Below are 66656 nucleotides of genomic sequence, written 5' to 3' on the forward strand. Positions count from 1 at the left end.
TGAAGATGAACCTGCGTTCCGGTTATAGCTGCCTCTTATTCATGGTAGCTTTAGATTTATAAAAAATTTATTTATGTATATTTCAAACAGATGATGTATTTATTTTCATACTAGCGTTGTAAACTTTAAAGCTTAGAAGCTCATGATTTGTTCTACCAATCCTTGGAATTTTTGTACAAAGTTCAGATATTTCATCATTTATTCTCTCGGTAAATCTCATTTGAATTGCATTATTGATAATGAGCTTACCTAGCGAGTTGGGTTAGGTGTCATCACGACTAGTTAGCTTTTGGGTCGTGACACTCACCCCCTTCAAATTTCTATCATTCCCGAGAAGTGGAACGCCTCCTGTAAGTCTTTTCCTTCTCGAGTATTCAGCATTCCCTTTTATTCTTTTTCTAATTGCCTATTTTCATAATTATGCAACGGTTTCCCAAGTTCCTAATGCATTCCCCCACTTCAAGGAGTGGATCGAGGGGATCTTCAAACAAATTCCATACTCTGAGCACGCATAAGGGCAAGTGGGAGGCCCGTTCTCATGGTAAGGCTCCCTCTTGAATGATTATCTTCGTACTCTTGGCTTACACATCGCTAAGTCTTCTTTATTCATCCTCACTTGCCAAACCCTCTGTTTTAGGACAACTCGGTGCTGCCACTGAGGAGAAAAGAAGAAGAAGAGGAAGTCCTCGGGCTCCCCGTACGCCAAGGCGAAGAAGAAGAATGTGAACATCCGGGTCTAGAAAATCAAAACGAGCGCCAAGTCCAGGGTACCAGACTCTGATTCCCTCTACATGCTCAACGACTATTCTGAGGACGACGACCTTGAGTTCACTGCTTATGGGTCAACCCTTAACAAGGGGGAACATGGGGCAGTGGGGAAAGATGGCCTTGAGGTTGATCCCCCTTTAGCTCGGGAACCAGTGGGAGAGATAGGGGCTGTGGGCTCTCGAGAAGTCGTTCCTATCCTGAAGGAGGTAGCATGTGTCATTGACATCATGGAGACGCTGTCCTATATTGAGTCCATGCTTGAAGAGGCTCAAGCGGGTAAGGAGGGCTTTTCCTATATAATTCCCTCAACACGTTCTTCGACGACATGGACATGGCCGCATTGGAGGAATTTTCCGAGCTTGGTCAACTGGAGGTCCCAAAAAAGGATGTGCCATAGGGGCGGGCAAGCCGAGCTCGAGGATGAAACTAGTGAAGCAGTTCCCTGCCTCGAGTGTGGACCCAGACCGCAAGAGAACGGTCATTCTTACTATCCTAGTGGACGTCCGGGTCCTGTCCGCTTCGATAGGCGTATCCATCTTCATTTCTTGGTGACCGAGGATGACTAAGAAAATATGAATGAAGTAGGCACGTAAAGCCTCTTCAATGAGGCACTACACGCACTGAATCGAGTAAGGCGTCTACCCTTCGTACCCTTTGCGAACCTTGCTTAGTTTTAGGTGTGTTCTAATGACTTCATTGTTTTTCAGGCTTCAGTGCTTAATCATGAAATCTTCTTTTGGTCCCGCTTGGAGATTAGTCAACTCGAGTTCGATCTTAAAGAGCAAGTCTAGAAGAAGGACATGTACAAGGCTCTTAGTGAACAATGAGATGGGGCCCTCAAGGACCTCCGATTCTCCGAGCCGAACTAGAAAAGGCCCTGTAATGACCCGACCGATCTTTTTGAGAGTTGTAGCCTAGTTCCCCCATTTACTGCACCTTTTTTATTTTATAGTTGTTATATGACTTATTGGGTTAGTTGGTTCGGGTCCAGAGAGATTTTAGATTGATTTGAGACACTTAGTCTCTTATTTGAAAGCTTAAGTTGGAGAAAAATTTGACTGGATGTTGAATTATGTGTAAATGACCTTGAATTTGAATTTTGATGGTTCTGTTAGTTCCGTTAGGTGAATTTGGACTTAGGAGTACATCCGAATTGTGATTTGGAGGTCTGTTGTAGAATTAGGCTTGAATTGGCGAAAGTTGGAATTTTGGAAAGTTTGACCAGGAGTGGACTTTTTTATATCGGGGTTAGATTGGATTTACGGAAATTGGAGTAGGTTCATGGTGTCATTTATGACTTGTGTGCAAAATTTGGTGTCAATCGGACGTGATTTGATAGGTTCGGCGTCGTTTGTAGAATTTTGGAAATTTCAAAGTTCATTAGGCTTGAATCTGTGCGTAATCCGTGTTTTTGATATTGTTTGAGGTGATTTGAGGATTCGACTAAGTTCGTTTGGGACATGAGACTATAGGTATGTTTGGTTGAGGTCCCGGGGTCCTCGGGTTATTTTCGGGTGGTTGAACGGACTTGGATTGAATTTAAAGAGCAGCTGGAGTTTTGTTGTTGCTGGTGTAACCGCACCTGCGGAGTGGGCACCGTAAGTGCAAGTTCGCAGAAGCGAGAAGGGGTCATAGAAATGAGTAAGGAAGAGGATGGCAGAAGTCGCAGGTGCAGGGTCCTTTCCGCACCTGCGTGACCGCAGATGCGGTAGAAAGGTTGCAGATGCACATTTGGCCTTGAAGGTTGACTCCGTAGAAGAGAAGATTTGTCTCACAGAAGCGAGTCCACTTGAGCGAAAAGTTGGACGCAGGTGCAGAGCTAAGCAGAGAAGCGGGCTCTGGGGCGCACCTGCGAGTCCGTAGAAGCGACTAAGTAGTTGCAGGTGTGAAAGGTCTGGGTAGAAACTATAAATACGAGACTTTGAGATTTTTAACCATTTTTATCACTTTGAGCTCGGACTTTGGAGATTTTTGAGTGGATTTTCGAAGGGATTACTGAGGTAAGCTCCTTGTGTTAATCTTTCTTCAATAATGATGTTTCCCCACTGATTTTACACCTAGTTGGTGAGTTTTTGAAGTGAAATTTGGGGTTTTAGGGCTAAGGATTTGGAAAGTGAATTTTGAGGATTTGGATGACCAAATAGTGTCGGATTTTGATAAATTTGGTATGGTTAGACTCGTGAATGAATGGGCTTTCAGGTTTTGTGACTTTTGTCGGGTTTCGAGACATGGGCCCGAGGGCCGGGATTGAGCCGATTTCGAATTTTGGGCTATAATCTCTAATTTTTCTTGTGGAATTGATTCCTTTCACCCGTATTGATTGTATTGTAATGTTTATGGTTAGATTCGGGGCATTTGGAGGCCGAATTGCGAGGCAAGGACATTTTGGAGTAGCATCTTGCTCGGATTAAGGTAAGTAACAGTTATAAATCTAGTTCTGAGGGTATGAAACTCCGAATTTTGTATCATGTGATTACTTTAGAGGTGACGCACATGCTAGGTGATGGGCATGTGGGCGTGCACCGAGGGGACTGTGACTTGGTCTGCCCTTTGAAACTGTAAAGTTGAATATCTTGCTGTTAGCTATATGATCTCTATGTGTTATAGAAATTTGATTGTAAATCATGTTAGAAACCATATTTAGGCTATGTGTTGGTACTATTAGGTCCCACAGAGTCCACGTTACATGTTAATTTCCTGTTAAATGCTATTTGTACTCAGTCGCAATTTTTACTCGCATATCATATCCCAGTCTCTGTTATTCTTATTGATACATCATGTTATTGTTGTTTGGGCCGATTTTCGTGTTTTCTGAGAGCCGGAGACACTAGAGAGATTGATGACTGAGTGAGGCCGAGGACCTGATTGTGAGGATATTTATAGGATCAGGTTGTGCGCCGCATCATATTTCTCTCATTTATGCCACTACTACAAAAAAGACTTTTAACGGCCATTATTTAGCGACAATAAATATATAGCCGGCAATTTATTCGCTAGACTCAATATTTTATTGGCAAATGAATATTGGCCATGAAAACTACATTTTCATTGACAATTAACAAAAGTGGCCAGTAAAAGCTACTAGCAAGTTTTTAGAAAACTTTTTATTAGTCTATTTTTCCTCCAATTTATTTTGTTGTTCCCTCCTTTAATTTTATTTTTGCATCCTATAGGAAATGTATTTCTTTTTATTCATATATTGAATTTATCATTTAGAGCCTTCATAGAATGCATCTCTCTTGACGTCTACACTCTATCTCTCCACATTGCTATGTTGCCTCTCTCCATAGAAACCCATAACGATAGGGCTTTAAATCCTTAGAGAAAAATGGTAGATCTCCTTTGCTCTTCGGAAGTCCAAGATCGAGTAAAATTGATTAGTAATTATCTTCACCGCTTCCCAAAGATGTGAATTACTTCAATCTACTTGTTTCAGGTCAGTTGTTGATTTTTCATTTTTAAAATTCTCAAGTTTTTATACCGCGTTTGAGTTGAATTAAAAAATTTTAAGAAGTCGGATTGCCTTCTTGATGTTTGATTAAAATTTCTAGGTTGAAGTTTGATAATCAATATGAGTAATTAATTTAATGCAATTTTTAGTAAGCTAAATTTTTTAATACGTGCTGAAGGTCCCCCAATATTTCGAGAATTGGACGGAGTCAAAAAGTGAGGGTTTGGAATCCAAAAACTAACCTTTTTTGTGGTGTCTCTTTTTTCAGGTTTGACGTCAAACATACTAAGATTTATTGTATAGTAACGTCCCTCTTTCCTACTAGTTACTGCGAAACTATCTAGTAGATTTACTTTATGTTGGACAATATATCTTATTTGTTATATCTTGGCTTTGAAATCATATAGAGCTGACAAAGGATATTGATGAAATCAATAACATTGGTCAATAGAATGTTTTACAATAGAGGAAGCTAATTTTGAAGTTTCATTTTATTATCATCCTCACTTATTTCCCTAGAATTAGGGTAAGATTTATGTTCTAATTCAAATGATTCTTTAAGAGCATATCTCATGTGACTCACTTCATCCAAATACCAATTAATTAGGTCAGCTACAGAACAAGAGAACCACATCATTCTTTATTTGAATTTAATTAATAATTTATAACTGCAGATATGCGTAATAATCGATTTTGAATCTGGGCTATTGGAGTATGTTCACTTGCAAATTGCATAATTTTTCAAGGACGTAAGTCACTTTTATTAATTGACCATAATATTTTGTTATGTTCCTTATTTTTTAAAAATTTCTGGATCTTGTATAACATGGAATAGCTCCTTTGGTCAAGGCCAAAGGTAATACTACTCATAAGATGACAGAAGATAGTTTCAACATTGAATAATTACTATTGTTTAGTATTTGAAGGTAGTATGTTAATTATATCTCAAACTATAAATTCACTACTCCCTATACCGAGTCTCTTTGTGCATTAAAGAAATAAGGCTCTTTAGCCAAATTACCAGTAGTTACTTTTGAACTTATATTTACATAATTTGGCCAGTGGCTAAATATTGGTGGAAGATTAAACTACTAGATGACGTAAAATTTTATTTCAAGAGGAGGATTAATGCTGTAACAAGAATTTCTTGAGTTATATTTCAATTATGTTTTGTAGAAGCTTGCCCTTGCAATAATTAGCTACTGTAAAGATGTTATCGGAGTGTGTTTGTCTAATCATATTATGAAATAGGCTAGCGGGATAATATTTGATTTGGATCAAATAGGTGATGATTTCTTGTTCTTACTAGATAACAAGCTACATGCTTCTTAAACATGTCCATTTGATCCTTCAGTCACTTGCTCATATCAGGATGAAACATTAAAGCTAGTTTCATGAACTTTTTTCTTATGATTAGTCTCATAGGTATTCTTTTAGCCTTTTTGAAGATGATTTTTTTAATTAAAGTATTAATATAAAATGTAGGATAGAATTGGTGTATTATCTTTGTATATGGTTATACTGATAAGTAACAACTACCATATATATTTAAGGCCGGAACATCGTGGCCTTTCTTTTACATTTCAATTAGTAATAAAAGCCCCCCAACAAATTCCCAAGACTTGATTCTAGAAATCCTTCATTGGGTAATTTGTGGCAATAGAGTGCTTTCTGATTTGTGCCATCTTTTTCCTGTTTCATTTCTAGAAGTTTTTTGTGAAGTTGAATTGTAATGCTTTATGTTCTCATCCTTGGTATATTTGGTGCTATGTAATTGGATGATATGCAATTATTCTAGTGTGATATGTGACTCTTATTCAATTTAAAGTCAAATTTTCTTGTCTCTAGAATGCATATATGATATACTGTAAAGTCTTATGAATCTTAAAATTATTTCTACAAGTGGGGATGATTGTCGGATTCATTTATGTTTACCAATTTTTGGGCTAATAGTGAAAAATATAAATCTATGCAGTTACTATTCCATATATGGCCATGTCGAGAATCTAGCACAAGAGATACAAAGAAGCTGTATCAGTTGAATGAAGCCAAACTATGGCAGATATGTTTTTCTTTTTTAATGATGTTATATATGCTATGACTTAAAGATTTTTTCATTGTGTTATCGAAACCTGAGAATTAATGAATTTATATGGTTTTGTCTTTGCAAATCTAATGTCTCCTTAACTGTCACATGAATTATTGACATTGTGAAATATTTAGAGATTTAGTCCTCCTCTTAACTTCCTGCTGAGAATGACTGGATTAATTCAACTACAGAATGAAAATCATCCAATGGTAATCCATCTAGTTGAAAAAGGCATTAATTATCATATGAAGATTAGAAATAAAGTTGATTTTGAGCCTATACCAGCCTTTGAGATCTTCCAGTAGAAATTTACTTTTGAACAAAAGACTACTGCAAAAATATAGCCTATGTTTCATACAATAGACGTTTTGTATATTAGTTTTGATTGGATTTTTTAGTAGCAATTCCTTGATATGCTAGCATGAGTTTGTGAATATTACATAGTTGTTCGATTAATTATTGATAAACTTCATATGTGGTTGTTTATATGATTTTGTTTTTTTTTTATCATTTCAGGACATACATTATGATGTTCAAAAATTTGGCAAGTGGCAAGACTTCATTGTGATTAAGAGATGTAGAATCTTTTAGTTGTCTCATATTGTCTTTTTATAGCTATTTGATAGCACAACTTATTAGATTTAAAAAGATACTAGTTAGATTCAAATAGTTTAGCATTTTTGTTAAGTTGACACTTTGAATTTATGAATTAGTATTTGTTTTTGTTTGTTGTGGATTTTATGAAGAGTTTTTTTTCAAATGATTACAATTGTTATTCTAATATAAAATAGGCAGGCATAGCATGGTATGAAAATGTTGGAAATAACTTTTCTTAATTTTACCAACAATAAAAAGAGTAGTTAAAAAGTCACTTAAACAAAATTTTAAAGGCTACATGAGATACCAGGATAAAGGTGAATTCATATAAAGTTTGATAGCCATTATATTTGCCACAAAAAATATTTCTTTATTAGCAATTAAAAATAAATTAGCAGCAATAACAAAAGCTACAAAATATATAATCTAAGAAAATGCAGAGCGATTTTAGTAGCCATTTAAATTGCCAGTAATAATCGCCACTAAAACTGATTGACTTTTGCCGGCCGTAAAAGGGGGTTTTATCAGCACTCATTTTAATGGCCGCTAAAACCTTTGCCGACGCCAGCTACAATGGCCAATATGTAATTGCTGGTAAAGGCTTTAGCGACCATTATTATTGCCGCTAAAACTCATTTTTATTGCCGCTAAAACTCTTTTTTTGTAGCGTGCCATGATTGACCTGATAGAGCGCTTGGGTTGTAAAAGCCCCTCCGGAGTCTGTACACCTCAGTGAGTGTAGGTAGCTACTGAGTGCAAGTACCGAGTGCCAATTGCTGAGCGATCGTGAGGAATGGGTGATTGTGAGGTTAGAGTGAATGGGAGGACTGAGTGTTTATTGACCTTAAAGGCTGTATATGACTTCATTATTGATGCACGTGGTTGCCCTACACCATTGTTTTGAAAATTTCTGAAAGTTGTTTTGTCCGGTTTTTACTTGAACTTGACTTAAACAAATTGATTTGACTTGATTTTTATCAGATTTGGTAAGCATGTCTACTTTCCTTGCTGAGACTACTAAAAATGCATTATAACTGTGTAGCTCGTCACTATCGTTCAGTTCCTTATTTATTATTTTTACTTTCTGAGTTGGTTGTACTCACGCTACACCCTGCACTTCACGTGCAAATCCATGAGTTTTTGGATGCGGGGAGTGTTGATAATTTCTCGTAGCTGATCATTGGAGATAGCGAGGTAGTTGCCTGGCATTCACAGAACTTGTTTTCTTCTTCTTTATCTCTCCTTTTCGTGGTATTTGGTTTCAGACTATGACAGTCGTGTTATATTTTCAAACAGGTTATGTTTAGATACTCATGAATTAGTGACACCCCGATGTTGGGTCTATTTTTCGCACTTGTATTTTAAACTTTAAACCTTATTTTCAAAACTTTGCTTTATTTACGAACTTTTGATTCACCTTTTTGCATAATATTGCAAGTGTTTTGAAAAGGTCGGCTTGCCTAGTACCATTGATAGGTGCCATCATGATATGTTAGGATTTGGGTCGTGACAAGTTGGTATCAAAGCTTAGGTTACATAGGTCTCACAGGTAATGAGAAAGTTTAGTAAAGTCTTGAAGATAGGTACAGAGACGTATGTACTTATCTTCAAAAGGCTATAGAACCCTTAGGAAATTTCACATTATTGAATTCTTATTATGCGAATCTGTTGATTCTATTAACTAAACTTTTATTATTCTATTCTCTCACAGATGGTGAGGACATGTACTACTGGGCAGGATGGATAACCACCAGTACCGCCAGTCAAGGCTGCGAAAGGCCGAGGTCGCCGTAGAGGCCGCGGTAGGGGCAGAGGTGCAGCTCGCACAGCAGTTAGGGCAACACCTGCAGATCCACCAGTTACCCCAATTCAGGATCAAGTCCCAATTGCGAATGCGCTAGTAGGGCCAGCTCAAGCACCACCCCCACCCATTGTATTTCCAGGCCTTAGCTCAGATTTTGACTGTATCACTAGTCTTGCTCAGGCAGTGTCTATTCCGACCACAACAGCCACTTATCAGGCCGAGGGAGGTATTCAGAATCCCGCTGCCCGTACATCCGAGCAAGTGATACAGGGACTCCAGACAGGGGGTACTACTAGCCCAGTTGGTGGCAGCTGCTCAGGCCCATGTGGTTCCTACTATGAATGATGATGAGCAGCGGCGACTAAAGAGGTTTGGTAGACTTCAGCCTCCATCCTTCAGTAGGGTAGAGTCGGAAGATGCCCAGGGTTTCTTGGATAGATGTAAGAGGATTCTCCGTACAGCAGGTATTCTGGAGACCAGTGGGGTCTTGTTCACTATTTTTCAGTTTACTTGAGCTGCCTTCAATTGGTGGGAGGCATATGAGAGGCATAGGTTGGTTGGTGCAGCACCCCTTACTTGGTAGGAGTTCACCGTTCTATTCTTGGAGAAGTCTGTGCCGCAGTCTCGTAGAGAGGAGCTGCGCAGACAGTTTAAGTAGTTACGTCAGGATGATATGTCTATGATGCAGTACGGGATGAGGTTTTCTAAGTTGGCCTGTCATGTAGTCTGGTTAGTTCCCGCTGATAAGGAGAGGATCGGGAGGTTTATTGATGGCCTTACATTTCAGTTGCGGGTGCTTATGACTAGAGAGAGAGTATCTAGTGCTACTTTCGATAAGGTTGTTGACATAGCCTGACAGATAGAGATGGTTTGCAACCAGGAGCGGGTTGAGAGGGAGGCCAAGAGGTCTCGTAGATCAGGTGGTTTTAGTGGGGTTCCTTCTAGAGGTCAGTTCTACCATGGCAGGGGCCGTCCTTCAGGCATGCTCAGACGGCTCGCCCAGTTCACCGTGGTGCATCATCTAGCCATGGTTCACATAGTTCTCATTAGGTTCACCCATCTCTCAGTGCCCTTACAACTCAGAGTTCGTCATGTTCTCCATCGGTTCAGGGCTCATCTATGCTAGGTCCTTTTACCAGTTATCCCGGTGCTCAGGGCTCCTTTCAGTCCCTGTCACTAGTATCAGGGAGTTGTTTTGAGTGTGGGGAGTTTGGGCATGTGTGGAGGTAGTGTCCTCATTGTCGTGGAGGTTCAACGCGGCATAGGAGTCAAGCTGAATCTTCTATACCAGTTGCTTCACCACCCGCCTAGCCAGCTCGGGGTGGAGCCTAGTCAGTTATGGGTCACCCTAGAGGGGGAGGCTGATCAGGTGGCGGTCAGACCTATTTCTATACACTCCCTGCCAGACCAGATGTTATTTCTTCAGACACAATGATCACATATGCTGTCTCAATATGTCACCGAGATGCTTCTGTATTATTTGACCCTAGTTCCACCTATTCATATGTATCATCGTATTTTTCTCATTATTTGGGTATGCCCCGTGAGTCTTTAGTTTCATCTGTTCATGTATCTACACCGGTGGGTGATATTATTATTGTGGACTTTGTGTATCGGTCGTGTGTAGTGACTATTAGGGTATTGGAGATTAGAGTTGATCTCTTGCTGCTTAGTATGGTTGAATTCGATGTGATATTGGTATGGATTGGTTGTCTTCATGCCATGTTATTTTCGACTTTCACGCTAAGACTGTGACGTTGGCGATGCCGGCGTTTCCATGGATTGAGTGACGAGGTTCTTTAGACTACATTCCCAATAGAGTAATTTTATACTTGAAGGCCCAGCAGATGGTTAAGAAGGGTTTTCTTTCTTATTTGGCCTTTGTGAGGGATGTTAGTGCTGAGACCCCTACTATTGATTCTGTTTTGGTGGTGTGAGATTTTCCGGATGTATTTCCTGCATACCTGTCGGGCATGCTGCCTCACAGAGATATTGACTTGGTGTTGGGCAATCAGCCCATTTCTATTCCTCTGTACCGTATAGCACCGACTGAGTTGAAGGAGAAGCGTTAGGAACTCCTTGAGAAGGGGTTTATTAGGCCTAGTGTGTCACCTTGGGGTGCACCGATTCTGTTCATGAAGAAAAATGATGTCTCTATGAGAATGTGCATTGATTATAAGTAGTTGAACAAAGTCACAATCAGGGAGAAAGGGTGTTCTCCATGATTGATTGAGGTCAGGGTATCACTAGTTGAAGATCGGGACTCGAACATTCTTAAGAAAGATTTCAGGACCTAATATGGTTATTATGAGTTCCTTGTGATGTCTTTTGGCTGACCAACACCCTAGAAGCGTTCATGCATCTAATGAACAGCGTATTGCAGCCTTATCTTGACTCGTTTGTTATTGTATTCATTGATGATATCCTAGTGTACTCTCGTAGCCAGGAAGAGCATGCCCAACATTTGAGGATTGTGTTGCAGTGGTTGAGGGAGGAGAATTTTTATGCCAAATTCTCCAAGTGAGAGTTCTAGCTCAGTTCAGTGGCATTTTTGGGGCACGTGGTGCTAGCGAGGGTATTCAGCTGGATCTGAAGAAGATAAAGGCGGTTCAGAGTTGGCCTAGACCGTCCTCATCTACAGAGATTCAGAGCTTTCTTGGTTTGGCTGGTTATTATCGTCACTTCGTGTAGAGTTTCTCGTCTATTGCATCACCTTTGACCAAATTGATCTAAAATGGTGCTCCTTTAAGGTGGTCGGATGAGTGTGAGGCGAGCTTTCAGAAGCTCAAGACTACCTTGACTACAACTCCAGTTCTAGTTTTACCATCAACTTCTTGTTCTTATACAGTATATTGTGATGTTTTTCGGATCGGTATTAGGTGTGTTTTGATGTAAGAGGGTAGAGTGATTGCTTATGCTTCACGCCAGTTGAAGCCCCATGAGAAGAACTACTCTATTCATGATTTGGAGTTGGCTGCTATTGTTCATGCATTGAAGATTTGGAGGCATTATCTCTATGGTGTGTCTTATGAGGTATTTACTGATCATTGTAGCCTTTCGCACTTGTTCAAATAGAATGATCTCAATTTGAGGCAGCGAAGATGGTTGGATCTGCTAAAGGACTATGATATTACTATTCTGTATCACCTGGGAAAGGCCAATGTGGTGGCGATGCCTTGAGTGGGAAGGCAGTGAGTATGGGTAGTCTTGCATTCACTCCTGTTGGTGAGAGACCTCTTGCAGTTTATGTTTAAGCCTTGTCCAACCAGTTCATGAGATTGGATATTTCAGATCCCAGTCGGGTTCCAGCTTGTGTGGTATCTCGGTCTTCCTTATTTGATCGCATCAGGGAGCGTAAGTATGATGATCCTCATTTTCTTATCCTCAAGGACAAGGTTCAGCATGATGATGTCAGAGATATGACTATTAAAGATGATGGGGGTGTTGAGGAAGTAGGGCCAGATATGTGTGACCCATATATATGGGCTACGAGAGTTGATTCTTTAGGAGGCCCACAACTCGCAGTATTTCACCCATCCGGGTGCCACGAAGATATACCAGGATTTGAAACAAAATTATTGGTAGAGGAGAATGAAGAAGGATATAGTTGAGTATGTAGCTCGGTGTCTCAATTTCCAGCAGGCAAAATATGAGCATCAGAGATCGGGTAGATTTCTTTAGAGGATAGAGATTCCAGAGTGGAAGTGGGAGCGGATCACCATGGATTTCGTAGATGGGCTCCCACGGACTTCGAGGAAGTTCGATGCTATTTGGGTGATTGTGGATCGGCTGACCAAGTCCGCGCACTTTATTCCAGTGGGTACTATTATTCTTCAGATCGATTGGCTGAGATTTACATCAGAGAGATTGTTCTCCTTCACGGTGTGCCAGTTTCCATCATTTCAGATAGTGGCATGTAATTTATATCACAGTTTTGGAGAGCGTTCAACGAGAGTTGGGCACTCAGGTTGAGTTGATCACAACATTTCACCCTCAGACGGACAGACATTCCAAGCGCACAATTCAGATACTGGTTCATGCTACATGCTTGTGTCACTGACTTTGGGGGTTCATGGGACCAATTTTTTCCGCTCACGGAGTTTGCTTACAACAACAGTTATCAGTCGAGCATTCAGATGTCTCCGTATGAGGCTTTATATAGGAGGCGGTATAGATCTCGGGTGGGTTGGTTTGAGTCGGGCGAGGCTAGGCTAGGGCACTGACTTGTTTCAGGATGCTTTGGACAAGGTTAAATTGATTTAGGAGCGGCTTCATATGACGCAGCTAAAGACAGAAGAGTTATGCTAACAGGAAGGTCCGTGATGTGTCTTATATGGTCGGGGAGAAGGTTCTGCTGAAGGTTTCACCAATGAAGGGTGTTATTTAGGTTCGGGAAGAAGAGCAAGTTGAGCCCTCGGTTAATTGGGCCTTTTGAGGTACTTCAAAGGATTGGGGAGGTGGCTCACAAGCTTGCCTTTCCACCTAGCTTGTTGAGTGTGCATACAGTATTTCATGTTTCTATGATTCGGAAGTATATCAGTGATCCGTCTCATGTTTTGGATTTTAGTACAGTTCAGTTGGATGGTGATTTGACTTATGATGTGAAACCAGTAGCCATTTTGGAGCAGCAGGTTTGAAAGTTGAGGTCAAAGGATATAGCTTTAATGAAAGTGCAGTGGAGAGGTCATCTCGTGAAGGAGGCTACTTGGGAGACCAAGCGGGAGACGGGTAGTAGATATCCTTGCCTATTTAAGGCTCCAGGTATATTTCTAGACACATCCGAGGATGAACGTTTGTTTAAGAGGTGGAGGATGTAACGACACGGCCGGTCGTTTTGAGATTTGTAGCCCCGTTCCCCCATTTACTTCTCCTTTTATATTCTACAGCTGTTATATGACTTATCAAGTTTGTTCGGGTCCGAAGACATTTCAGAATAAATTGAGACACTTAGTCTCTTATTTGTAAGCTCAAGTTGGAAAAAAAATTGATCGGATGTTTACTTATGTGTAAACGATCTCGAATTTAAATTTTGATGGTTTTGTTAGCTCAGTTAGGTTATTTTGGAATTAGGAGCGCGTCCGAATTGTGATTTGGAGGTCCATAGTAGAATTAGGCTTGAATTGGCAAAAGTTGGAAACTTGGAAAGTTTGACTGAGAGTGGACTTTTTGATATCGGGGTCAGATTAGATTTCCGGAAGTTGGAGTAGGTTCGTGGTGTCATTTATGACTTGTGTGCAAAATTTGGGGTCAATCGGACGTGATTTGATAGATTTCGGCAACGTTTGTGGAATTTGGAAATTTCGAAGTTCATTAGGCTTGAATCCATGTGGAATTAGTGTTTTTGATGTTGTTTGAGGTGATTTGAAGATTCGACTAAGTTTGTATTGGAATATGAGACTGGTAGGTATGTTTGGTTTAGGTCCCGGGGGCCTCGGGTTGTTTTCGGGTGGTTGAACGGACTTGGATTGAATTTGAAGAGCAGCTGAAGTTTTGCAACTGCTGGTGTAATAGCTATATGCTCTATGTGTTAGCTATATGCTCTCTATGTGTTATAGAAGTTTGACTATAAATCATGTTAGAAACCATGTTTAGGCTATGTGTTGGTATTGTTGGGTCCCATAGAGGTCGCGTTACATGTTAATCGCCTATTAAATGTTATTTGTACCCAATCGTAGTTCTTACACGTATATCATATCTCAGTCTCTGTTATTCTTATTGATACCTCATGTTATTGTTGTTTGGGCTAATTTTCCTGATTTCTGAGAGCCCAAGAGACTGGAGAGATTGATGACTGAGTGAGGCCAAGGGCCTAATTGTGATGATATTTATGGGATCGGGCAACGCGTCACAACATATTTCACTAATTTATGCCATGATTGTCTTGATATAGCGCTTGGGCTGTAGGATCCCCTCCGGAGTCTGTACACACCCCTAGTGAGTGTAGGTACTACTGAGTGCGAGTGCCGAGTGCCGAGCGATCGTAAGGAATGAGTGGTTTTGAGAAATGAGTAATTGTGAGGTTGGAGTAAATGGGAGGACTCAGTGTTGGTTGCCCTGAGCGGCTGTATATGATTTCATTATTGATGCACACAGTTTCCCTCACCATTGTTTTGAAAACTTCTAAAGGTATTTTATCCGGTTTTTACTTGAACTTGACTTAAACAAATTGATTTGACTTGATTTTTACCGGATTTGGGAAGCATGTATACTTTCCTTGTTGAGACTATTGAAAATGCATTATAACTGTGTAGTCGTCACTATCTTTCTGTTCCTTATTTATTAATTTTACTTACTGAGTTGGTTGTACTCACGCTACACCTTGCACTTCATGTGCAGATCCAGGAGTTTCTGGACGTGGAGGGTGTTGATAGTTTCTCATAGCTGATCATTGGAGATAGCGAGGTAGTTGTCTGGCATTCGCAGACCTCGTTTTCTTCTTCTTTATCTCTCCTTTTCGTGGTATTTGGTTTCAGACTGTGATAGTCGTATTATATTCAGACCGGTTATGTTTAGATGCTCATGACTTAGTGACACACCGATGTTGGGTCTATGTTTCGCACTTGTATTTTGAAGTTTAAACCCTGTTTTCAAAACTCTACTTTATTTACGAACTTTTGATTCACCTTTTTGCACAATATTGGAAGTGTTTTGAAAAGGTCAGCTTGCCTACTACCATCGAAAGGTGCCATCACAACAAATTAGGATTTGGGTCATGACAGGCTCAGAAGGAGGCCTCGACCTTGAAGCGGGAGCACGTTGACCTGGTCGAGAAGGTAAGGATCTTTGAGGCTAAAAATGAGAAGCTACTCATGATGATTAACAATGAAACTTTGCAAGTCCAAAAGAAGATAAACCTGATCGACCAGCTTCGGGCTGAGATGGATGAGGTCAAGGCCACGACCGAGGCGTGGAAGGGCAGAATGGAACCGTTGGCTTCAAAAAAAGAGGTTGTAAAAGCGGAGCTAGCATCGACCAAGGACCAACTCCGGGTGCCAAAGGATAACGCCGGCAAATGGTCTCGCCTAAACGATGAACTTCGGGTGCAGCTGAACTCAGCCGTCACAGAATGGGATGCCCTCGACAAAGAATATAATGTGCTGAGGTCCAGGTTGGAGGCAACTTCTATTGATTCCTCTGACGTCGAGGAAATGCTGGCCCAATATAAGGTTGATGTAAAGATAGCCGAGACCCGCTTAAAGACAAAGATCGACTATGTAAGGCGGCTATCCCGAAGGGAGACCCTCGAGGAGATCCATGCTCGAGGTTTTGACCTGTCGGCCGACATTGAGGAAGCCAAGGGACTCAAAGCCGAGGCAAAAGAACTCTATAAGCTCTGGAATCCCGAAGGCTCTGAAGGTTCAGAGGGTTCCGACAGTTTTGGTGACGAGTTGAGCCCCGGTGAAGACTGGGCGTAAATGCCTTAGTTTTTTTTCTAGTTTTCCCTTGTATTTATTCTTTTTTGTTTATTTTTAGGCCGTTTTTTCGTGCCTTTGTAAATATTTTTTGGTATATATAAAATTTTCCCCTTTTGGCAATACCGTATCTTTACTTTCCAGCATCTACTTTCAATTTTCTATTTGCGTATTATTTTTAATGTCTTAGCATAAAATCAAATATAGTCTACAACATCTATTTTTTGGAGGTCCGAATGGAGTCTGATTCTGATGCAACTCCGGATTACTTGTGGCTTCGAATCTTTAGTAAAACAAAAGGCCTTTTAGATGCTTAAGTATCTTAGATGGTGTTTTTGCTGAGGGTAACTTTTTAACAGATTTTGATTTTTCGTAAGGGACTTACTATCTAAGCACAGACTTCGGACGTCTCCGAGCCATTTTTAGGGTGGCTATAGCCTATCATATTCGAGCACTGTCTAATAGGCTTGGTCAATTCGGGATTTAGTAGCCTAAGTTGTTCCAATTTTTATCGGTCGACAGTCCCCGAGTAGGGGCAACCCTTGGATTTTAGGATCTAGGATCGAAGAAGTAAAAGCATTAATAAAGTGTAAGGGAAGTAGAAATTTCTTTCATTGCTTAATATGCAAGGTACATGATTGAAGGCGCATAAACCTTGTGTCATGTCTAGAGTGGACTATGTGGGCACGGTTCACATGACCTTTTGACCCTTACAATGAATCATAACTGCCAAACCTTAGCTTTTGACACATAAAATTTTCTATTCCCTTACTAAAGATCTTAATCTAGAGGTAATGACCCCTAGTATTCGAGGACAAACTTAAGGGGGCTCAGATATCGTTGATTTGATGCAAACGATCATCGATTCCGGTTTAAAGTCGGTCTTCAAATCTAAGGTAGCGCATTTTATTGTTGCCTCGTTAAAAACCTTGCCAAAAAACTCACTCCAGGACAAAACTGGCTCAAGCGAAAAAGAGTGCAACACGTGTTCTCAGACCTAATTGCCACCTCCGCCCCTAGCCGAGTACTTGCATACGTTAGTCCATAATGTAACAAAATTAAAAAGGAATTAAGTTCGTACCTTAGCAGTAGTACCGCTTTAAATATTCAACGTTCCAGTTGTTTGGTAGTTGTACATCGTTTTCCGCTTTGAGTTTATATGAACCTTTGCCGATTATTCCAACAACTCAATATGGTCCTTCCCAATTCGGCCCTAGTTTCCCTTCGTTTGGGTTCCTGGTGTGTAGTTTTACCTTTCTCAGTACCAAGTCCCCGACTTAAAAATGTCGGAGGTTGGATCTTCAGTTGTAGTACCTTCCTACTTGCTGCTTCTGGGAGGCCAACCAGACCATGGAGGCCTCCCGTTTGTCCAACAGTTCTAGGCTGGTAATTATAGCCTTTCCGTTCAACTCTTCGATAGCATACTGGAACCTGAGCCTCGGTTTCCCTACCTTGACTGGTATTAAGACTTCATATCCGTAGACCAGAGAAAATGGGGTATCCCCGGTACTCGATTTCGAAGTCGTACGATATGCCTACAAAACTTCAGGCAAGATTTTCTTCCATTTTCCTTTTGAACCGGTTAACCTCTTTTTCAAGTTCTGAAGTATAGTTTTGTTCGTTGATTTTGCCTGCCTGTTCCCACTAGGGTGATAAGTCATTGATAGTATATTCTTGATCTTGTGATCTTCGAAAAACTTACTCACATTGCTGTCGACGAACTGTTTTCCGTTGTCGCAAACAATCTCGGCTAGTATCCTAAATCGACATATTATGTGATCCCAGATGAAGTCAATGACTTCTTTCTCTCGGACCTTATCGAACGCCTAAGACTCGACCCATTTGGAAAAATAATCGATCATAAATAGTGTGAATTGAGCTTTACTGGGTGCCCATGGCAGGGGACCGACGATGTCCATTCCCCACTTTATAAACGGCCATAGAGACATGACCGAGTGGAGCATCTCTCTCGGTTGATCGGGGCATTTCTTTGGCACTCATCGCATGTTCGTATGAATCCTTTCACATCCTTTCCATTTCATTCCAGTAGTACTCGGCTCTGATTAGCTTCCGAACTAATGATTATTCCCTCGAATGGTTCCCGCAAGTGCCCTCTTGAACTTTTCTCATGGCATATTCGGTCTCCCCCGGCCCTAAGAACCTGGCCAGTGGACCGAAGATGGATCTCCTGAACAATTCCCCTTCGACTAAGCAAAATCTAGCAGCCTTGGTGCATAAGGATCTCGATTAGAATCCGAAGGCAATTTTCCTATCTTCAGGTAGTGTATGTATTTGTTTCTCCAATCCCAAGTCAAAATTATTGAGTTTACTTCGACATGACCTTCTTCTACCACCGAGTTCATCAATTGTACCACTTCTTCGAGCTGAATTTATCGGAGTCAACAAACGACCCCAAGTTTGCCAGTGCATCGGCCTCACTGTTTTGATCTTGGGGTATATGCTGCAGAATCCATTCCTTGAATTGGTGCAGGGTCACCTGCAATTTGTCCAAGCACCTCTGCATCCGTTCTTCTTTTACTTTGAATGTTCCGTTGATTAATTTACGACGAGAAGGGAATCGAATTTGGCTTCGATCACTTAGGCCCCAAGGCTCTTATACACTTGCAATCATGGCTTCATACTCGGTTCCATTGTTAGTCAATTTTAAATTCTAATAGACTTCTTGATTACGCTTCCCGTAGGTGGTTTTAACACAATACAGAGCCTCAGACCCTTTCATGTTTGAGGCATCGTCCGTGAATAGGGTCTAGATTCCCCAATTAGTCCCTGAGGTGAGCAGTAATTCCTTTTCGACTTTGGGTATTAAGGCCGGCGTAAAGTCTGCCACAGAGTCTGCCAAAATATGAGATTTTATGGCAGTTCGGGGTCGGTACTCGATGTCGTACCCGCTAATATCTATGGCCCATTTGGCCAACCGGCCTGAGAGCTGTGGCTTATGCATGATATTCCTCACTAGGTAAAAGGTTACGACTTATATAGGGTGGCATTGAAAGTACGACTTTAGCTTTTCGGAAGTGGTTAGCAAAGCGAGTGCTAACTTTTCCAGATAAGGATACCTCGATTTGGCATCGCCTAGAGTTCTACTGACATAGTAAATAGCAAATTAAATACCTTCTTCCTCTCGGACCAAGACACCACTTACCTTTACCTCGAAAACCGCCAAGTAGAGGTACACCTATTCATTTACCTTCGGAGTGTGCAGTAGAGGAGGGCTCGACATGTACCGTTTGAGTTCTTCCAAATCTTGCTGCTATTCCGGAGTTCAGGAAAAGTTATTCTTCTTCTTCAGTAGTGATAAGAATCGATGGCTCTTGTCCAAGGACCTCGAGATAAACCGACCCAATATGGCTATACGCACAGCCAGTCTTTGAACTGCCTTGACGTTGTCCACTACAGTGATGTCCTCTATGGTCTTTATTTTGTCGGGGTTGATCTCTATCCCCCGATTAGGCACCATGAACCCGAGTAATTTGCCCGAACCGACCCCGAATGCGTACTTCTTCGGGTTTAGCTTCATATTGTATTTCCTTAGTATGTCGAAGGTTTCTTGCAAATGTTTCAAATGGTCGCAGGGACTTCACCAACATATCATTAATATAAATTTCCATTGATTTTCCTATTTGTTCTTCGAACATCCTGTTTACTAGGCGTTAGTAGGTGGCACCGGCATTCTCTAATCTAAACGGCATTATGCTATATCAGTAGGTGTTGGTGCTAAATTTAGTTATGAAAGAAGTCTTTTCTTGGTCATCCAGGTCCATCAGAATTTAGTTGTACCCAAAAATAGGCATCGAGAAAACTGAGTATCTCGTGCCCGGCCGTCGCGTCGATCATTCGATCGATGTTAGGCAAAGGGAAAGAATCCTTAGGGAATGCTTTATTTAGGTCTTTATAATCTACACACATCCTTAGTTTATTTACTTTTTTGGTACTACCACTACGTTAGTTAACCAATCTGGGTATTTGACTTCCCGGGTGGATCCTATTTTTAGAAGTTTGGATACTTCATCCTTGATGAACTCATGTTTGATCTCAGACTACGGTCTCCTCATCTACTTAACCGGTTAGAACTTCGGGTCCAAACTCAGCTTGTGAGTGGTTACCTCCGGTGGGATCCCTGTTATGTCAAAATGAGACCAAGCGAAACAATCGGCATTAGCTTTAAGTAAATCAATGTTTTTTCCTAAGCTTAGGGGTTAACCTCGTGCCCATGTATGCCTTTCGATCTGGTAGATGCTCGATTAAGATGACTTGGTCTAACTCTTCAATCGTTGATTTGGTGGCATCAATGTCATCAGGAGCTATGAATGATCTCGGGATGCCATAATCATCCTCCTCGTCTGCTCCTCGTTTTTCCTGTTTCTCTGGTTCGGCTGAGGCCGATATCAATGATTGCTATTTAATCTCTTCCTTTTTGGTCAGTTTTGTGCTCCTTGGTGTCAAAACCATAGGAATAGAGATTACCTCGTCTATGACAAACATCTCCCTTGCGACCTATTGTTCTTCGTAGACCGTTTTGACTCCCCCGGCGTGGGAAATTTCAATGTCTGGTGCAAGGTCGAGGGTACCGCCCTTATGTTGTGAAGTCATGGCCTTCTGAATATAGTGTTATACCTCATGCCTCATTCGATCACGAAGAATTTTGTCTCTTGGGTTGTGCCGCCGGTGTTTACTGGAAAGGTTATCTCTCCTTCTGTGGTCTCACACACCATCTTAAATCCGTTCAATACCCGGACTGCTGGTACAATTTGGTCTTGTAACCCTAATTTCTCTACGACCCTAATCTAACGATATTGGCCGAGCTACTTGGATAAATTAGCACACGCTTAACTCGATATTTATTAATAAGTACGGATATTACCAGTGCATCATTGTAAGGTTGTACGATGCCTTCATCATCTTCGTCATTGAACAAAATAGCTTTCTCCGGAATATAATCCTGAGTGTGTTTTTCCCTTGTGATAGATACTTTAGTGCATTTCATCATTGGTTCTTGAGGAACGTCGACTCCTCCAATGATCATGTTGATCACGTGCTGAGGCTTCTCTTGTTCAAGTTGTTTGTTGGTGTCCCTATTCTTGAAGTGGTTTTTGGCTCGCTCACTCACGAATTCTCGGAGGTGCCCGTTGTTGAATAACCGGGCAACTTTTTCTCTTAACTGTCAGCAATCTTCGGTTTTGTGACCATGAGTGTTGCGATACTTACACATCAAATTAAGATCTCTCTAGGTAGGATTAGACTGTAATGGTTGGGGCCACCCGGTCTCTTTGATGCACCCTTTGGATGACACGATACTGGTAGCGTCCACGTAAAGGTTGTCCTCCGACAATCTTGATGCTTCCTTACTCTCAAGTGGCCTGTCAAACCCATTCTTGCTTATCTTGGCTCTTGATCGATGGCTCTCTTAGATCTAGCATCGTCCATGATTGGGTAAACTGATCCAGAAGGGTCCCCGAGTTGGTTATCCTTGACCCTGATCTTCGGCTGGTACCTAATGTGGACGTCGACCTAGGTTATCGCTGTGAACTCCACCAAATTTTTCTTTAGCTATTGAGAGGCTAAGGAACTTCAGGGATTGAGCCCCTGAGTGAATGCCTGAACGGCCCAATCACCTATAACCGGTGGTTGGTCCATCCGTTCCATCTGGAACCGTGACACGAACTTTCTGAGCATTTCTTTATCCTTCTGTTTGACCTTGAAAAGATCCAACTTTTTGGTCTTGACCTTGATGGCCCCGGCATGGGACTTAATGAAAGCATCTACAAGCATAGCAAATGAGGTAATAGAATTTGGGGGTAGGTTGTGATACCATACCATTGCTCACTTGGATAAAGTCTCCCCAAACTTCTTCAGCAACACCTACTCGATCTCAATTCTCATCGTCTTACAAATTATTCCCCTTGATTGCTCATGTGTAGCTGGTCGCATGCTTATTTGGATTTGTGGTACCAAATATTTGGGAATGTTGGGCATAAGAAATCTCTTTGGGATCGGCTTTGGTATCGCGCTAGGGGGAAAAGGCTTCTGGATAAATTTTTTGGAATCTGATCCCTTAAATATCGGAGGAGCTCCAGGGATCTGATCGCCCCTGGAATTGTATGTTTCCACCTTCTTGTCATTAGCCTTAATATTTTTCTCACTTGACTCCACCTGTTCATTAATGTTTCGAGCATTTTCATCACCTCGGGATTTACCCCGAGCTCGATTTCACACGGTCTCTCAGTAATTTGCTCGTCCCTTGGGGTGCTTTCCCGGGATTATTGCTTTGATTCTGCAGCTGTCTTATTGCTACTTGTTGAGCCTACAACATTTTGAAAATCAATTATAGGCTCACCCCATCACCTTTGCCTTCGGGTGCTTCTCGAGATGTCGGTCGAGGTCCCCCGCGAACACTATTTTCGGGATCAGTTGGCAAATTGATATTGATGGCCACCTGCAAGTTAGCATCGATCGGGTCGGCAGCTGGGAGAACTGTTGGGATCAGTAGGAAGCATATCGTTGCTGGTCACCAAATTATTATTTTTTGTCGTGATGGCCAGACTCAGCGTCAACGTTCAAGTGAGCAGATTGAGAGTTTGACATTTTTAGGCATACCTAAAATTAAGATTTCAAAGAACATGCGTAAAATAGGGTGTGTTATAGAAATTTGTATCAAAACACCACTATTATCCTTAGCCTCATGATGGGCGCCAAACTGTTTACCCAAAATTGGATTACTATTAAATTTGTACGCGGTTTTAAGGATACACGATTTTGATTCAACACAAATAATTAAGAATATCATATAAAATGAATTAGAGACAAAATAAACGATCAAACCAATTGCAGTGTTAAGACCAAGCCTGAACTTGGATTGAACAGTGACCTCATCCTTGACTGGACCTTTGGTTCGAGCCTAGTCGTGAATGAAGAACGAGACAAATGGGCAAAGTCTTTAACAGTAACTAAAGGGAAGAAAATAAACTTATATTTCTTTGATTAGCGTTGTATTGGGAAAAATTGAGTTTACATATTAAAGTGATTGAATGATGACGTGTCATGACACATAGGCTGGTCAAAGAATAATGATTGATAAAGAGGCACGAGTTGCAACAGATACGAGCAGAGGCACAAGTAAAGGCACTAGCAGTTATTCAAAAGACTCAACACTCGTATCTATTTAAATCCAAAAATCAAAGAGAATGAATTTGACAGCACAAGAGAGTACTGATATAGTATTTAATAAGCATTAAATATTGGAAATGTTAGAGAATCTGTATTAAATTACAATGATTATGTAACGTAGCATTTAATGCCCTTAATTGTCTATAATGACCTTATTATGACAAAGGCAAAAAGTATATTTTTGAGATAGCTATAAAAAGGAGAGAACTAATCATTTGTAACGACATGAAATATTATCTAAATACATTGGTTTACTTTGTTTTCTTTTGCTTATCTGATTGTTAGCAAAATCATTTCCTTTTACTCATTTTTGATTATCAGTAACCCGAGTTCTTCTAAATTAAAGCTTTGACCAAAATTTCACTTTTTGGTTAAACAAATTGGTTTCGTTACCGGGAATTTGGTAATCTATTCTTTCTTAGCCTAACCTTTTTTGGTGCATCAACCATGTCAAACATTAATGACAACACCCAAGGAAACCAAGGAGACCAACAACTCCAGGGAAATTCATAGGATGATCACACCCCGGTCCCTTCTCCACAAAGCTCCCCTCGGCGGTCTCGAGAAGGCACTCCTAATGGATCTCATGCAAATGGAAATGCTCAATTTGAAAATGATGAAGCTGTCAATAAAGCTTTGCAAAAACTAATCGTTCAACAGGTCAATAAAGCTCTTGAGGCCTTTCTTGGCTAGTTACCTGTCGCACCCACAACACCCACTCCAAATGACAACACTTTGGAGAACCCTCGTTCTGGGCTTGCCAATTCAGGCAGTGGTGGAATCCCCACCGAGTCACAAGATGGAGAACCAGGTAACTTAGTCAATTCTGATTTACAAAATTTAGTACTAATATTGCAGAAACAGCTCAAAGAGCAAAGTGACCACATAGAGCAAATACCTGGAGTACCGCCCGTATTCAAAGGGATAGATATGGATAAATATTCACAACAACCCTGGAAGCCAAGTGTTGCTCCCCTCCCAATTCTAAAGAAATTCAAAATGTCCGATATTCCAAAATATGATGGAACAACTGATCCATGAGACCACGTGACTACATTCACAACAGGCGTAAAAGGCAACGACTTGACCAAAGAGGAAATTGAATCAGTACTGGTCAAAAAATTCGGTGAAACACTCACTAAGGGAGCATTAACATAGTATTCTCTTTTACCTGAAAATTCCATAAATTCTTTTGCTGAGCTTGCAGATTCATTAATCAAAGCACACTCGGGAGCTCAAAAAGTCGAAAAAAGAATGCAAGATATTTTCAAAATCAAGCAAGGGGACTCATAATTGCTTAGAGAGTTCGTGGATAAGTTCCAGCGTGAAAGAATGACGTTACCGTGCATACCTAACAATTGGCCAACTATAGCCTTCACTAGTAATTTGAATGAAAAAAGCTCTGAAGCCACGAGGCGACTCAAGGAAAGTCTTCGTGAATTCCCAGCAACTACGTGGAATGACGTTTACAACAGGTATAGCACGAAGCTAAGGATAGAAGAGGATATTATCTCACGATCTCAAAAAGAAGAAAAGGTAAGTTCGAGACAGGCGAAAACCGAAAAAAGGTCCAGTAAAAATAGGTACGAACCATATATGGGTCCAGTGGGAAAAGATTCACGGTCAAAATAGGACAATCCAAGGTACGATCATAGGTTGAGGAATAGAGAGTCGGGCTCGTCATCAAGATTTGGGAATGATCGAAACGCGCGAGAGTCACGGGATGATGATAGAAACTTGAAAGCAAGATTTGACGATTATAATTTAATGTAAGCATTTCCAAGCTCATAGCTGTTTTAAGAAGCATGGGTGATAAGGTACGGTGGCCAAAAAGAAATGAGATCGAATCCAAACAGGCAACCCTGATCACTGGTGCGAATTTCACAACGATCACGGGCATAAAACGGCAGACTGTAGGTTACCACAAGGTGAAGTTGAACATCTATTAAAGCAAGGGTATCTCATTGAATTATTCAGTGAGAGAGGTAAGCAAGCATACATGAAGAATAGGCAGGAGCCCCCAAACCCACCTTCTCCCAAAAGGACCGTTAATGTCATAAGTGGAGGTGAAGACATCAATGGTGTGACGTACACATCAGCCAATAAAGTTTCCAAAGTCACAATTACCCACGGGAAGCGGGTGCGACATGTCTTAGAGGAAGAAAACATTACGTTCGATGATGCAGATGTGGATGGCATATTATCCCCACATAACGATGCACTGGTAATATTTCTACTAGTACATGATACTAATGTGAAACAAGTTTTGATTGATCTAGGTAGTTCCGTGAACATTATTCCGCTAAGAGTACTATGTGAGATGCAAGCCGAAGATAAATTAATACCAAATGCGCATACTCTATCTGGATTTAACAATTCCAACGTAGTGACAAAAGGGGAGATAATACTTACTACATTCACATAAGGAGTTGTCAAAGATACAAAGTTTCAGGTGGTAGATATGGAGATGGCTTACAATATGATCCTTGGGAGACCATGGATCCACGAGATGGATGACGTTACGTCAATCTTGCACCAAGTTATTAAATTTCCATCACCATGGGGAATATGTCAAATCTGTGGTGATCAACATACATCCAGGAGCATCAACTCTGTAGCAGATTCAAGTACGGGAAACAAAGAAAAATAGCAATTACAAAATCTAGTTGAGGGTACCACAACACAAACCTCAACTGAACAAGGACGAACAGACGTGGACTCAAGGACAGATGCCATTCAAGAACCAGAGGAAAATGAAAATATCAAAACAATGATTGAAGAACTGGAAGCTGTAATATTATTTGCACAATGGCCTGAAAGGAAAGTCTACGTAGGGGCCAATCTAAGCCAAGATACGAAAGATAAGTTGATTGAATTTGTAAAAACTAACGTGGATTGTTTTGCTTGGTCCCACTCTGATATGACAGGAATACCATCGGAGGTAATGACTCACAAATTAAATGAAGACCCATCGTATTCCCCTATCAAATAAAAGAAGAGAAAGCAAGGAACTTTCAAAAATCAGGTGATTTAAGATGAGGTTCAAAAATTACTAAAGATTGGGTCTATCCGTGAGGTAAAGTATCCTAATTGGTTAACCAATACTGTTGTGATACCGAAGAAGAATGGTAAGTAGTGAGTTTGTGTAGATTACACAGACCTTAACAAAGCTTGTCCTAAAGATTCTTTTCCATTACCACATATAGATCAACTAATTGATGCTACTGTAGGACATGAATTGTTAAGCTTTTTAGATGCGTATTCAGGATACAACTAGATCAAAATGGATCCAATAGATGAAGAAAAAACTTCATTTATAACAGACAGGGGGACTTACTGTTATAAAGTAATGTCTTTTGGTCTCAAAAATGCTGGCAACATATCAAAGACTAGTGACCAAAATGTTTCAAGAATATTTGGGAAAAACAATGGAGGTCTACATAGATGACATGCTCGTTAAAACTCAACATTCAGGGGATCATATATCGCACTTGTCTGATACGTTTCAGATCTTGCAAAAATTCAATATGAAATTAAATCTAGAGAAATGTGCTTTCGGTGTTGCATCAGGTAAGTTTTTGGGTTTTCTTATTTCTAACCATGGTATTGAAGTGAATCCCGCACAGATTAAGGCCATTGAAGAAATTCCTAACATGCATACAAGTAAAAAATAAGTGCAGAGGTTGACAGGAAGAATTGCAGCCTTGGGGAGATTTATTTCTAAATCATCAGAAAAGTGCTTTAAGTTCTTTTCAGCTCTTAAAAAGCAAGATCAGTTCAAATGGACTGAGGAATGTCAGTAGGCACTCAAAAATTTGAAGATATACCTGTCAAATCCACCATTGCTCGCAAAACCAAAGGCTGGGAAAGACTGCTCATCTACCTTACTGTCTCAGAAGTAGCGGTAAGTGCTATTTTAGTCCGTGAAGACCAAGGTAAACAATCTCCGATCTATTATGTCAGCAAATCTTTATTAGATACGGAGATGCGGTATACTCAATTAGAAAAGCTTGCACTTGCATTAATCATGTCATCTAGAAAATTAAGGCCTTATTTTCAATGTCATCTTATTGTTGTAGTAACTGCTTATCTATTACGCAATATATTACATAAGCATGAGTTATCAGGTAGGTTAGCCAAGTAGGCTATAGAATTAAGTGAATATGACATCACATACCAACCTAGAACCGCGATAAAATCTCAAGTGTTAGCAGATTTTGTGGCTGATTTTAGCCAAGGAATGCAATTAGAAGCAGAAAAAGAATTACAAGTGCTCAACGAATCTAATCCGGGAATTTGGACTTTATTTACTGATGGTTCGACTAATGTGAAGGGTGCAGGCTTAGGAATTGTTTTGGTACCATCTACGGGTGAAACCATTCGACAAGCCATTGAATGTCATTCTATAACTAACAATAAGGTAGAGTATGAAACTGTGATTGCAGGTTTAGAACTGGCACGAGAACTTGGCATTAATCAGATTATAATCAAAAGCGATTCGCAGTTCGTAGTTAATCAAATGCTGGGTAATTATACGGCTAGGGAAGCACGGATGCAGCAGTACTTAGAGAAGGTACATGATCTGATTAGGCATTTCCAAACCTGGAAAGTTACGCAAATACCAAGAGATGAAAATGTCGAGGCAGATGCCCTAGCTAATCTCGCATCTGCGGCAGACGTGGCAAGCAATGAAAATGCTTATGTAATTCATTTGTTTCATTCAGTGCTCGATCCAGACAAAAATGAGATAAATTTTAATAACTTAACCTGGGATTGGAGGAACGAGATTATTGCTTTTTTGCAGTATGGTACCGTCCCTGAAGACAAGAGAAAAGCTCACATGCTTCGAAAAAAGGCTGCTCGATATTGTTTAAAGCAAGGCAATCTTTATCGAAAAATGTTCGGTGGTCCCTTGGCAAGATGCATCAGACCTTCTCAGACAGAATACGCAATGAGAGAAATACATGAGGGGCATTGTGGAAATCACGCCGGAGGAAGATCACTGGTAAGAACCACAATTAGGGCAGGTTATTATTGGCCCAAAATGGAGGAAGAAGCAGAAAATTTCTTGGTTAAATGTGATAATGTCAAAGATACGATAATAACATGCATAGACTTGCAGAGTTGTTACATCCGGTCATTGCACCGTGGAATTTTATGAAATAGGGGATGGATATCGTGGGTCCGCTACCACAAGCAAAAGGACAGGTGAAATTCTTACTCGTGCTCACTGACTATTTTACTAAATGGGTGGAAGCAGGAGCATTCAAACAGGTGCGAGAAAAAGAAGTTAGATATTTCATTTGGCGAAATATCATATGTTGATTCGGTGTGCCAAAGGAAATCGTGTGTGATAATAGCCCTCAATTTATAGGCGCACAAATCACAGAGTTCTTTCAAAGTTGGCAGATTAAAAGGATTACATCCACACCTTATCATCCGGTGGATAATGGACAATTTAAAAAAGCGTTTGGAGGAATCCAAAGTTAATTGGCCAGAATTGTTACTTGGTGTTTTATGGGCATACCGCACAATAACAAAAACAAGTACGGGAGAAACACCATTTTCATTGGTTTATGGAGCTGAAGCTTTAATTCCAGTTGAGTTAGAAGAGTCAAGCACAAGGTTTACACAAGCGTCAGAAGAGTCTAATGACGAAGAAATGCGCATAAATCTTGATCTACTTGAAGGAAAAAGAGAAGCTGCATTAATAAGAATGGCAACACAAAAGCAGGTCATAGAACGATACTACAATCGAAAAGCATGCCTAAGATTCTTCAAGATTGGGGACTTCATGCTCAAAAAGGTTTTTCAATCTAGGAAGGCAGCCAATACGGGAAAAGTAAGTCCAACCTGGGAAGGACCCTACAGGATTCATGATATCGCAGGGAAAGGAGCATACGAGCTGGAAACGATAGATGGCAAGATACTACCTTTACATTGGAATGTTGTTCACCTGAAGAGATACTATTTCTAAGGAATACCCACAGTTAGGTATCCATATTTTTAAATTTAATTTTTGAATAGTTAAAATTTTACTAACAATTTTAGATGATAGGCAAAAAGTTAGCCCGTACTAAATGATGAATCACGACCTGCAAGGCACGTGGAATAAATTAAAATTTCCGGTCTAGGGTTACAACTATTCTGATAGAAATTCTGACGGGTTAAGCAGTCTTCATCTATAATCGCACCTCCGAGTCCCGTGTGTTTTTCCTTTTCAGGAAAGGGCCAAATGAGAGGAACAATCAAGTGCTCGAGGCTTCATACTTCAACGCTCAAACACTTGGGGGACTATATAATATATATAGGCATGTATATAAAGAAGGCAAAGAAAATTGGGAAATAATCAAAGATCAAGCCTGAGAAGTTCACTCATTGAATGAGTCAAGTGCAAAGCAAAGTCACGAGCTAAGGCCAAAGAAAAACCTTATCATAGTTAGGGTAAAGGCAATATACTGAAACAGGTTATAAATAAAAACCTTGTGTTCATTTAATGTACTGAAACGGGTTATAAATAAAAACCTTGTGTTCATTTTCTTTTCTGAAATCTGTTATAAGAAAAACAGTTACGAGAAAGTTATAGAAGTAATTCGAATACATGTAAAGTGTTATTCAAAACTAGACAAAGTTCAAATAAAAACTTGTCAAAGTTATTTCAAGAAACATGTGTATTCCTATTTCTTTTATCGTATATTAACACCATTATGAAGTTGAGACGTCTTCTTCATTAAGTATTGAATATAAAAGGGCCCTCTTTTATAAAACTCATGATTAATTCAAGTATTCATGAAATTAAGAAGCATTTTTGAAAAATAAAAATGCAAGTTATTCAGTAAGTCCTTAAAAATAAAGGCAGGAATAAATAAAATAGAAGTTCAAACAGCAACGGAAACTTCTTAATTAAAAAAGTTTAGACTAAGTATGAACTTAGTCATAAACCCAAAAGTTGTTTATACAAAGTGTCCCATAAAAGGTCTGGGGACTTAACGTTTTCAACAAACCCTTAAAAAGACCAAGGGTCACAATCACATACCAACGGGAAAAAAACATCAAAGAAATTCAAACAACATAAACTTTTCACTGAGAAGTTGAAGGAACAGAAGCAGGGACATCAACAGCTGCAGGCTCAACTTGACTTGAAGGAGTAGGGATACCCGTATCAACTTTAACATTTTCAGAAGCTTCAGCCACGGGATAAGAAAAATCTTGGTTCTGTTAAGTCTTCTCAATAGTCTCTTTAATCTTGGCTAACTAAGATTCCAAGTTAAAATTCTCCTGGCTAACTTCAACGAGGGTATCATGGCGAGAATTTAAAAACGCCCAACTCACTCCAATGACAGTTTTATCGTCAAGGATCTCATAATCTCTTCCCCAATCAGCAATTTCATTTCTTAACTTTTCATTTTCAGCTAAGGCAGATTCATAAGAAGCTTGAAGAAAAGCGTGGGAACTTTCTAAAGAACAAACCTTATCAGAAAATACCCGGAGGTCTTCTTGAGTTTGGGTCAAATTTTGCACGTTTACCAACATAAGCTTCTTTTTCACCCAAGAGAGCCCTCAACTCTCTAATCTCTTCACTTTCCTTAGAAAAGCTGCTCGGAAAAAGAGGTTTCAAGACGAGCTTTTTCCTTATCTGCTTGATTTGAAGAAGCCTTTTCAACTGCCAACTCTAAAGTCAAAGCCCGTACCTGCTGCTCTAAGGTACTTTTCCTTTCTTCTAATGTTTCCACGTCGATCTAAAGACTTTCACATTGTTCCCTCCAATTATCTGCCTCCATTTGGTAATCACACACTAACTGCTCTGAGAGGATAACTCTTTTCATTATCTCCGTGCCAATTAGATTAGCCTAAAAAAGGTAAGGAAAAAAAATGAGAACCCTTAAGATAGAAAAATGACAAAGTAAAAGTTTGAAAAAGGAATACCTTTAAAGAAGCATGCACTATATCATTCATCAAGGTCAAAGAACTATGGCTATCTAGCTTAGCTCTTTCAACTGGACTAATTAAAGGCTTTAGCCATATGTCAGCTGGACCTGATTTTCTTAAAAGGTTACCTTCAGCGGGGACTTCAATGGTAACTTGCCTCATAGCACCACTCCTACTTGAGGAACCAACTTCTGTGAAATGAACAGTTGAAGGAGGAGTAGTCGAAGGAGGAACTGTGGAAGCAGTCATAATAGCCTAGGGAGGAATAGTAACAGCTATGACTGGCAAAGGAGAAATCACAGGAACGAGAGTAGAAAAGGAAGCAAGAGGTGCTTCATCAGAAACCGGACCAAAATCTTCACCACCAAACCCGCGGTTAAAACGTTGCTCAACTGAATCATGAGCAGCAGCGGGAACATCATCATCAGAGATCGTCACTGGGGCTTCAACAGACTCGGTAAGAGGAACAGAATGAGGGGGAGATGCTTCATCATCAGAAATGATTCCTACAAGCTCGTGGCCTTGTTACCAAGGAACTCCCATCTTCCTCTTCTTCAGAGTCTTGGTCACTAGCAACTTTTCTTTTCAATGAAGAACTCAAGATTATCTCTTGGGCCCTTTCCAAAGAAATACGGGAAGCTACGACCACCTCAGCACTAATCCCTCGAACAACAAATCCTGATAAAAAGAAGGATTAAATTAAGTTCTGGAAAGGACAATAAAAAGTTAAAAAAACTCTTACCATGAGTTTTCACTTTCCAACCAAATCGGTGGGAAAGATTTTTCCAAGATCTACCCTTCATTGGGGTTGTATTTAATAACTTTCCTACCCAACCATGGAAATTGGGGGTTTGCTCAACAATTCCCATGGTTGCTGAAAAAGAAAAGGAAAATTAGAATAATGATCATCAAAATTGAGGAAAAAGGTACAAGAAAATTATTAAAAAGAAACTCACGTACAAAATTCCACTTCTCGGGGAAGGGAATATTTCCATCACCCACTAAACCAACAGTGGGGGCAGCCACAAACCTGGCATACCAGCCACGGTCTCTGTCATCTTCTGGGCTAACCAGAACTCTTTTGCTCCTAGCTACTAAGGTAAAAACACATTGACGGAAAAGTCTGGGAGAGTACAGATGAATCAAATGGGCAAAAGTGAAAGGCACACCTGCCATGTTAGTCAAGTGCCTCAAATAGGAAACAGCCCTCCACACTATAGGGCCAATTTGACTTAAGCAAACATCGAAAAAATGACAGAATTCAAGAATAACAGGATCAATAGCAGGTTTGAATCCTAATGTGAAAGGGTACGTATAAACAAAGGAAAATCCAACTAAATAGGAGGTGATTCTTTGATTTGCGTTAGGAATTATGATAGGAAAGTCATGACTCTAATGACAGTCATTACTAACTAAAGAAATCAGACCCTCCGTGATCTGAGTTGGATAGATATCAGCACGATCTAAAGAAGATACTTGGTTTCTCAGGGACTCTCTATCATTATAGAAAGATAGTTCAGCAGGAACTATTTTATCCACTGTAGGTTCACGAACAGGTTCAGAGGATTCCTTTCTTTTAGAAGAGGACCTTTGTGAAAAAGAGCCTCTGGTTCTAAAAGAAGAACTGGAACTAGACAAAGGAAGAGAAGAACCACGTAAGGATGAATACCCTGAATTACGAAGTCTACCTCCTCTTCTGCTCCTACTGGGGGCATTAGGGAAGTTATCAACTATGGGGACCCTTCTAGGGTTAGGGTTTGATGAAGACATGATAGTACGAGGAAGAAGCAAACAAAAATTCAAGAACTTTATGTGAGAAGGACAAAGGTGAAAACTATATTTATATTAAGAAGCAACCGTCAAAGGAAAAGGTGCAATGATGGAAAGGTCATAATAAGAACTGTCGCTTCGTGGTTAGTGAAGCTGTAAATAAGCCTTAGAAAGCGCTGCAAAGTCACAGAACCAATAAAAAGGTGCCACGTGTAATAGGCATTAAATGGAAGTGACAATTGAAGCGTCGATTCTATCATAGCATTTATGGCGGTAAATATTCCCGCTTTAATAAAATCCACTTCCCAAATATTCAATTGTTGAATAAATGGCAAGTGGGGGAACTATCTGTATTGGAAAAATTTGAGTTTACCTATTAAAGTGATTGAAAGATGACATGTCATGACACGTAGGCTGGTCAAAGAATAATGATTGGCAAAGAGGCACGAGTTGCAACAGATACGAGCAGAGGCACAAGTAAAGGCATGAGCAGTTATTCAAAAGACTCAACACTCGTATCTATTTAAATCCAAAAATCAAGGAGAATAAATCTGACAGCATAAGAGAGTACAGATACAGTATTTAATAAGCATTAAATACTGAAAACGTTAGAGAATCTGTATTAAATTATAATGATTATGTAATGTAGCATTTATTGCCCTTAATTGTCTATAATGACCTTATTATGACAAAGGCAAAACGTATATTTTTTAGATAGCTATAAAAAGGAAAGAACTAATCATTTGTAAGGACATGAAATATTATCTGAATACACTGGTTTACTTTGTTTTCTTTTGCTTATCTGATTGTTAGCAAAATTATTTCCTTTTACTCATTTTTGATTATCAGTAATCCGAGTTCTTCTAAATTAAAGCTTTGACCGAAATTCCACTTTTTGGTTAAACAAGCGTGTTACAATGTGTATTACAAAAGAAAAAATTTCTATTTATATAGTAGAAGAGTTTTAATCCCAGTATAAGTCTAAAAAGGGTAAAAATCTTCTTTTTCTGGTAATTGTTGATCCACAATCGATATCGAGCGAGATTCACGCCGCGATATACGGTTGAGGGCGAGTATTACAGTCCTCTATCCATCATGCGTAACTGTTCACCGTGCCTCCCAAGGTCTAGAACTTACACTCGGTCTGGGTCGCGTTGCTTTACCATGTCCGATGTCGGATATATCGTTCACTCTTCCAGGCAGAGGCGGATCTAGGATTTAAATTCTATGGGTTCAACTTTTAAAGATTTTATTATTGACCTCATTATATTTTTAAAATTATGGGTTCATATCTACTATATTTATGATTTTAGTGAATTTTTATTCCGCATTAAAAGTTATGGGTTCAATGAACCCGTAGATAATGCATTGCATCCGCTCTTGCTTCCAGGGTCTCGATGCGAAGGGTCTCTGACCTAGATTGTAATCTTCCGGCTCCGTGCTCCCCCTTCGTTCACTCATCGGAGAATCGGGATAGACATTGCCCCGACTTTACCCGTATACATATATATGTTGAGTAAGTATTCTGTAATATTAAACATAAGGTGTTAATTTCAACACAATATGATGAATATAACGAATGGAACTTATAAATTACAGTTTTATTCTAATGAAGTGTGTCTATTTATTAATTTCTTCTATTTAAGGATTATAACCGCAATGAAAATAAATTTTGGGTCTAACTCAATTCATTAAGTGAGGATGGTCAAGACAACATCTCATTTTCTAGACCAAATGTGTGACATTCATTTGTTTTATTTGATAAATTTCTCTGTTGACCAAATCTTACAGCTTATATACTTTGAAGTAGTTGACCTCCTCGGCATAATGATAAAGAGTAATCTTGTTTGAAGAAAGACCTTAGTATCTTACAACGTTAACACAATGTACTTTTCAAAAGGTCACTCTGACATACTCAACACATTATTTAAATATGTTCATTAATTTTGATCTCAGATATCCCAAAGGGCCAAACTTTTGGGCTTACAAATTACTTAGAAACTCATCAAGAGTTGAAACAAAATAATCAAATAAGCTGGAGTTCTTTTTCTAAATCCAGCCCCCGATGAGTTTTTGAACTCCAGCCCTCACCATTTTTACATATAAACTAGGGGGAAGTACACAAATAGCCACTCTTAGCACCGTTATTTGGGGAATTAGCCAGTATTTATTAAAATTTAAATTTCAGGATGATTTAGGACATTTGTGTCCCGAAATAATTGAACTAAAAAACTGAAATTCAAAATACATTGGCTAATTTTTAAATAGTATCCCTTTAGAGTGGCTATCTAGTGTCATTTCTGCATAAACAAGGGCAAGTTACACATTTGACCGGTCGACCAAAAAGTAATTACACCTGCTAGCTAAATATACAAAAAATGTACAAACTGATTATGTATATAATATGTGTATTGTATATTGATATGCAAAGAATATATATTTGACGGCTACAATTGTTGGGGCGGCTGTACAGTGTAGTTTTCCCTATAAACTATGGGTTTATAAAAGAGTTGAAGTTGGTATTTTATTTTTGTACGAGTTGGGCTGGATGTTCACTACAGCCCAGTAAAAAGAACATCAACATTCTGAAGCCCAGTAGAAAAAGACTAAATAGGAGGAGAAATATATAACAAAAATAAATCATACCAAACAGAAAAGAAAAAAATGACCATCAAAATCTGTTCCTCCTATTTCATTAGGTTCCTCTTCTAATTTTCTTAGTTTTGAATTTGTTTACCTCGAAAATACGAGTAACAATTAAATTTGATTTATGGTTTTAAAGATATATAATTTAGTTCAATACTATTAATAATCAAGAAGTATAACGTATAAATGAAAGAAATGAGTAAATCAAACCAGTGTTGCTAGACAGTATCGACCTTGAGCCAAAGCGGCCTCGAGATGGATCAAGAACAATAAAGCAAGAATAAAAAAACTAAAGGACAATTCTATGAACAATGAGCGAGAAAATAAGAGAGAGTTTATTCTTTGCCAATGAATAGATAATCTTTACAAATAATTGGGGTCCTCTTTATATAATAGGGAACCCTAAATAAAGTACATTTCTATTTATAGTAAAGAATCTTATTGGGATAGTTGTCTAACCGCCTAGTACGGGTTAGTACTAATTCGTACAAATCTATTCCGGGATTTACGCCATGATTTTGGGGATGTGGCAGGAATCTTGCTTATTCTGTTACAAACCCATAACGGCATCATCTCGGGGTTGGGTATACTCAGCAATTCGATACTCATCGCGTACTTCGATCCTCTGACATTGTACTCTGTCATCGGGCTCGAGCTTGGTCCATTGAGCTCGAACTCGACTCATCCTGAATTCGGACTTAATGCGACCCCTCGAGCCCGTAAAATCAGGCATACATGTCGACCGTATACAGAATTCTTGATCTTCTTTCCGTTGGGAATGTCCGAAAAGGACTGAACTTAAATCAAGTATGGTTGCACGGTTTTCCAATCACGAGAAAAGGATAACTAAAATCTTTATCGAGCCCATTTAAGTATCTTTTCTTTTTCTTTTTCCATTTAATAGTCTTTGGAATTCCAAACTAAAAGCCTTAATTATTATCAGTTTCAATGCATCGGATCTAACTTCTGCATGATATCTTCAGAAATATGGTCCCTCAGTCAAAAAAAAAAAGGAAATAAGATTTGGGAAAATGGTTAATGAGGCACTTTTCAGAAATCTAGATCACTACTGCTACTTAACAAATAGAGTAGCAAAGAGTGTTTTTCCCTTTAATGAGTCCTACACCAAGCAAATTTAGATTAGTCGAGGTTATGTTACAAATGACAAACACTCAATGAGAAAGAAAAAAGAATATACTCCTTCCGTTCACTTTTACTTGGCATGTGTACTAAAAATAAATTTTTATTTTTACTTGTCACTTTACGCATATCAAAAGAAGACAATTTTTTTCCTGTTATACCTAGGGGTGACAAAATAGTTCAAAGAAAACAGTTAACCACCCATATTATCCACTAAAAAATAGGTTGGATAATGAACTTTTTAAAAACGGGTCAAATATGGATAAGAACCATATTATCCATTTAGAAAATGGATAACCAATAAGTAACCAATGGATAACCAATGGGTCTAACTTTTATATTTGTAAAGCCTCAAATTGGAGGTTCCTCAAGTTATGGAGACTAAGAATTCTCTCAAAAGTGATCATATACAAGAAGTCATGGATAATATGGGTTCAGTTAACCCGTTTTTTATCCGTATTATATATGGGTCGGGTCGGATAATTGATCCATTTTTTCATTACTCGTTTTCGACCCGAACCATATCCGACCCGCCCGTTTGCCACTCCTAGTTATACCCATAGTATTTATTATTCATTTCAAATTATTTCTCAAATTTAATAAAATATGCATCAATTAATATGGGTATCATGGTAAATTATGCACTGTATTTAATTTTTTTAAAGGGCGTGAAAAATCAAAATATGTCAAGTAAAAGTGAACGGATAAAGTAGTACACAAGTGACTTGAACAAAAAAATTTGCGCATAATTACTGAATCTATAAACGCACCTCAATTACTCATAGTCCTATATTTAAGGGCTTCATTCTATATCAATTAATTCATTTTTTTTAACTTTATATCATACGCTTCAATCAGGAGCGGATATATGGAGAGATTATAGGGCACGTGAACTCATGTTTTCTTCGCAAAATTAGATATTTTATGTACATATTTTTAAAAATTGGTATAATATTAACTATTGGTACTCATGCTCCAAGAAGGTTGAATAATGTACTTAGTTGAAGGTTGAGTTATTACTAAGAGGATTAGGAATCAATTCCCACTTAATATATTTTTCCTCCTTTTTTTAGAAGTGTATGTTAGGTGTTTGCCATAATTTTCTTAACATATTTGGTTTTCCTATTTGTTGAAGGAAAGGGCAATATAATTACCTTAATTGGGTTTTCCTTTTTGTAGAAGGAAATTATAATTCTCCTATACTTGGCTAGTCCTTTTTCTTGTAGGAAAATGTTTGGAGTTCTATAAATTGAGGATCCGTCCTTCTCATTCAGCAGCATCTACAATGTAGCCATAGGGGCTTGAGAGTAGTGTTTAGGGGGAGAACTTTACGGGACAAGTGTTAGTGTGTCACTTGTATTTGCCTCTTCGTGAGGTTGTTCTCTCGATATTTTGTACTCTCTTTTTATTATAGTGGATTGCTCATCTCCGCGGTGGACGTAGGTCAGTTGACCGAACCACGTTAAATGTTTGTGTCTCTTTTGGTATATTTCTCCTTTGTTGTATGATTTATCGACGCTCAAGGTTTGTTTTGCTAGCTTCCGCATAACACCTGCCTTTTGCGGTCCTAACAAGTGGTATCAGAGCGAGGTTCAAGACAGGTTCATTTTGGCGGGTTCAGTTCTAGCCGCAACATATTTGACGATAATTGTGATTTTTGTCTGAGAAATTTGACCGGTGTGCTACGCACGTTGAGACAAACTTTGTGGTGGAGATTTGGAGATGCAACCTGTTGAAGGCTATGTGAAGAAGGTGGATCAAGTTTATTTTGTCAGAAAATTCCGGCCAAGGGGGAGAATTGTTAGGTGTTTGCCATAATTATCTTAACATATTTGGTTTTCCTATTTGTTGAAGGAAAGGGAAATATAATTACCTTAATTGGGTTTTTCTTTTTGTAGAAGGAAATTATAATTCTCCTATACTTGGCTAGTCTTTTTTCTTGTAGGAAAAGGTTTGGAGTTCTATAAATTGAGGATCCGTCCTTCTCATTCAGCAGCATCCACAATGTAGCCATAGGGGCTTGAGAGTATTGTTTAGGGGGAGAACTTTACGTGACAAGTGTTAGTGTGTCACTTGTATTTGCCTCTTCGTGAGGTTGTTCTCTCGATATTTTGTACTCTCTTTTTATTATAGTGGATTGTTCATCTCCGCGGTGGACGTAGGTCAGTTGACCGAACCACGTTAAATGTTTGTGTCTCTTTTGGTATATTTCTCCTTTGTTGTATAATTTATCGTCGCTCAAAGTTTGTTTTGCTAGCTTCCGCATAACAATTGCCTTTTGCGGTCCTAACAGTGCACCCATATACTAAAATTTGTAGATCCGCCTGGCTTCACCGGTTTGTTTAGATGATTTGTAAAGTACTTACTTTACAAGCCCACATAGATTATATGATTGAAAAAATATTGATTTGTTAATAACTTTTTTCTCGAATAAATTAGAAACAATTGTACCTTTGATTTTATTTTTGAAACTCCAATTTGCCAATGGAAATTACCTTATGATTGTAAACCATTCTTGTTGCTTATTTTATTTGCTCACTAGGTGAGATCATCACGAGCAAATCATATTAATGATCATATCCTGAGTTCAAGATCATAATCATATAAGGTGTAAATTAACAAAGGAAAAAAAGCAATATGCCCTTAGTTGTTGGGATGTGAAAATGGACCAAACTAAGTACCACATTAAATTATTGTTGTACTTGCACAAAAGAAAGAAATTTCATAAACATCAACTCATGTGACCCACTGCATATTTGGTCCTAATTGTTATTCGTTGCTTTTCAAAGCTCCTAACATTGTTTTTGACAAGATGAAACTCTCTTCTTGTCTACTGTCTTTTCCAGTAAAGAAACCTCTTTTAGATCTACTTCCACTGCTTTGTTTTTCTTTCTTAATCTTCTATGTATAAATTAAATGAGAAATGACATTATATAGTCGTTCTCAAAATAATAGCCAAAAAATGTATATTTTTTTTTTGTGTGTATATATATATATATTGTATGTTATATACAAAAATTATACAAATTTTATACACTTTTTCGGCTACCGAATGTAAATAGTTTCTTATACGGGCTAAAAGTGAAAAAAGCCCAAATCAAATCGACAATTTTAAGATAGTAAGCCCATCAACATTGAAGTTTTCGCTTTTGGCAATTGTTAGGCAAGTGATACATAGAGGCTGCGTTAAAGCGAGCTGATGAGCTAATATGTATGACTTCCTTTTCATATGAATGTAGAGGGAACATGACGTTAAACGTTGAGATCAGCTACAAAGGAATAGGTTTGAATGTGGATATACACCATCTTTCAGCTTAACTTTTCAAACAATGCTTCACAATCAAGCTAGAAAAAGACTAAGCAAGTGTTGTCCTAATAAAATAGCGAATAGTTTAGTATAACATTCATTACTTACTACCGTTGTCTGCTTAAGATTAAAAGCTAGTAGTGAGACTTTTATTCTGCCGCCTCATCTAGTAAGAGTTTCTAAAGCTATGTTCGACGTAATCAATTAAACTAATAATTTACACGCATTAACATCATTTCTATCTCTTTTTGAACAATTGCAGGCATAAAAATTTATGTAAAATTATTAGGCTATGCCATGGCATGAAAGAGATAGAAAGATTCGAAAAGGAAGAGAGTAAAAAAGCACAAGGATTTGGGGCTTGTTGTTACCATTAAGAAGAGTTGTCAAATACCAAAAAGAAGAATGGAGTGAAGAAAAATTTAAAAGTTGAGTTGTGCATGAACACATTGAAAGCTACATGTTACACATGCTTTGTATTTGGTGTTCCATTATTACACCAACATTATGTAGTCATAGACAATGTCTCATTCATCTATTGTCCTTTCTAAGCTAATCTATTGCTCAAGTTTTTATGGGGGGCCTTCCTAATTGAAATGCCAATCTTATATACATAAAGTGTTCATTAATAGAACTAGAAAAAGTCGGCACAGACCAAGTAGAGAAAATGAAAAAGGTTTCATTAATTACCTAATTTAGATCACTTTCTCATTATGTTAAAACATTAATGATCAAAAACTATAAGAGTGGTTGCTCCGATGGACAGCAGCGAATAATAACTCCAACAAAAGGAATCCAAGGGGAAGAGAATAAAAAAAATGACCAAATATGAAAACTTGACTAGTAGACATGAGGTAAGTTAATTAAAATAGTGACGTAATTTATAGTTATTTCTTTTTTCCGCAAACTTTGATTTCTACATTAGTAGATTTATAAAATAATCGAGTGATTATATGTCGTTTATTGAAATTGTAGAAAAATGTGATCTGAAAAATACACCACTGGTATTAGTAAACGATACATCTATATTTTATTGATAAATCTACGTGCTAATCTGCATTACCTAGATGATATATAGATAGTCGATATTCACAATTAATTTAACAAACTTTGAATACTTCAAACTTTCAAAACATTAGACCAATGCTATTCTTTTAATTAATAGCCTCATTGACCTTGATCATCATTCAAACGAAATACAATAACCAACTAGGTTATCAGTTTCGTAAAAGAGTTTAACTACTATATACATCGTAAAAAAATTACAGAAGACAAAGAAAAAACAATTCAGACATGGTTGCCCTACTAATCCTTCACCATGAATAAATAGTTCATATTTTAAACTCATGTAATACAATACTTTACTTACAAATATACTTCATGATTATGATACATGAAAAAAAATTATGTATGCAAGAAAGAAGAAATAATAAAAAAAGATAAAAATACCACAAGGGGTATTAGTCGGGCCAGTAAACTCGAATAACCTAATCATTTTCTTGACATTTGATTTTCTGTTCAACTGAACTAGATTTCTTGCAATGAGCAATAGCAGCTTGAATAGCAGCTTGCAATTCTTCCATAGTACTATCACTTGAAGATGAATTATGATAATTAGCACCTGGTGTTGCTACAAGTAAACCACTATTTGTAGGAGAATTTTTCATAGATACAGGAGCTGAATATGCACCTCTTTTTATTCCTCTAATTTCCTTATTTTTCCCACTTCTAAAACTTAAATTACCAGAATAAGAATAACTTTGTCTATTAAATTGCATATTTTTTCTACTTCTAAATGATAAAAAAGGTCTCACCATTCTCATATACCTTTTCAAGACTTGACTCACATCAAATTTTAGCTTCCTTTGTTTTTCCTTGTCTTCTTTTTCCTCTTTTTTCTTTTTTGGTAATCCAAATAAGGAAAAAGATTTGGATTTTGGTTTTTGATCTTTTGATGTAGTAAAAGAATTTGTTTGATGAGGATGATGAAAACTATGGTTTAGATCATAATAAGAATTATCATCATCATGATTTAATTCTTTTTGGTTTTTGGAATTTTGGATTTTTTTTTCTTCTAATAAATCTTTTATGGGAAGTGAACTATCAATGGAATTTGTAGAAGAGCGAGGAGAAACTGGGAGATGGGAAAGAAGATGAAGAGGAAGTAAATGGCCATGAAAAAAAATATCATCAGCTGGAGTTAAATCTATAGCAAAAGAAGAAGGTGGGATATTTTGCTTTGTTTTATTATTATTATCAAGAGGGGTTTTTGTGGAATTATTTTGATTAAAGGAAATTGTGAAAGAAAATTCATGTGATGGAGATGATGAAGCTGAAGGTGGTGAAGCTGTAGCTGCACTGCCGGCGGCGGTGGCGGACGGTGGTTGTTGTTGTTGTATTTGCTTTGCCTTTTGGCTTTCTTGATTTGTCTGCTTCAATTCTTCTTTGACTCTCATCTTGTCCATGACTATAAAAATGTTTTAAAAAAAGGGTATAAATTTAGTACTAAGATCTAATATTGGATCTTTTTTTTTTTCAAGTTTTCTTGTTTTTCTTTGATTGAGGAGAAAAAGAATAAAAAAGATAAGGATATGTGAAGAAGGGGGTGTTGGGAATTTAGGCTAAAATGTCTTATACAAAAGAGTGTTGTGTGGGAATTATAGTGAAATGAATATTGTTGATTGTTGATTGTTGATTGTTGAATGAATGAAGAGAAGAGGGTATGTGGTGGCTATGAGATGGAGATGAAGTTTTTGTAAAGGGAAGTGGGGTCCTTTTTATATGAACAGCTATATGGTGCTAATTCAGGAAAAGTACACTGACACAACAAAATCCAATGCTTTATTTTTATTGCAAAAATTGGTAGGGAAAAAGAATATAAGTAATACGTACTAGTATTATTTAAGTATACATGTACTGTCATCTACTACTACCCATGGCTTTTTCTAAGTGTAAATGTACTTCTTGTCTTAAACTCAAACTATATGTGTTTGTATTTTATATTTATATTTATATTTGATTGATACAAATATAAGTGATTGATGATTTTTTTAACTGCAGTGGCATGTTATTACACACGCACTTAAAGACATTCTGAATGCACATCAACTAGTATTGTTACTAAGCTAGCATTTGGACATAGATTTTTTCGAAACTTGAATTCGTGAAATATCGATTGCTTGTTGAACCCTGGAAATTGCGTGAAAGTAGGATACTCCAAATTCGGGGGTCAAAGAGTTTTAGAAAACGTTCTTGGTGGGAAAATATGTGAATGAAGGATCCCACTGAATTGAATTGGGTCCATGAAGCTAAGAAATAGTGAGAATTCTGGATCTAATATGAGATGTATGACGTGCTCATATTCATCTATTAGGATGTTCCCCCTTCAAGAGCTCCGCTAGGATACTAACTTGGTTACCTAGCATTGAATTATGTAGGACACTCGTCCTACTTCATAGATTAAAAATAAATAAAATTGTATCGAAAAATAATTTTTGGAACTTGTAGTTGTGTTTAGACATGTATTTTACTTTAAAAAAATTAAAAGTTTGTGAGTGAAAAAGAATATTTGGGCAATATATAAAATTGGCCGGTCGGCAGAAACTAATTGCATTCGCAGCGATTAAAAATATATATTTCTTAAAAGATTTCCACCTAAAAACTGGTTAGAACTTGAAAATTTTTCTTTAAAAAATTTAATTTTTTTAAAGAACTGATCAAATTCTATGAATAAATTTTAATTTTTTAAAAAAATAAAATAAAAAAATATCCAAAAGAGAGTTTAGAGTATCTATTTTTGGACTCCATTTTGTAAAATCAATTGATTCTCACATATAGCTACGTGAGGAATCATGCTAAAAGCGTACTTGGTAAAAATGTTGTGCACCTTTCTCAAGAAGAATCTTTGATTTGATCAAACAGATGATTCGCATTTTCCACTTAGATTTTGCAACTTTAGTGTCTTATTAATGTCCTTTTTCTGCACGCAAATGGCTTTGGAATAAGCTGTTTTAATATATAATACCCCCCTTTTAGACTAGGTACCAAATCTTCTCTCGTGTCACTAGCATCAATTAGGTTACTTTATTTTAATGCAAGTTACTATACTTTTATGCAATACAAAAAAGAGTACGCATCTTGTACAATATGGAAGTTTATTTGCAGGACAAACCTAAAGTAATTCTCGTGAGCATGTTGCTCAATAATTAAATGTACAATTTTCATGTTCCAACTTTTTTTAGCCGAGAATTTATTGGAAATAGCCTCTCTGTTTTCTAAAGATAAGAGTACTATTTGCATACAAATTACCCCAAACCAACACTTGTAAAATTTTACAGATTTTTTTTTATTGTTGTTGTTGTTTCTTGTTCCAACTTATATGGTAGTTCTTTTTTATCTTGTCAAATGCTTAGACTTTTGGAAAAATTGACACCATATTATTATTACATACAACTTTCGCAAGTTTCAAAAATTCAAATCCCTATAGTGATATAGTCTACCATTACTAATCATACTAAGCTAGCGTTTACGTATAGATTTGAAGATGAAAATCTGTTTGAACATAATTTTTCAAAACATATTTTACTCTCTTTTTTTGTTGGAAAAAATATGAAATGTGACATACCCATAAGTTTCAAAAACTATCAAAATGCCCAACAATACCAAACAAACAAACTTGTTAATCATGTATATGCAGAACCTTCATCGATTCCATCCATTATTATTATCACAAATCATAGTCCTGAACATTAAAAAATTATCATTTTTATAATGAACTACATAATACACTATCCTAAAATCATAACCTGATACTTTAATATCAATTGCTAATAACACCATTACTAGCCACTATAATTCGTCAAATTGCAATAATATTACAAGATCCATCAGTCCAAAAGAAAATGATAGTAAAAAAATATACAACTATTTTTCAACTATTATACAATTATTTTTCAACTTTTATACGACTATTCATACATTATACAACTATTTTCAACTTTCATACAACATTCAAATAATATATATATAACTACAACAGAGTACAATCTACATATAATTATACAACTACAATTTTGTAAGTATATTGTATGTCATGTATTCTTCTTCTTCTTCGAGTTTCAACTTGAAATTCAGCCAAAACCAAGTTTAATCTTCACCAAATACCCTTAAAATTGAGATATAAACTCCAAACAATATTTTCAATTGTTTGCAACAATATCCAATCCAAACAAATAATGGTTTTTAAAAATTCAAATTCAAAGCTTTATGATAGATTAGTGTTCGAATCTTCAATTCCTACGACCTTCTTACTAGGTGTTGAATTCATCTCTTGAAAAAGACTATCAAACTGCAGAACAATCCGATTTTCAAGAGAGCACAATACAAGCGGAAGTGTCACAAGTTTGAATTCAATAACATTCTTGCACTATTAAAATTCCACACTTAGTGGGTAGCAATGTGAAAGAGAAAAGGGCAAACCAGTGACAAACTGGAGGTTACTTCAATAGGTTGATTGACAGAAGACAACTTTTAGCCTTACCTTATTCATAGAGAAAGACGGTGAGAGAGAGTGATGAAGAAAGAAAGAAAAATTGATGAGAGAGGTGGCAGTGAGGAAAGATGAGAGGAAAGAAAAAAAGGAAAAGGATGTAACTAAATCCCCTAATTTAAGGCACTAATAATGGATTGTGCATAATTTGTAAATAATCCTTGTTTAGGGTAGGTAATATACAAAACTAGGACAATTTTGGTAAATAAGTTTCAAATATTGTATAGGAAGAAAAAAATCTCGGGGTATAATAAATGGTGAGCATTTTTTATAAAATACAAAAGTTTGGGGTAATTTCGAAATTGTTAAAAAATCAAACGTTGGTATTTTAGGCTAAAAATAGGTGTAGAGCTAATTTTGGGATTTGAAAATTTTATTTTCAAAATTTGCCAACACATGAATAAAATCTATAAACAAACGTGTTTTGTCAAAAATAATTTGGAAAAAACTTGACAAAATCCATAGCTAAACGGGGGCTAAAATATATTGTACAAAGTCAATTCAACACATTTTCTGTTTGTTTAACAAAATGCCGTCACATAAGGTGAGAAGAGATGGAACAATAATCAATTGAATTGCTAGAATAGAAAAGTGTCACTCTTTTATGATATATTTTTAGCTGAAACAAGCATTTGTCTCTATTTTCTCAAATTAGCTATTTACAATGCACTATAGTCGCTTTATAACATTTCATAAGAATGTCAAAATCACATAGATAGTTAAAGTCGAAGTATCATTCTATAAAAGGAAAAGGTCCAAATATGCTCTTAGAACTGTGCAAAAGCGAACCATGTTTGATACTTCGACACAAACGTGCCTCGATCGTCCATGCTTAAAACTTTAATGGGCCAAATATACCCTCAAAGTATGCGTGTAAGATCAAATATGCCCTTCATATGGGCCATTTAAAATAAGGGCATGTATAGTTAGAGCAAGTATTAAATGGCAGGGGCATAATTGTGCCAAAGTATTAACGACAGGCAAATTTAGTCAATTCAATGGCAGGGGCGGATGCAAGTTTGATGAAGCGGTGTCATGCGACACCGCTTCGTCGGAAAATTTTATTAAATATATGTATTAAAACTATGGGAAAACGGATAAGTAGAAAAAAAATGACATCACTTAACATAAATCGTCTCTTGATGTGTTGGTTATGCACTTGATTTTGCTCTAGGAGCTCAAAGGTTTGAACTTCAACTAGTACTTTTTATTTACAAAATATTGGAGAGAGCCTCAGTGGTTAAAAATTGTGCTTAAGAAGAATTAAACTCGGACCTTTTCTAACTTAAGATTCAAAAAAACCAATAGCTTAAGACTATTTCTTGTCCAACAGTATGATAATTAAAATTATTATTCCTGTTCTTTTATAAATTTCGACACCGCTTACAAAATTTTTTATGTACGCACTGTTTAATGGCATATTTGGACCTTTTCCATTCTATAGAAGAACTGAGTGAAGATACTACTACTAATACGTATTTCACAATACATTACGTTTTCTTTCTATTCTTTTCGGGGTATTATCACTTTTAGTCCGTGCCACAAATTTTTTACATTGGGTAGTCGAAAGTATATAAAATTTGTATAATTTTTATATATAACATACAGAATGTATATATATACAAAAAAATCATAAATTTTATCCATTTTTTCGGCTATTATTTTTACAACGGCTATATAGTATCATTTTTCTTTTGTTATCCTATTGTTTACAAGATTGTTGGCGGAGAAGAATATTGATAACAACTCGTGAAAGGATTGAATCTTATGATAGACTAGTTAGGTGACAATTAATAATGAGTCCTTATAAGTAGAGTACTAGTACTATACATATACAAAAGATACGAGTGGATATTTTGTCTCAGTAATGCCAATCAATATAAATGCAAATGATTCATTCCTCTACAATGTCCCCACCCAAAATGTCATGATCTGTTTTCAAAGACAACTAGAATAATGACTTTAAATTTAATTTGTGACTTTAGGACTCTTCTCTTGGCTTCTTGATTCACCGTTCAGTTGAAATTTGCCTAACAAACAAAAAAACGTAAGAAGCAAAATGTGTTTGCCAATTGAATTGATGGTACGTACTTTTAATTGGAAGGATTGCACCACTTCAAAAGGTTCAATCTATCTAGACGACTTAAACAAATCTCATCTAGTTAATGCACGTAAGGCTTGCATGTTATGCCTTATCATACAGGCCCCATATGTATCTATATATGTTTCTTTTTGAAAAAAAAAAAAAATTGTGTACCTCGCTCTTGCTATTTCCTATTAGCACATGTATAGGATAAGTCTACTTATCAATGTTAGAATTTTGCCATAATTTTTTAATCTATTAGTACTCTTTTTCTTGAAAAAAGGCAAAAAGACTGGGGAAATGATTAAATCTCTTTCATATGCCTTCTCCTTTTCTTTGGATGAGAAGTTTTGTATTTCAATAAATTGAAGTTTTCTTCTCACAACAAAACAACAACAATACCCAAATGTAATCATTAAAGAGTTTTGTTTAGGGGAGATTTTTCTCTCAATAATTTATATATTTTTATCCTAATTTTTATATGTAGGTCAATTGACTAAACCACGTTATAATATCTTATTTTTGGTATTTTTTTTTTCTTGTCTGATTTATCGTCCACCAAGTTTTCCTTTATTAGCTTCCGCATGATGCCGTGTTATTTCGATCCCAACAATCAAGACTAAGGCGAATGAAAAAATCACTTAGTATTCTTTTGTTTGTAATGTAATTTGAATTCTGGTCTCAAATTATGATTTTTACTCACTTCATTAACTGGTAGGCTAACTGATAGGCGATGTCACACCTCCTTTTTCCGCACCCGATGGGGGCGGGGAAGTTTTTTCCAATTAAAGGACAATCGAAACGGGATTGGTTTAATTATTTCAGAGTCGCCACTTGGGAGATTTAGGGTGTCCCAAGTCACCAATTTTAATCCCGAATCGAGGAAATGAATGACTCCATATTACAGTCTGCGTACCAGAAATCCGGATAAGGAATTCTGTTAACCCGGGAGAAGGTGTTAGGCATTCCCGAGTTCCGTGGTTCTAGCACGGTCGCTCAACTGTTATATTTGGCTTGATTATCTGATTTTATACGAATATGAACTTATGTGCAAATTTTAACTTTTAACCGCTTTATTATTATTGTTTTTACAAGAATGTGAACATCGCTTAAAACACGTCTTTGGACTGCGTCACATGAAATGCACCCACAATCCGGAACGCATTTTATTTGATGTTTTGAGATTTGGATTTGGGTCACATGAAATGCACACCCGAGTTTAAGAAAGTAGATTATTAAACACGCGCCTAAAGAGACTATCGTGTTATTATTTTGGGAAGGCCACGAAATTCGCTAAGCGGCCCTCTTGAATTCTAAATAACTTTAAAACAAGTATTTACTGAGGGCCCCGCAATTTGCATTTTTTGTTTGTCGAGGCTCGTCCCATTTATTATTTTAAAATGAATTCGCAACGTCATGAAAATGCATCTCAGACCACGTCACAGTCAATGTACCCGTGATTAGAGACACATTTTGATTTCGTTGAGATTTGGATTTGGGTCACATAAATGTGCACCCGAGTTTAGGGAGATAACATTATTAAAGGCGCGCCTAAAGCAACTAGCGCATTATTATTTTGGGGTAGGGCCGTGAAATTTACTAAACGGCCCGTCCCGGAATCTAAGTATTTAATACATATATTTTGCGAGGGCTCCGCAATTTGTACATTTTTATTTTTGGCGAAGCTAGTCTCGTTTTTTGTTTATTTATTTATTTATTTATTTTAGAAAAAGAGACAAGGCTAAAATAACTACATTTTTTGCTACTTTGCGAGGTCATGAGTTGTAGATTAAACTTATTTGATGAAACGAATATTTTTCCGTGGGATTAAAATTACTCCTATGATTTTAACATTACTACTATACGTACAAACAACTCTTAAGACAAGCATGTAGATAACAATAATCTTAGCATGAAGAAACAAAATGCGGAATAGCTACTTAAAATAATGAAACAAAGGAAGAGACATTCAACAAATCCGATACACAAACAGTGCATAGGAAATCCATATCATTTCATTCCATTTAAGCAAATATAACAAGTTTGGAAATGTATATGCACCTGTTTGAAGCAAGAACAACAACCAAACTGTCCCGACAACTATCGGAAACCTCTCCAATGACGGAACCTCGATGTCAAACTCAACGATATCAGACCGGAAGCCACGAGCACAACCCGACGACGACCTCAGACGGACAATAAAAAACTCGGACCCACAACTGTCAACGACCAGGGATTGTTTGGTTGCTGCTGTATTTTTCCGGCGCGACACCTGGTACGTGAAGCTGCAGTTGGAGGGGTCGTTTGGGCAGTTGACGAAGGGGGTGGTTGGACGACGAGGGGGGACTGTTTGATCGACCAGGACTGGGCGACGAGGGAACAGCGAGGGAGACTGGTTGTGGTCACCGGACGTGAGGGAGTGGACGACGGACGTGAAGGGGCTGGTTAGCGACTGTTTTTTTTTCGAGGGGTGGTGGTTATGGCGACGCAGCAGCGATGGCTGCTGCTTAACAGGTGGTCGATGGGTGTTGCTGGGGGTGCGAGGGGCTGTTTGGACGTGGTCGACGATGGAGTAGGGGTTTCGACTGGGAAGGTGACGTTTGGTGGTGGTTTGGGGTGAGGGTTTTTGGGCTGGTTGGCTTGGGTACTGCTGGGGTGCGAGGGGTTATGGCATGGGGTCGATGGTTGCTAGTGGGTTTGGACGTGGGGCTAGTGAAGCTGATGGAGGTGGCGTTTGGGTGGTGATGGAGTTGTTGCGGACATGGTGTTTTGGACGACGATTATGGGAGCTGGGGCGATGTCCAGGGATGCGAGGGGGCTGGTCGGGTGGTTGTCGATGATGGAGGTGGTGTTCCGGACGTGAGGATGGGGAAGCTTTGGCTGGTTCTCGTGAGGCTGGTCGTCTCCTTTTTTACAGTAGGTTTTTTTCTTCTTCTTTATGAAGAAGAAGGTCTACAGTACCTGTTTTCAAAAAATCGAAAAATCCCCCTTTTCCAAATGTTTTCCCGTGTTTTGTAATGGGTTTGTCAAGAAAAATGAGCCCCACGCGTGGTGGGGTTCGAGACTTATGTCCCCCACGCGTGGTGGGGTTCCCCATGTGTCCTGGACTCGGTTTATTATGGGCTAGGTCCGAAAATTAGGCCTAAAACCGGGTAGTTTGAACCCGAATATTATTCTTTTGCCCGGACCCGAGAAATAGGAACACGTTGCTTAACTAGTCCTATGTAAGCAAAATAACTACCGAAAATAAGACTAGTATTCAAACAAAACTATATCTTTTTTTTAAATATTTTTTCAAGATTTAAAATAGCTACAAAATATTAATAAAACTATTTTTGTAGTTTTCGTTTTTTAAATATTAAGATAAAATATGAAGCAATATTTTTTTTTGTATTTTTCAAAGTTAAAATGACTATAAAATATTAATAAAACTATTTTTTTGTAATTTTCGTTTTTTAATAAAGACAAAAATATAAAGTAATATTTTTTTTGTATTTTTCCAAAATTAAAACGACTACAAAACATTAATAGAATTATATTTTTTTGTAATTTTCGAATTTATATAAAGTACCAAAATAAAGTACAATTTTTGTATTTTTCAAGTTTATGAGAAATACATAAACTAAAATTTATATATATATTTTTTTGAAATTTTCTTTTTGCAACGAAATAAAGTAAAAATAGTTAAAATAGCTATACTAGACCCAATTTCACATATTCACACTAAAAATGTGAAAATTCTCGGGGAGGGTCAAAAATCACGTGCTTACAGCTGCCCCTCTTTGACTGGAAACACGAAGAGTTTTCCGACAAAGAACGACTAGACGTGTTTTTGACCCGACCATTACTTGGACGGACTACACTTAAGGAAAGGGAGGGAATGTGACCGAGCCCTGGTATCTGAGCTGCCTACATATCCTTGGTTATACAGGAATCAGGCCACGTAATTTACCTAAGACCAAAGAACTAATCAGATTTAGGAGTCAAAATAGCACGGTATAGCCAGTTTTCGGACTGGTCAATCAAAAATAGCCACCGTTTACGAAGTCAATGAAAAATAGCCACTATTTTGCTGCAACAGAGACCGGTCCCGTATAATATACGGGAGTTCGGTGCATCTGTGTACGAACTCCAGCATATTATGCTGGACCGGTATACTTTGCTGACTCCTGTATAATATACGGGAGACTGGAGCACCGGTGCTCCAAACTCTAGTATATTATACTGGACATTTATACTTGCTGGAACTCCCGTATATTATGCTGGAGTTCTAGTGTACTTATGTTGGAACTCCAACATATTATACGGGAGTTCCAACATAGTTATCCTTGAACTCCCGTATAATATGCTGGAGTTCAAGCATACTTATGCTGGAACTCCAGTATAATATACAGGCGTATTTTCCGGGTTTTGAACAGTGTTTTCGCTCAGATTTATCTTTACATGAAAAGTGGCTAAATTTCGATTACTTTTGAAATTGTGGCTATTTTTGAATGACCAGTTGTAAATCTGGCTATTTTTAAATTTCTCCCGATTTAGGAGTGGCAAACAGGTGAGTCGGGTCGGATATGGTTCAGGATAAAAACGGGTAATGAAAAACGGATCAATTATCCGACCCAATTCATATTTAATACGGATAAAAAACGGATTAACCGGCGGATAATATGAGTAACCATATTATCCATGACTTCTTGCATATGATCACTTTTGGAAGAATTCTTGGTTTCCCTAACTTGAGGAATCCCCAATTTGAGGCTTTACAAATGTAAAAGTTAGACTCATTGGTTACCCATTGCTTATACATTTTCTAAATAGATTATATGTTTCTTATCCATATTTGACTCGTTTTTAAAAAGTTCATTATCCAACTCATTTTTTAGTGGATAATATGAGTGATTAACCGTTTCTTTCAACCATTTGGCCACCCCTAATCAGATCATATTACACTTTTGACTGTCCGACATGATTTAACGCCAAGATAATTTTATCTAGGATCAAACCTAGTACCATTAATAAACAACTCAAAGATTCTGTCTAAACAGGGTAAATGCTTTATATGAAAGAGATATGGAATATGATATGGTACGAAGTGTTTAAAGAAAAAGAAAGTAAAAAAAAAAAAACAAGTGCATTAAAGACCAAAAAGAACATAGGAAAGTAGTATAGTAGAGAGTTAATAGTTAGGTAAGGGGTTTGGGGGGAGGGGGTTGGGGGTAGTAGGGTCCACACACACGTGTACTAAGTGGTCCATTTTACAGAACATGTTATACCACAGAAGAAGAATTTTGGCTGCTTAGTTAAGGTCAACATCTCAATCATAGAGCCATTATTTTGAGTGGACAGACTCGTCTTCTCCACTAAATTAAACACCACTCAATTTTTTATTTTATATCTTAAGCTAAAGATAAGAGATGTTTGCTTGTTTCTTGTCTTGCCATCCTACAACTCTTACTGTCTTTTGAGAGAGAGAGAGAAGAAAAAGGCACATAGGTTTCAAGTGGGCAAAGCAGAAAAAGAGAGTTTTTTTCCACCAAGGATCTTTGTTCTTTGACTGTGTAGTCTTTGTTCTATACCATGTTTGTTTCTCTATGTCCTCTTTCTTGTACCCAAATGGACCTTGACTCTAACAACAACAATAATAGATCAAGTGTAATACTACAAATGGAGTCTAAGGAAGATAGTGCGTACGCAGTCTTAAGGCTGTTTTCGATAGACCTTTAGCTCAGGAAAAGCAAAATCACAGTATTGCCGCGACCACGTAGTTAAAAGTTGTGCGCTCTACCGCTGAGCTAAGACGACTTGCTACCTTAAGTCTAATGCAATTCAAAAATTAGCTCAAGACTATATAAGGAGACAATAATTTATTCGATCAACAAATGAAGGATACTTAACATCTCCTTCCTCTGCACGCTCGTGGCTGGACATGTGGAGTGTATATGACATAATGTGACCTCATCTAAAAATTTAAGATATTAAAAAACGTACATTTTTATTAACTTAATTATGTTTTTAGTAGTGGTGAATGTTATTGTGTCTCGCACATAACTTATGTTTTAATTGGTAGTTTTATAGAGTAGTAGTATCTTTTTAAATAACAGGAGAGGTACACAATTGTAATGTTAATGCTTCTCTCCTGAGGCTCACACAAAAAAACCAGATAATTTTTCTGATTTTTTTCAGATGAAAGAATGTGATTTGACAAAGGAAAGAGCAATTCCAGACCAAGAATATCAATGATGATGTTTTCGAGCAGTCCAACTATTTGGTACATTGTCACATCATTGCAAGTCCAGAATTTACATATATGTACCTAGATTTTGTGTCAATTCTCATAGCTTAAGCCAGCTTTTTTCGCTACAGCCGCCTTCGAGTGAGCACTCCGGGTAAATCCCGTACTGTGTAATAGACTGCAAATCACACAGGGATGTAAACCGCACTAGGCAAGCTCTGTGCGACAGTCTCGACCCAAAAGGCATTGAGGGGGGTTGATCTCAGGTCATCTGTATGGATGACCACCCTCCAAGATGACCACCCTCCAAACCAACTGGGCCATTCCCGAAAGGATAAGCCTAAGCCGGCTTTAAAAAATAGTCAGTCAAAGAAATCAAAGACTTGCCAAAAGCTCTTGTAAAGGTATTTCAAACTAGAATAGATGAAAAGATGACACAAAAAGAAGTCTGTACATTGATACTTTCAACACAAATAGGATAAAGCAATCAGGCAGAAATATAGAGAACATATAGGAAATAAGTGCCAGAATCCAGTGCTAACGCTTCTTGCGAGTAATTAATGCATAATACAAGAATTAATTTAATAAGAGGGTGATCAGCAAGTTTCTCCTTATAGGGAGAACAAGGAGGGAAAAATGGAAAAAGAAAAACAAAACTCTTAAGGATCCTATAACCAAACTTACTAACTACTGATGTTACAACGAAAAATCGCTTTCCCTCACTACGATTCACTACTAAGGACGATACGAGTATACATTTGATTAAAATCAGAGAATTTACCTCTGATGTATTAGGCATATATTCCAAATTTTAATCATTCTCAGAAAGTGGACTATGTACTAGAATTTCAGAGCTCCATCTTCTGAGATAGAGGAGGCAAACTAGAAATATTAATGCAATGTATCCCACCAATCAAAGAAGCCAGTTCGCATTCTTTGTTTACTGAAACAGAAAGAACCATTGGGACTACAATGCCATACCTCCCAATTGTAATCGTCTATGAAGCAGTCGTTAGTATTGCACCTCCGGTTAACTCGTCACTCACTATTATATCTTGCATCTGTGAATAGTAAAGTAAGGATGATCAAATATATTTCAAGGCAAACGAGTTCAGCGTGTCTACAGAAAGTGGGGCATCTGACCTCCAAAAGGTCTCTTTCCTTCCATGGCGTCTTTCTTCTCTTGGCAGCTTGAGCATAGGAAAGGTCCATCCCATGGCCGCGAATGTCTTGTGTTCGAGGAGCCAGCATGTATTGAAACACCTTGACCTGGCTTTATCTCTACTTGACAGACCGCACATATGAATAACTTAAACATGTTGCACACTGGATACTTCGCGTCTAACCTGAAATCATAGGAAGAAAGCAAATATAAGCACTAGATCTGAGCCCACCGCTATATCTGAAGGGAATTCCAATTTGCACATCAGATTCAAAGAAACACTTAGCATGTGACGAACCTGTCTGAAAGAGATGCGGATCCTTCCTCAAATAGTTCTTCCACTACATCCGGTTCACAAAAATCCTTCTGAATATCAGAAGACGACGCCGAAGTTCTTTTGCGAAACATAGACTTGAATACTCCTTTTCCTGACTTTTTGGGAGGCGGTGGAGGAATTGGTTTTTCTGGGGGATGTATATCGACCACAATACAGGTCGTATCATCTCGAATCCCTTTTGGCTGTACAGCTTCCTGCATATTGGAGTAAGAGTTAAGACTAGATAGAAGTAAATCCAATCAAGTAAAGACATCACATATCAAGTACATAATCATACTTTAACAATTTGAGAGGCGGAAGCATCTGCAGGCATTCCGTGACAGCATTCAACAGCCATTTCTGCAGATAAAGCATCCCAGACACCATCACTTGCTATTACAAGCCTTCCACCTGCTGCTGATAGCTGTTGACATAATGCTTAAAATTGTTTAGAACAGATACGAGATATGACTTCCAATTAGGAAAGAAAAAAAAGAGCTTGTGCAAAATAGAAGACCAAAACATTCAGGCCAATCTAGAAGTTGTTATTCTATGTTAAAAGGAACATATAAAATCCCTTCTTCAGAAAATGAAAAGAATAAAATCCAGTGTTCCGAGGTTTCTAGGCTGAGGGAAGCCAGGAACTACATTGATTTCTATTAAATATTACATAGCTCGCTATATTGACTTAAACTTCTATATGCTGAGTAACATCCAGCAACCCCAAGTACTATCAACTCTATCTCTCCGTCCACCACACACACATTGAGTTCTTTAAAAGGGATGGTATCATTGATGTCAAGCTAATGATTGTAATATGCTATGCCTTTGCCCTTAAATGCAAAGATACAAAAAAGATTCGGGACAAACTAAAATCAGGAAACAGTACACTTTCTCCCCCAATAATTGCACCAAACAAGACTGGGTTAAAGGCTTATAGTCGTTGTGTATCATCAAACAAGCATCCAAAGCAACAAAAAAAAAAAAAAAAGCAAAACCACCAGGCCGTGGAAAATCGTTTCCAGGAAAACCAAAGAAAGAAATCTTGACTAGAGTCCACCCTCACTGTCAAGCACAAGGTTTACTGACATTTCAACCAAGAAATATTAAAAGCTTTAGTATAGAGCCTAAAATCAAACTGTACTATTCATACCCGAAATTTGACAATCTACAGAATAGTGGGCAAGAGGTAGAGCTGTGTATTTATTTATTGTGCCAAGAAGTGGTCTTTCCAGGTGAACTCAAGCTGCAAATCTATTGTTGCAGATACACAAAGGAAATGAAGAGCAATGGGATAAGCACATAAAAAACAGAGCAGAAAACCTCATAGACCAACCTTCACTTGCTTCACATAGGGTACAGGAACTATATATTCACCAACATCCATATCTCCAATGGATCTCGAGAGGCAGAGCCCACCAGGCCAACATCTCAAAGGACCAATCTGAAATGAATTTCAATCACTGGTAAGACAAAAAGCACAAAGCTAACCCACTTCACGAAACTTCTTCCGGGAGAAGAAAGTCTGAGAAAATGAAAAGTAAAAAGTGAACCATAAAATAGGACATGCCAATACATAGTAAATGAGTCGTGGCCTGTAGCTACTAACTTCAAGGAGACAAGGGAGAAGAGGTATTTTTTGTATGTTCAAGCGGGGCCCGGGGGGTTGTTGTCGTGATGTTTTAAAACCAGAGACTATATGTAAAACTGACAACCAACATACCTCTGTACCACCACCAGCATTAAGCCGGCCAACTTCTCCACCACAGGCTATTATACGTTCCCTCCTATTCAATTAAAAACATATATAATCAATACCTTAATGCAAAAGGTGAAAATATATTAATCAATGGGTGAAAGGCATTAATCTTACTCCTCTTCATTGCAGTCAAGCCTATGATCAGCTGATAGATAATAAATTCCTCCTTCAGCTGATTCTAGTATGCACCGAGAATCGCCAACTGATGCAACTGTTACAACCCATCCTTCAATTATGACAAACGTGACTGTTGTCCCTGAGGTTTTTGCTGCATAGTATAGTAGGAGAAAATTAGATCGTTTCGACAATATTGGAAATAAGGTAATTGGAGATAGTAATAATAGAAGCCAAAATCCAGAAAGAAAAAAGCATATAGCAAGAGCTGAAGAAAACATGTAGATATCATCCGAAGCAAATATGAAGGCTAGAATTCAAAAGCCTCAAAGTAATAACAAGTCTTGCATCAACATGTGGAACATCGCATGCCTTTTGTGCTATGTTTGATCAAGCAGGCATAATACCAACACAAAACTAAACTCTTTTTATGCATACCAAATTGCAATATCATGTTTCCAGAAATGAATAAAGAAATTACTCGTACCTCTTTCTTGGAAATCTTTATCTGTTTTGACAAATCCTGCAACCAAAGCTCTAGGAAGTGCTGCAATCCATTCATCTCTGCTAAGATCTGGAGGAATAGCACCCAACACATTCTGCAAGAGATTTTCTTTAGCATATATGGCGGCTGCTGACCCATTGTGCCCGTCGAATAACTGCAAAGGTGGGAGATTACACATTATAAGACGGCATAATTTAAGAAAGGAAAAGGGAATGCGAATAATTGAAATTTAACATCTTAAAAAGAATTTCAAGGTCAACAGCAAAGATTTTCGCTAGAATTAACGCAGAAATTCCATACTTGAAACACGCATTAAAATTGAGAAGAACTGAAATGCATCTCTACTGATATGTCAGAAAGTTGGGGAAAAATAAAAGTAAGTCACAGTGACAAAAGCCATTATAAGGATAAGGCCCATAAATAGAAAATAAGAAAAGGAAAAAGACCACCAACTTATAAAAGCAGAGACGGAAACTATCTTATAAGATTTACAAGTCAAAAACATAACTTACTACACAGAGTTGTACAACTAGAGATATCATTAGAATACTTCAAGAAGCCAACCAAATTCACAAGGCATCGAATCCTAGATAACAAACAGCAGGCTAGTCTGTATCAAAGTTGCATCACAGCCACATGTCGCATTAGCCAGTTTCCGTGAATGCCTATCTGAACAATAAGTTAAGTTCACTTTTTTTTTATAAGGAAACTTATTTATTAATTGATGGGGTATATTTTTGGCATACAAACCGAATACCGAAAAGTAGAGAATCTACAAGAGACACTCAATCATCTATACTAGCAGGGACTTCATGGTGCACCAAAAGGAAACTAAAGATGAAAAGACTATTCCTTAGATTTACAAAGCATTTTCTATCCCTTCAAACTGTCTCCTATTTCTCTCCTTACATACAACCCACACAAGAGCTAACAGGGCAACACCCCATGCCTCAAGTTTCACTTGTTTAATGAATACAACTTTCTTTATCTCCTTGCATCGTTAAATAGTATAATCAAATGGTGGCTATCAAAATTTTAAAGCGAATCAACCGCAATATACACCTCTACTTCCTAGATGCTGCGCAATGATAATAGGAACAAACAAAGAGTTCTCCTTCTTGAACTGATTACTTGCATTTTGCATAATCCATTTTAGACAATAAAGTCAAAGAAGCAAAAGCAGCATCAGTAAAAGATCACCCTCTCTCAATAGCAATAAGCAGTTATTTTTCTCAACCATACACACAAAATCAAGCACTTACTGGATTCTACAAGAAATCAATCTGCTAATCCAACAATAACAAATATTAACACAAAGACATATGTAACAAGGAATCTACAACATTAGCATATAAATGAGACCTTTTCCTCAAGAAGCATAAGAAACTTACTCCAAAAACAGAATAAGTGGCAACTCCATCACCCAAAACTCGCTGACATTCGGTCTTAACAAACGTAAAGTCTTCGCCTTTTTTGCTTTGACTAGCTTGACCATGAGAAATCTCAGGTCTTTCAATCTTCTCATTAGCCAATTCACGCTTTAACAACACAGACAATGGGACCGTTTGATGTTCACCCTTAGACAACATTATTAGGTCCCTCTCTCAAATCAGATAAAGACTGTATCTTTTTTTTCCAATCAAAGCAAATGTAACTTCCCAAAATTACTCCTTCATTGACTGTCAATGTATTTGGTCAACGCAAATCCAACAATGACCTATACAAACAAAAGATTAAACAACCACATCAAAACATCTTAAATCACAAAATCTAACCTAAATATCTAATCAAATACACGATCACAAAATGTAAAAATTAAATTAATCTCACTCACACCAAAAGTAAACCATTTTAATATAACCAAAGATCTCATAATGACCATTAAAAATCAAGAATAAAAACCCCCAGATTCCAAACTCATGTATTTTATCAGGGAAAACGTAAAAGAACATAAAATAACAAAATGTAATTAAAAAAACATAAAAAGAAAAACGTACGGTGCGAAGATAAAAATTCCATAGTGGTGCGTACACAATACTGTTTTTTTTTCTTTTTGCCCTGGGGACAGAGAAAAGAGTTGTCAATGTTTAAAGGAGCATAAAAATGGAGTTTTTCGCCTTAATTTTTGCTTCTTTTTCTGGGTATTTTGGGTTCTGAAAAAAGATAGAAGAAGAAGGAGGAGGGGTGTTGTATAGATTTGAAGAAATGGTGGTTTAATTTGTTGCATAACATAATGTTAGATGTAATGTAATAACATGTGTGCTGACAATGTCCGAGAAACGCACCGTTTGTTTGATTCGGCGTTAACTAAAATTAAAACTAAAATAAAAGCTGGAATATATGAGCTGTTATTTACCTTATCATGCGCATTTCTTACTCTATCCTGCTAACTTGCGCTCCTTGGCGCGTTTTCTTCTTTTCTTTTTCCCTTTTGGGAAAAGAATACCATTTCTGTTAGGACAACCGAAAAGTTTTTTCTGAATAAGTTTTCAGAAAAAGAAAAGGTAAGTTATTATTTGTAACTATTCAAAAAAAAGACTTTATTGCAACTGGCTCAAGGTATTTTTTTCTTAGAAAAAATTCCCTTAAAATATTCTCAAAAAAAGTGTGCATGCAATTTCAAACAACCAACTCTTTTCGAATAATAACATGAAAAACTGCATGATTGTCGTACCATTCATGCTTCTTCTCAAAAATATTTTACTTTCTTATAAAAGTGTAAGACTAAAGATTGTGCTCCACGAAAGCTTAATGAAATTACAGTTTATATTCTAAGCTATATAGATAAAGGACAACCTGGTGTATGAAGTATCGTGCGTTTACGTAAGGTTCAGGGAAGGACCGCACTCTAAGGCGTGTGATGTGAATAGCTTATCCTGATGCAAATACTAGTAGCTGATTCTACGGCTCGAACTCATGACCTATAAGTCATACAAAGACAATTTTATCGTTAGTACTCTAAAACAAAGCTATATTACATAACATATTTAAAAGAAAATAAGAAAAAAGTTGAAGTCGCACTGAACTTGTCCAGTGCAGGCAAACTATTGTACAGTGAACAAGTCACTCGAAAGATAGCGCCTGCGAATTTCCTGAAATTTTCCAAAAAACTTTGGACTGACTTTCTTGTCAACAACTTCTGTTATGCACTTACTCCAAATAGGACCTCTTTTACATGTGAGTTGTAACAAATTAAATTAAAATTAAAAAAATGGAGCACTTTGGTATCCATTTTATTAAATAGGAAAAGCCGACTTATCACTTGAAAGTTGAGTCGGCCAATGAGTAACTGATTGGCACGTAGAGTTAAATTTGAAACGGCTCACACTAATAAATACACTAACACTTTTGCGGGTGAAAAAAATATTATTTTTGCGCTTTAGTGAAAATTGATAAATTTAGTTTTAAAGATTAATTTGATAATACGTACAAACTTTTTTGATAATTATCAAATTTTATTACCAAAGCGGAAATTTACAGACCAATCGGTTCCTAAGATAAAACTCCTTGAAGAAGGAGAGAGACAAATATTCAAAATGATCAGAATAAGGAGGCAAGTTCCCTAGAAGAGCACCACGACATAACACTTCATAAGACCTCATGGGAGAGGCTCAGGTACCTGAAAATAATGAAATAAAGATATCTCAATAAGTTATGTCTTTATTGGATAATAATGGAACCGACATAAAATGATTGTCGACGATATTGTTAATATAATGTAGCGCTCAATATGATTAATATTGACGAGGATCTTCAGATCAAATCTATCATGAAATTTGGACGGATAAAAGATTGGCCAAATAAAAAAAATACGCAATGAAATTGACTTCACTTGAAAAATGTGAAGTTGGTCGGATAGTCCAACACCTGAAAGTATAAAGTCAATTAAGGTATAAATGTGTTCTTGTGCGAAAGGTTCAAGTCGATAGACATAAAGACGACTTGTGGCACAAGAAAATTAGTAAATATCCTCACATTGATTATATGGAAACATGTTCTCTTATAGTGGATATAGTCACTTCAGGTTTTAATCTGGCAATATATGAAAAACTTGATATGCGTATAGTGGATATCATTGAAAGATTTAAATTGTCTTGGAGCATATTAAGGTTTCCAAGAAATTTATTAAATAAAGCTTCAAAAATCCTTATACGGATTGAAACAATCAGGGCCCATGTGGTATAATCGCCCGAGAGAATACTTGTTGAAAGAAGGGTATAAGAATAATTCAATTTGTCCTTGTGTCCTTATAAAAGGATATGGATTTGAATTTGTTATAATCGCCATGTATGTTGATGATTCAAATATCATTAGAACTCCCGGAGAGCTTCCTAAAGCAGTAGACTGTTTAAAGAAATTGAAACGAAAGATCTTGGAAAGACAAAATTTTGTCTTGGTCTGCAAATTGAATATATGAAAGATGGAATTTTTGTCCTTCAATCAGCATACACTAAAAAGATTTTAAAGAGCTTCTATGTGGATAAAACACATCCATTAAGTACCCCGATGGTTGTGAGATTACTCGATATAAATAAAGATCCACTCTGACCTCATGAAAATAATGAAGAACTTCTTGGTCCTAAAGTGCCATATCTTAATGCAATTGGTGCGCTAATATATCTTGCTAACACTACAAGACATGACATAACTTTTTCAGTTAATGTCTTAGCAAGATATAGCTCCGCTCAGGGAGAAATTGGAATGAAATCAAGCACATATTGCGTTATCTAAGGGGGATTACCGGTGTGGGCTTATTTTATGGCAATGATTGCAATACCGATCTTATTGGTTATGTCGATGTGGGGTATTTATCTGACACACACAAGGCTTGATCTCAAACATGTTATGTGTTTACATGTGTGGCACTATCATATCTTGGTGATCGACTAAGCAATCAATCGTGGCTACTTCTTTTAATCATGCTGAGATAATTGATATTCATGAAGCAAGTCGAGAATGTGTATGGTTGAGGTCTACTATACATCTTATTCGAGACAAATGTGGTTTGAAGTGTGATAAACTACCCAAAGTTTTGTATGAAGAAAATACAACATGCATAGCCCAATTAAAGGGAGGATTCATAAAGGAGTTAGGACAAAGCACATTTCACCTAAATTATTGTTCACACATGATCTTCAAAAGAATGGTGATATTAATGTGCAACGGATCCGTTCAAGTGATAATATGGCTGATTTGTTCACCAAATATCTACCGGCGTCAACCTTCAAGAAACTAGTGTACAAGATTGGGATACGAAGGCTCAACGATGTGAACTGATGATCTCATCAGGGGGAGTTAATACGCGTTGTACTCTTTTTCCCTTACAAGGTTTTGTCCCATTGGGTTTTCCTTGCAAGGTTTTTAACGAGGCAACCAAAAGGCGTATTTCTAAATATGTGTACTCTTTTTCCTTCATTAGGATTTTTTTCCCATAGGGTTTTTTCCTAATAAGGTTTTAACGAGGCACATTATTTATGGACATCCAAGGGGGAGTGTTATGATAAAAATCAAAATATGGTGGATGTCTACTCTTCCTCCATGATCTTTCTCTCAAATGGTTAATGACATATTCAATGACATATTTTCTATGTTCAATGACATATTCCATGACATATTTTCTTCACTTTTCATGCCTATATAAAGGCCTTGTAATAGATAGAAAAATACACACAATTGAAGAAGAAAATCTCTTCCTTCTCTCTATCTCTATTTCTTGTTCATGTTTTACTAAATTGCTTTTATTTATTGTTCATGTTTTACTAAATTGCTTTTATTTCATAACATTTTGATAATTATCAAATTTTATTACCAAAGCGGAAATTTACAGCTCAAAAAAAATAAAATTTCACTAAGGCTGGACATTTTCTAGTACTTAGTATCATCCTATACTACCTATACTAATAGCTAACTATCAATCAATGAATCAAGTGTAGTGTGGTACTCCTCAACAACTCCTAGTCATGGATAAAAGTTTAACTCTTCAAGTCTTCTTCTGAGTCTGGACAGCAGATGGCCTCTTCCACATATCATTTGGATAATCAGCTTGACTATTATCCCTTGTTGCTTCTGTTGTGCCCTAAAGATCCTCTGATTTCTTTCATGCCACACATGTTAGGCACATCCAGCTAAAGCCATTCTTTATATCTCATCATTGGCTGATCTACCCTTTGCATGGCAATATGCCTAAGCTATCTCATATTTCCACTCCATGGCCTGTCTTGTAATACCCATCCATTGTAGTAGTTTTCTCCAGATGGACTTTGCAAATGTGCACTTGAAAAATAGATGATCAATGTTCTCCTCTTCGACGTTGCACAGAGGATATTGTAAGTCGTTTGTTACCCCCATCTTGCTAATCTGTCCCTAGTGCTTAGCTTGCCCATGATAGCCAGGTAAAGGATAAAAATCCATTTGGGCACTCCTCCATTATTGCACACAAATTTTCTCCATGGCATTTTTTGTTGTTCTCCTCTTAGCATCATGTATAAGTTTTTGATGGATAAGTTCTCCATATCGAGAATCTCTGTCAGATTTATGTCTGCATCAATCATGTATTACTTAGCCTTCAGGATCTTTTTCACCATCCACCAAGCCTGTTTTTGTTCAATTTCTCCTATATCTTTACCTCTCCCATAGTATATGTATATCCACTGCATCCATAGCTTATCCTTTTTTTGAGCTATATTCCAGAGTAACTTAGATATAACAGCCTTGTTCGACTTGGATATATCTAGCAAGTTTCACCCACCAGCAACTTTTGGTTGGCACAGTTTGTTCCATGCTATTAAAGCTCTCTTTGATATATCAACTCCCCCAGACCATAGGAATTTTATACAGATTGTTTCTATCAGTTGTATAACTTTCTTTGGGAAGACAAAAATTTGGAACCAGTAGATTTGGATAGAAAATAAGACCCTCTTGATCAATTGAATTCGTCTTGTATACGATAAAAATTTTGCAGTCCATGATGCTATTCTTCCTATCATCCTATCCAACAGTGGTTGAAACTGTATAACAGACATCCTTTTTGTACTTAGAGAGACCCCCAAATATCTAATAGGAAGCATTCCTTTGGTGAAACTAAGTTTATCCACAACAACCTATTGCAATGCTAGGCTTACTCTACCAAAGTAAATAGAACTTTTGCTTTTGTTTGCTTTTAGTCCTAACACCCTAGAGAACTCCATGAAGCAATCGTATAGCACGTGAATAGAGATTTCATCACCTCTATAGAACAATAGAAGGTCATCGGCAAATCCCAGCTGGATTATATGTAGTTTCTCACACCTTGGGTGGTAATTAAAATATGGTTGGTATTTCAGTATTCTGAGCAATCTGCTTAGCTCCATGGCTAATACAAACAAGAATGGGGACAATGGATCTCCATGTCTCAGTCCTTTTTTTGCTGGGAATTGGCTTGTAGGCCTTCCATTTATCAAAATAGAGTAGGAAACAGTAGTAATGTACTTCATAATCCATTTCATAAAGCAGATTGGAAAATTCATATTAATCAGAATTTGCTCCAGAAAACGTCACTCCAAAGAGTCATAAGTTTTTTGCATGTCTAGCGTAATCATGCATCTTGGAGTTATCCTTTTCCTCCCATATCTCTTCACTAGTTCATGACTTAATATGATGTTATCTGAGATGATTCTTCCTGGGATAAAAGCAGCCTGACAAACATCAATGAGACTATCCATGACCATTTGTAATCTTGAGGTGAGCACTTTTGATATTATCTTATACATCACAGTACAACATGAAATTGACATGTACTCTTTAATTGAACTTGGGCTTTTAACCTTTGGGATCAAAGTTACTAAAGTATAGTTGATTGGCTTGTAAAGCTCCTCAGTGGCAAAGAACTGTTTTGTTGCATTGATCACATCTTCTCCTATAACAGCCCATGCTTTCTTAAAGAAGAAATCATTGAATCCATCACACCCTGGGGCTTTTTTGTCAACTATGTCCCTCACTATTGTATATATTTCTTCAGTGATGATTGGCTCTATTAGTTTCAATTGATATTCTCTTATCAGCATTTGTCCATTTTTTATTATTTCTGGATTTATCACGGGCATTTGTTCTGCAACTTTACCCAGCAGCTCTATAAAACCCCACTACTTCCTCTTTCACCTCATGTTCTATTTGCAACAGTGTTCATGCTTGATTAACAAGGGATTTGATATTATTCTGCGATATTCTATTCTTCAGAAAAGCATAAAAGTACTCCCTATTTGAATCCCCAAGTTTTAGCCACTGGTTCTTGATTTTTGTCGCACTATACTTTCCTCTATCAATCCCCATTTCTCTAGTTATACTCTTAACTCCTTCTCAATTTCAAAAAGAGATGTCTGGTGATCTGTTTCCTTCATTTGTTCTTGTGTCTCTTGTAGTTGCCTTCTAATCGTTTGTACTTTCTCCTTGGCCCCTTTGAATTCCTTAGTATGTAGTTTTTTCAATCCCGTTTAACCTTTTTAAGCTTCAGCCACACTTTTTGCATCCCCTGCCATTTGCTAGGTGTGTTCCATGCATCTCCACCACCTTTAGGAATTCTGGTATCTCTGCCATATAGTTATAAAAGCGATATGGCTTTGGATCTGCCTGAGCAGTGTCTTCAAATTGAATACTTAGAGAAGAATGGTCAGAGATAAATGGATCCATAACTATCACTTTCATTTGTTTTATTGTTGTCATCCATTTTGTATTCATAATGATTCTATCGATTTTGCTCCACACATGGCTATTTGTCCATGTGAATTTCCTCCATATATACTTTAATTCATTCATGTTGTCATTCAACATGAAATTCCTAAAGTCCCGTATCTCAGCTTCTTGCATT

The 66656-nt window shown here is 37.5% G+C and overlaps 2 protein-coding genes across 2 annotated transcripts; both read right to left on the minus strand.

Annotated features, from left to right (window-relative positions):
* Positions 1-41410: 41410 nt before the first annotated feature.
* Positions 41411-42852, minus strand: LOC104215057 (BRI1 kinase inhibitor 1-like). Its single transcript, XM_009764801.2, has one exon. It carries the CDS (start codon positions 42561-42563, stop codon positions 41586-41588), a length of 978 nt encoding a protein of 325 aa, XP_009763103.1. The 5' UTR covers positions 42564-42852; the 3' UTR covers positions 41411-41585.
* Positions 42853-54390: 11538 nt separating this feature from the next.
* Positions 54391-60037, minus strand: LOC104230053 (probable protein phosphatase 2C 12). The gene is made up of 10 exons (XM_009782789.2): positions 59812-60037; positions 59206-59531; positions 57797-57968; positions 57310-57463; positions 57160-57223; positions 56773-56880; positions 55735-55860; positions 55419-55651; positions 55102-55304; positions 54391-55019 (listed from the first exon to the last, which is right to left on the minus strand). Exons 2-10 carry the CDS (start codon positions 59401-59403, stop codon positions 54997-54999), a joined length of 1281 nt encoding a protein of 426 aa, XP_009781091.1. The 5' UTR covers positions 59404-59531; positions 59812-60037; the 3' UTR covers positions 54391-54996.
* Positions 60038-66656: the final 6619 nt, after the last annotated feature.

The sequence above is a fragment of the Nicotiana sylvestris genome, chromosome 4 (assembly GCF_000393655.2).
Source record: "Nicotiana sylvestris chromosome 4, ASM39365v2, whole genome shotgun sequence".
Lineage (NCBI taxonomy): Eukaryota > Viridiplantae > Streptophyta > Magnoliopsida > Solanales > Solanaceae > Nicotiana > Nicotiana sylvestris.

What these genes read in the sequence shown, in the direction of transcription:
- LOC104215057 (XM_009764801.2), bottom strand. Translation starts at nt 42,563, where the DNA reads ATGGACAAGATGAGAGTCAAAGAAGAATTGAAGCAGACAAATCAAGAA.
- LOC104230053 (XM_009782789.2), bottom strand. Translation starts at nt 59,403, where the DNA reads ATGTTGTCTAAGGGTGAACATCAAACGGTCCCATTGTCTGTGTTGTTA. An exon ending in CCACTTATTCTGTTTTTGGA is followed by an intron (nt 57,969 to 59,205) that starts GTAAGTTTCTTA and finishes CCACCTTTGCAG; the next exon opens with TTATTCGACGGGCACAATGG. An exon ending in AGGAAAGAGACCTTTTGGAG is followed by an intron (nt 55,020 to 55,101) that starts GTCAGATGCCCC and finishes TACTATTCACAG; the next exon opens with ATGCAAGATATAATAGTGAG.